Raw genomic sequence first — 72,089 nt, forward strand, 5'->3', positions numbered from 1 at the left:
TCAAAATCGAAAGAGAAATACATCCAAAAACCGGCCTAAGTCGCAAAAAACCACCTATACTCACCAGATAAGCACTAAAAACACATAATACAGACCCCCACAAACTACCCCAGTGATCACCGACCCCTCCCCCCACCCCCATAAAAATATTAATCACATCTTTAAAATTTAGCCTCGAGACCATCATCACCTGGCCGCCTGGCATAGGAAAGCCTAGTCGTCTTGGGGATGAGTTAAGAACCCATAGAGAGGAGGACCCATGCCCATAAGCCCCTGTAATCACTGCATTGATACTTAAACATGTGAACTCCCCTATACACCCCCAAAGCCCTTTTTTACTGGCATATAAGTGGCTCCTGAAGCCATAAGGGCTATTGGGGTGGTAGATAAGTGGGTCTAGGGGATACTGGAGGTGGTTTGGGGGGCTCACCGCTACCTATAAGGGAGCTGTAGGGAGGAGAAGACATGGCACCCTTTTTGTGAAGTTCACAGCAGTGCCCTGTAAGGTACCCCACTATTTAGGTGGCATGTCTGGGTGTGCAGTACATCACTTTGCAGACCCCTCCCACGTCCAACAGGGCTTGTTCTAGGTGTTTTGGACTTGGACGAAAAGTTGGACGAAAATGTGGCATAAAGATGGACGATCAGATCGGCTTGGACGATCAAATCGGCAGAACATATAATTAGATGATTTTTGAAATGAAAAAAAAGTTGGACATATTTTTCAAAAATGTGTCTTAAGCTGTTTTTTACTTTGGACGACTTGCGAGTTGGACGTAAACGGACTTAGACGTAAACGTTCCTTTCGATTATGCACCTCTAAAAGTCCTAACTCCAACCCACTTGAAAGGCACCCATGTCTGCTTGTCAATCCCTCCATAATTCCTTATCTGAGTAGCGTGTACAGAGTCACCCTTTTTGCTTTGTCTGTCACAATTACATTGTAAGCTCTTTTGAGCAGGGACTGTGTTTTCCATGTTAATGTACTGTATAGTGCTGCGTGCATCTGGTAGTGCTATGGAAATCATAAGTAGAAGCAGTAAATATAAGTGGTTGGTTCTAGACAGGGGAGTGTGTGGCGCAGTGGTTAAAGCTACAGCCTCAGCACCCTGAAGTTGTGGGTTCAAACCCATGCTACTCCTTGTGACCCTGGGCAAGTCACTTAATCCCCTCATTGCCTCAGGTACATTAGTTAGATTGTGAGCCCACCGGGACAGACAAGGAAAATGCTTGAGTACCTGAATAAATTAATGTAAACCGTTCTGAGCTCCCCTGAGAGAACGGTATAGAAAATTGAATTAAAAAAAAATAAATAGGTGATTTAACTAGCAAAGAGACATTTTCAACTAGTTAAATCACTTTAAATATTGAACCCCTACATGTGCATTCCCCATTTCAGAAAGGGAATACATGTTTTTGTAAAAAAAAAAAAATAAAAAACAACTTTCCCTATACAGTTTTTCACCAGATCAGAGGCATGCAGATTTTTTTTAAAATTTTGGCCAAAGCTTTACGAGGAATTAAGAGTCGTTCTTCTTAAAATCCTGGTGTTTGTTTTCCCCTCTACAATGAAGCAAATACAAATTGCATCCTCACTACTTGATTGGCAGCACATGCCCATCTAGGTTTGTAAAAATGGACAGGGACACGTAGAAGTGCCGAGTTTGTGCCGTTCATATTTTTTTAAGGGTGTATATTTGTAAAACTGCTGCTCCCACTGTGTGTGCATCCAGATCAATGCGCACTCCTGCAAGGTATCTTAGAAAAGACTCCACACTGGCAGAGCCTTTTCTAAAATACAACTGAAACCAGTGGTGTAGCAAGGGGTGGGAGGCACCCGGGGCGGTGGCGCTGCCCCTTCTGTCACGCACGCTCCCCTTCCTTTGTACCTGTTTTGCTTCCCCAGCATGAGTAGCATCTCTAGCTTGCTGCCCGCGCCAGCATCAGCTCTCTCTCTGATGTCACTTCCTGGTCACGGGACCCGGAAGTAATGTCAGAGGGGCGTGGTGAGGCCAGTGCAAGCAGCAGGTTGGAGCTGCTGCATGCGCCAGCAAAGAGCTATGGTGGCAGGGAGGTACAGTGGCGGGAAGGAGCAAGGGGCTGGAGAGGAGAGATGCCAGTGCTCCCATTAAGATGGCGCCCAGGGTGGTCTGCTCACCCCCCCCCCCCCCCGGCTTCCCTTACTATGACACTGACTGGAACTGAGTATAAAACCAAATAAATAAATAAATATTTGTATGTTCTGTTCTGGATATCGCAATTCTGATCTCTATATTCTATGTAAAATTGGCCTTCATAAATCAGAGTTCTATACAAGCCAAATCAGAATTTTTTGTAGTTCTGTTGTTAACATAGCTGTTGGCAGACATTCAGTAGGGGCAGCAACTTAATTTTAAAAACAATGATTCAACAATAAGGCTAATCATAGTAATTTATGAAGGATAAGTATTCCCACCTGCAGGATTCCATTAAATATTTCACAGTGCATATTGTTTGTAGATTTCATGTAAGGATAGAAATAATTCCTGCGCTTTTTTTGCTATATTGTACCTGTATAACTGTGAAACATCATCTGTCAAACAGATTTCCCAGCATCCTCTGACAGCTTCCTGACTATTGATGGGTTAATAACAAATAAGACATATTGCTTTGATTATGTCTTGCTGCACTGCAAGCCTCTTGGCTGGCTCTGTAGCTCATAAAGCGGAATTTGGTTCCAGCTGTCCTCTCTGGGCACAGCTTTACATTTGTGGATTAAGATATTATCTGGTTGAAAGGAGAGCCCAGTAGCCCTGCTATTTTTCTTCTAGTTATTGGGATTAATTCCTCTCTCATCAGGAGTCGTGTGATCTGCCTAAGCAGAATTAAACTCCTTGCAGGTTCTTTTTTCCCCTGCACCATCTCAGCTTGCTGCTCTGTCAGCTGCGAAGCAAGTGTGGATAGGAGGCTGGTGAAGCAGCAGTTCATAAAATCACATTACCTTATGAAGCCAAGGTGTTAATTTGTTCTCTTTGGACCAGCTGAAACCCTCCTAACCTTATGGATTTTTTCCTTGAAGGACCAAGCCAGCCTATGGAGAAAACCTAGGCAACAGTATTTGGGAGAAACTCAAGTCCAAAATATTTCATTGTTCTTCCTTTTTTTCTTCCTCATTTTCCTGGAACATTTCTTTATATTTGTCATTAAGCAGCAAAATCAAGAGAGCTTGGCCTCTCTGATTAAATAAATGGTTATGGACAATCTTCCTTAACTAGTGCCATCTTCATAAAGCAGAGAGAAGGAATCAAAAGAAATGTGTACTATGCAAATTCAAGTAGTTTTGACTGTGAGAGCACACATGAGTTTCATCTAAATATAAGCTTATCCGATGGCTCTAAGTCATCAGAGGTAAGCAGAACCAATTCTGGTTTTATACCGTGGTGTGTAATGAAGGACAAATCTTAGACCAGCTCAACCTGTCCTTGATGACTTGGAACCATCTGCTAATCCTAATTTTGATATTTATTATAGGAACCAACTTTTCAAAATTATAGGGAGTTCCAAACACGGTGGAAATGACCTCTCCCTGAACACAGTCAAGAGTTTGCTCAGTATTGGGGGGGGGGGGGGGAGCAAGTACCCACAGCACCCGCAGAGCTGAATCCTGTGCTTGACATTGTTACCTTGGTGATGCTAAGCCATTGCACCTTCAGATTGAGAATGCAGCAGAGTACTGTAACACCACGGACACAAAGGAGACCTCTGCTTCTTAGGCCTCTGATTTGAGCTAGAAGTTTCAATTTGTCCCCACAAATCAACTACTGCTCTTCTCCTACCCATCTACAGGGTCACTTAAGTAATGAGCAGTCCTGCCATGTCAATGGCTCTTCCAGAGGTAGGGATGAAAGTCTAGGATGTAAAAACAAAAAATGGCGAATCACTTTCAGATAAGCTAGATAGTTGTATAGAATTAATGCATCTGCTTCAAGAATCAGACGAATGGAGATGTGGAAACAAATGACTATTTCTTTTGTTCCAGAGATCATAGGATCATACTGTGGTTCAAAATCAAGTTTGAAAATAACAGGTAAGTTAAAAGCACTTTCTAGATTCAAGAGTAATGTTAGGAAGTCCCAAGGGAGGATCCCGAGGTGCTCCGGGGTAGGGCCTAAGGCTGCATTGCGCAGGAGGAGGTTAGAGGAGCAGGAGGGACTGAGCACCCCTCCTGCTACCAACTTAAAGGTGGGGGGGGAGGGCAACAGCGATGGTGGGTAAAGGGGGAACCCGACCCAACCAGACCATGGGGGGCCCGATGGCAGGAGGAAGTGGGCATCCCTCCTGCCATATCTAATTTCTGCAGGGTGGGGGTTGGTTTGGCGGAGGGGGGAAGAGTGGGCCGAGTGACTAAGATGGTTAAGGGGCTGGAAGAGTTGCTGTACAGCGAAAGATTAGAGAAACTGGGCCTTTTCTCCCTCGAACAGAGGAGATTGAGAGGGGACATGATCGAAACATTCAAGGTACTGAAAGGGATAGACTTAGTAGATAAGGAAAAGTTGTTTACCCTCTCCAAGGTAGGGAGAAAGAGAGGACACTCTCTAAAATTGAAAGGGGATAGATTCCATACGAAAATAAGGAAGTTCTTCTTCACCCAGAGAGTGATAGAAAACTGGAAAGTTCTTCCGGAGTCTGTCATAGGGGAAAATACCCTCCAGGGATTCAAGACAAAGTTAGACAAGTTCCTGCTGAACCAGAACGTACGCAGGTAGGGCTAGTCTCAGTTAGGGCACTGGTCTTTGACCTATCGGCCGCCACGTGTGCGGACTACTGGGCATGATGGACCCCAGGACTAACCCAGCAACGGCAATTCTTATGTTCATATGTTCTTAACAAAAAACCTGTACTGTAAGTATGGCAAATTGTAACAGGTTAACTGTATAAAGTGGTATTGTAAGGGGGGGGCAGGAAGACAGTCTGCCCTGGGCGCTGTCATGATATGGGTACCAGTACCCCTCCTCCTCTCCACTCTTTCCACTTCTTCCCCATCATGCGTGCAGCCACCTTCCCTTTTCCCGTACCTGTAGTTGTTCACCATCGCGAGCAATAATGTCAACGTGCTCCTTGTGACCGTGTCGGTTCCCGCTGATGTCACTTCTGGGTGCTGCATATAGTAAGTGATGTCAGAGGGAGAGCCAGCGTGGTCACGAGGAGCACATGGAAGTTGTTGCTCACGCAGTGAACAACTAGAGGTACGGGGGAAGGGAAGAGGGGTACGTGCATGGCAGGGGGGGGTTAGAGACAAGGGCAGGGGAGGAGTGTCACCGCTACGCCACTGACTGTATATTATGTATGTCAACCTGTAATCTGTTCTGAACTCTTTGGGGAAAGAACAAATTAAATAAATAAGTATACTGGGCAGGCTAGATAGGCCAAGCTGATCTTTCTCAGCTTTTATGTGCTACTATTTTATACACTTGTGGGGGTTTTTTTTGTTGCTTTTTTAAGCTGGGCTACTGCTGTTGCCATGCCCCTATATTCACACATTGGTGAATGAGCCGAGTCCTGCTTGCTTGGCATGTGGTTCTGGTATCATTTTGTGTTTATTTTGAAAGAAATGCATGCTAATGTTTCCATTTAAAAACCTGAGCAGGATTCTGCCATCATCGCCTATTTTAAGGCTGTTTGCGAAATGACTCATTTCCAAGACACAAATTCTGTAGCAAAGCTTCAGTATGAAGGATTTAGAGGCAGAGGTGCGACTGAATTCCTCCTGCCAGTATCTTGTGCATGGTGCAAAGCACTCATTGGCTAGATAACAGATGACAACGTTAGCTATTTTTGCTTAGGGATCTGTGAGCTACAAAATGTGGATAAACGCTAAGTACGGTACTCCTGCCAAACAGCTTGTATTTATTGTAACATGCAGTGTGACAGTGAACGATTTTAGAATCTCAAAAATACATATTCCCTTGTCAAATTGATACGTATCTGGTACGAGCTGTACTGAATACTTTCAGAAACTCCATTGGTTGCCTGTGGAATCTAGAGTTCTCTTAAAGTTTGCCTGCATTAGCTACAAAGCTGTTTTTGGGATGCTACCAGCTTGCCTTGCCTCTCAGTTCACTTTAAACTGTTCTAATAAGAGCATCCACAGAATAAATCTATTTAATTACCCCTCCCTGAAATCATGTCAATACAAAAAGTTTTTTGATCGAATGTTATCATTGCAGGCAGCTAAATTGAACACATGGCTTGGAAAACCCATACTTGAGGCCATTTCTTACGTTGACTTTAGAAAATTACTGAAGACACGTCTGTTTGACAATTTCTAAATCTCAAATCATGTTCTACCTATTTCATTATTAATTCCCAACAGCTGTCCACATCTTAATTACTCTAACTTGCTCTAACTCTAACTTGCTCTAACTTTTAGAATTTAGATTTAACTGATGTACTCTTTTAACTGTTATTGTATTTCAGATTGATTGTTTTTATCTTGTATCTCAAACTCTGTCTGTATGTACTTCTGTTGTAAACCGCTTTGAACTTCTGATATAGCGGTATATAAAAAATAAATAATAATAATAATTATTATTTTACTGTTTAGCCAAATACAAATAATGACAAATATTATTCGGCTGAAAATGAATACCGAATAATGGGCATTGCACTTTAACAAAGCAAATAATAAAAGAAGCAATGTGAAATCAATGATCAAGGGCCTGATTCTATAAACGGTTTTCTGGGCCTAAATGAGTATGCTTAAGGTAGGCGCCTGAACAAAACCCAAATTGTAGAACACCTGAATTGCTAGTAGACAAATAGTTCTAAAGTATAATTGTTTAACAGATTATGTAGCGCATACAGTAATAAAATAAATATATAACAAATTACAGTGCTCCCCAGGTCATTCGCGGTTGGCGATTCGCGGTCCCGGTCATTTGCGGTATTTTCCGACCGCGAATGACCGGGCAGGAGAGGGCAGCTGGAGAGGCAGGAGAGAGCAGCTGGAGCACCGGCGAGTAAAGGAAATCACTCGTGGTATGCTCCGACCGCCTCTTCCTGCACTAAAGTCGGACCTCACCAATTAGGAGCTGCTTTGACATGCAGCTTTTGATTGGTGATGACCGACTTTAGTGCAGGAAGAGGCGGTCGGAGCATACCGTGAGTGATTTCCTTTACTTGCCGGTGCTCTGGCTGCTCTCTCCTGTCTCCCCCGCTGAAAACCGTATTTGCGGTTTTTCAAGATTCGCGTGGGTTCCTGGAACAGAACCTCCACGAATATCGGGGGAGTACTATATATAAATTTAGTGGGAAGACCTCAGTGCAGATTGATAAGTCAGACAAACGTACAAGACGTTTAATACGCCAACCCGTGTACGAGACTAAGCTCAGTACACCGCACCATCGTGGAACCTTCCTATGTACATATACCGTGAATAGTGTAAACACACATCATCAATCCTGAAAAAAATGAATAAAGTGAGTAATGCGCAACACAATTTGAAAAACACAAGACTGCGCAGCCCTGATAAAAAGTAATTTAAAAAGGGACTTATCTCCCATCTGGGTCTCTTTTTAAATTATTTTATATCAGGGCTGCGCAGTCTTGTGTTTTTCAAATAGTGTTGCGCATTACTCATTTTATTCATTTTTTTTCATGATTGATGATGTGTGTTTGCACTATTCACGGTATATGCACATAGGAAGACTCCATGATGGTGCGGTGTACTGAGCTTAGTCTCGTACATGGGTTGAAGTATTAAACGTCTTGTACGTTTGTCTGACATCAATTCGCACTGAGGTCTTCCCACTAAATTTATTTAATTTGTTATACAGTATATTTATTTTATTACTGTCTGCGCTACACAATCTGTTAAACAGTTATACTTTAGAACTGTTTGTCTACTAAGGTAGGCACCTGGCAGTACCTAAGTCATTCCAAACCCAAACTCTGCTCCAAATCCACCCCAGCCATGCCTACTTTCCATGTAGGCATTGGTAAATAATGTAGATGCCTACCACTAGGTGGTAGACGCCTACCGAGTTAGGCACCTAGGGGGAAATTCTAGAAATGACGCCTGTTAATTGACAAACGCTGTTTAAAATGGCAAAAAAACCAGGAAAGTTAAAGCACCTGCCGGTGCCTAAATAATACACGTTGGAATCATGCCAACATAGGCAGTTTATGGCGCTTAACGCCATTAAGGGCGTGGCTATTGGCAGAAGTGGCATTAGGCGCTGTAAAGTGCCTACATAGACATGATTCATGACATTGGGGTCCTTTTATTAAGATTCGCTAACCGATTTAGCACGCTAAAGACTAGCGTTGCATTAAATGCTAAGGCATCCATTGTATTTTATGGGCGTCTTAGCACTTAACGTGTGCTAATCTTTAGCGTGCGCTAAATCGGTTAGCGCACCTTAATAAAAGGACCCCAAAAGATAGGTGCTAGAAATGTAGGCATGGAAAACCCTGATCTACATTGCAAGCGCCTACCTTTCCAGGAGACGCGATTCACTATATGGCACCATCGCGTGATTGACACACGATTGGTGGCCACTTTTTAGGTGACAGCCGATATCGGCGCATATAGAGAGTCCAGGCCCTGTTGGCAATTTTTTAAAAATCTGTTTTTTGTTTTTTTATGGTGCTTTCAATTAACACCGCCAATTAATTCAATTAAGAAAATTAAGTTACGCGCATTGATCGGCTAAGCGTGCCGATCTAGGCACCTAACTGAAGGTGACTTTTATAGAGTAAGGGCCCAATTGTTTATTTCAGTAGGATTTAACACAGTAGAGCCACAGATTATTTGTATTCAAATTTAAATCACTATTCAGCTGAATATGAATAATGTAGTTAGGGCTGAATCAAATTGAATATGGATATTTGATTCAGCCCTATCAGATACATGCAGAGCAGGTAATTATTATTTGTGCCATATTTCTTAATATACTCATGGTCTAATTGTTTCCATAGACTGTGAAATCAGAGTTTCATGCATATTATCTCTTATTGTAAACATTATGACTTTCTTTTTAATTATCTATACCTCACTTAGAACATTTGGATAATGCAGGTAATAAATATTTAAAGCAAATAAATTAAATTAAAAATAACTTACTAAAACCGTTAATACATTTATTTTTAAATATGTGAGATAGTGTTGGAAACAAATAAAAAGAGCTAAAAATAACACATATACCCTACAATCAGAAAAGCAGAATTTCTGAATGTAGATGTCATCAGAAATTTCGTACAACAATGAAAGACAGGGACAGCAGGAAAACAGTGCCAACATGACAAACAATCCCAGACCCCCAACCACTAATTTTAAGTAAGCCCCCAACCACTCAGACAACACACACACCCAACGCTCTCATGCACAAACACACCAGCCACCGCAACTCACAATCTCATGCTCAACCTGCACAAGTCCCCAACCCCCACCCCCTGAGGCACCCACAGAGCAAATGAAAGTGTGGGGTTGGTTTCTCTTTGCTGAGCTTCCTTGAAGGGGCTCTCTCCGGGGGACTGGGTGGTTTTCCTTTTTTTGTCTTTGCTGTACATCAGGGGTTTCAAAGTCCCTCCTCGAGGGCCACAATCCAGTCGGGTTTTCAGGATTACCCCATTCAATATGCATGAGATATATTTGCATACACTGCTTTCATTGTATGTTAATAGATCTCATGCATATTCATTGGGGAAATCTTGAAAACCAGACTGGACTGCGGCCCTCGAGGAGGGACTTTGACACCCCTGCAGTACATGATTGCTTCTGTGTTTTCAATCTTGCCTTGTATTGTGCCCTTTGTGGCCCTTTCCGCTTTCAATAAACATATGTTAAAAAAAAAGAAATTTCCTAAAACAGGGTGAGGAACTTCTGGCCCATTAGGACTTTTCCATGTAGCCTGCAGCAACTCTTCCTTCTGATGCAGCCCCCAGCCTGCAGCCAACAGGCAAAAGGTGAACTATTACTCATAATATTTTCAATAGCAACTATTGGGGAGTGTTTGATGCAGCTGCAGCCATCTTGGTCCCTCTCTTTCAGTACTGGGTTCTAAATAAATGCCCTTCTTAAACCTCCAACAAGAAGTTAAGGGCTGCCTTCTAAGTGATGAAGTGTCAGTTTGATAATCTCATGGTCAGAAACAACATTATTTAGCTCTGAGTTTTCCATCATCTGAAGAATGATATCGAACATGAGAAAGTAATCAATTCTTATACTGTATATGAATTATGTGGCAAAGAATAGAAGGTGAATGGTTTATCTGTGGGGCTTTTGAGATGCTATGAATCTGATAGTCCAATTTTTTAAACACCGACTAAAGGATTGTTTAGGCTTCATTCCCAGTCCTCGAAGGCTGCCAATGAATTTGCATGTCTACTTCTTCCATTTGATGGAACGGAGTATAATCCACATTTAGGGCATATACATTGTCTAACACCAATCTTGTATTTCAATTAATAACTACGAGGGTCATTTAATAAATAATAAACACTTTTTTTAATGTACATGTTTTTTCTTTTCTTCAAGTATTTCTTTACAATCCTTCAATATAGTCTCCCTGCTTTGCAATGACCAAGTCCCAACGTCCGGGAAGCTTCATTATTCCATCCAAGACACTGTTTTTGTTCAGTTGCCAAATGGCTCAGGTACCGGTGGAAAAAAGCTCTTCCAGAGATGTAAAATGATGTCCACGCATAGGTTGTTTCAACTTTGGAAAAAGGTCAAAGTCTGGTGATCTCATGTCTGGACTGTAGGGAGCATGAGGTAACACCTCCCAGCCGTATTCGCGTAGTTTTTCAATGATGAATGGAGAGCTCCATTTTCCCCACGACCCAAAAATTTTTGATGAGCTCAATCAAAAATCAAACAATACCTACTGTTCTTTATTTGTTTGGCACTGTTTTTAGTTTAAAAATCAATAAAGATTAAAAAAAAAAAAAAATCAAACAAATGATTTTTGCTTATGTTCATGAAGGCATTGTCATTACAGACAAAGTTCCATGTGTAGAAAATGTGCAGAAAAATGCACAAAACCCGACCTCAGGTACCGGTGGAAAAAAGCTCTTCCAGAGATGTAAAATGATGTCCACGCATAGGTTGTTTCAACTTTGGAAAAAGGTCAAAGTCTGATGATCTCATGTCTGGACTGTAGGTAGCATGAGGTAACACCTCCCAGCCGTATTCGCGTAGTTTTTCAATGATGAATGGAGAGCTCCATTTTCCCCACGACCCAAAAATTTTTGATGAGCTCAATCAAAAATCAAACAATACCTACTGTTCTTTATTTGTTTGGCACTGTTTTTAGTTTAAAAATCAATAAAGATTAAAAAAAAAAAAAAAATCAAACAAATGATTTTTGCTTATGTTCATGAAGGCATTGTCATTACAGACAAAGTTCCATGTGCAAAAAATGTGCAGAAAAATGCACAAAACCCGACCTCAGTTGCTCTTGGCTGGGCCACTCATTCTTCACAACAATGCTTGCACGCACATAGGGAATGTCGTCATTGAGAAACTACGCAAATACGGCTGGAAGGTGTTACCTCATGCTCCCTACAGTCTAGACATGAGATCACCAGACTTTGACTTTTTTCCAAAATTGAAACAACCTATGCATGGACATCGTTTTGCATCTCTGGAAGAGTTTTTTTTCCGCCAGTACCCGAGCCATTCGGCAACTGAACAAAAACGGTGGCTTGGATGGAGTAATGAAGCTTCCCGGACGTTGGGACTCGGTCATTTCAAAGCAGGGAGACTATATAGAAGGATTGTAAAGAAATACTTGAAAAAACAAAACAAAACATGTAAATTAAAAAAAATAGTGTGCATTAGTTATGAAATGACCCTCATATTTTAATTAATTGGCCCTCATTATTAGAGCATTGGCATGTGATTGCAAATGATAAGGAGTTTCTAATTTAACATGTCAACCCATTTTGATCTCTAGTAGCCTAATAAAAAGACAACAAAAAGCCCTTTATCTTTAAGATGAGAAAATTTGTTGTAAGTAAGATGGGCTTCCTATAAAAACAATGCATTTGGTTGTTCCTTTTTTAGGGCAAATGACAATTTTCTTTTCTATATTGTATCATTTGGATCTCATTCAAGGAGAGGAACCTATATTTGGAACAATATTTATAACATTAACTGGAATTTCTTAAGGGATGCAAACAATGCAACAAGAAAAATTGTAGAGTCTATATAAGCAGATGGAAATTTATGAGCATGCACAACAAAGTCAATAAGATAGATTAATACAAAAGATGCTACCTCTAAACTTTGTGCAACTAGATGCAAAGTTTAAAAAAAAAAGCCAAAACAATTCGGTAAACAATAATGCTGAAAATAAACATTTAAGTACCTGTATTTTTACAAATGTAACACTAAAAGCTCCTCAGAACCAAGGTAAACATAAGGACAATGTTTGCTATTTTATTGTGGCATTTTGTGAAGGGAGTTAATTCATGTTCCACCTCCCACCAGATATAGAAACTTCACTTCTACATTACAAGAAACTTTGTCCAGATCACCTCCCATTCCTCATGCAGTAGAACCCTTGCCCTGCTTCTATCCCTCCCTTCCATGCAGCTGCAGCAGAACCCTTGAGCTGCCCCCCCCCATCGCGCAGCCGAATCTCTACCGACCATCCCATCGTTCCATCTCTCCCTCCTATCCGAACCCCGCCAACCACAAGACCTACATACCTCCCTCTACAGAGCAGCATCGGCAGCACTCTAAACAGGCTGCTTCATGGCCTTCTCCCGCCAGGACCTTCTATGCACTGCATTGCTGATGACATTATCAGTGATGCGGCAGAGGGAATGCCCCGGCGGCAGAAGGCCGCAAAGCAGCCTATTTAGAGTGCTGCCGATACTGCTCTGTGGAGGGAGATAGTAGGTCTCGCAGTTGGAGGGTCAGAGGGCCGGCGGGGTTTGAATGGGAAGGAGAGATGGAACAGTCAGCGGGGGTTCAGCTGTGTGGTGGGGGCGGAGGGAAGCGCTGCTGCTAGTGAATCCAGGGACTAGGGCTTATTTTTAGGGTAGGGCTTATATTAAGACCTACCCCGAAAATCATGCTAGGCTTATTTTCGGGGTAGGTCTTATTTTCGGGGAAACACGGTAGTTATAATGGAAGCAGGAAGAGCATGCTTACTCACTTCTATGTGTGCACTGCATATTTATGTCTGTGGGAATATCTGGGGGAGTTGTTTGTTGGAGGTATTTTGGGGGGCTCAGAGGAGTTTGTGGGGGGGGCTAGAACAGTTGAGCTATTTGGGGGGGGACCAGTTTGTGGGCTAGTAGAGCAATTGGGTAGTGTCTGGGGTAGATACTTACAGGATGATGGTGCAGTTGTGTGTGGGTAATTTAGAGGGGTAGGGCAATTAACAGAGGAATATTTTTTTAGATGCGAGGCAATTTGCGGGGGGTTTGGGGCAGGGGGAGTTTGTTTTTGGAGTTCGGGCCCTTTGCAGGGTGTTGGTTTAGTTGAGTGAGAGTAATGTTTGGGACATGATAGTTAGAGAGGTGGTGGAACAGTTGCATGGGGCTTGTTTTTGTGGTTGGGTCAGTTGTAAGGGTAGTTTTTGTGGTGTACATTTTGTAGGGTAGAGTGGCAGTTTTAAGAGGTAGTTTATGGAGTGGGGCAACTTTCAGGGTCCAGGGGCTTTTAGGAGGGATCATTTTTGGTGTGGGCAGTTTGTAAGGGGTAGGGCAGCTTGCAGGATGGTGGGGCAGTTGTGGTGGTAATTTTTTGGTGGATGGGAGTAGTTTGAGGGATGATAGGTCAGTTTTGGAGGTTGGAGCAATTTTCTGAGTGGTGGAACAGTTATGCCTGCAGGTGACAGTAGGTTTGGGGTGGGTTTTGGAGGGTTCACTATACAATATAAGCAGGTTATATTATATATGCTCTACTCTTTTTTCTCCAAAAAGGACCAGAAATCTTTTTGTAAAACACCCTCTTTAACTCTTTTGTAATCCGCCTTGAACAGCAAGGTAATGGCGGAATAGAAATCTCTAATGTAATGTATTGTAATATGTACCTGAGACTTTTAAATGTGATATTCACTGCAGTGCCCCTCTGCTCTGCTCAGCTGTCTATGGTCATCTGAAGCTGTAAATACAGGCTGGAATGTACTGGGTTTTTTCCACATCTTTGGGAGATGGTGACCACTGGGGGACTAAGGGGGGGGTGTCATACCTTAATCTCTCCAGTGGTCAACTGGTCAATTTGGGTATCTTTTTGACGCTTATTCATTTTTAAAACAAGTCTAGCTCCAAGTGCCTAAATGATGCCTTATCTAATCTAATCTAATCTTCCATTTGTGAGTCGCACATACCTATACAGGCTCGAGGCGACAGATCAAAGAGGAAGGGGAAAGTAGTAGGGGAAGGGGGCATGGAGAAGCAAGAGGAGGGTCTTAGAAGAAGGGGGTGCTATACAGAAACAAAGACAGTTAATTGTCAAAGAGGTGAGTCTTCAAGTTTTTTCTAAATGTGGTGTAGTTTGTCTCTTTCCTGATAGCTTCTGGTAGGTCATTCCAGGTTTTTACACCCAGATAAACATAGAAACATAGAAGATGATGGCAGAAAAGGGCTACAGCCCATCAAGTCTGCCCACTCTGCTTACCCACCCCCTGTCTATGCCCTAATGACCCAATTTCCTTATCTTGACCCTCGTAGGGATCCCACATGGGTATCCCATTTATTCTTAAAGTCTGGCACGCTGTCTGCCTCGATCACCTGCACTGGAAGCTTGTTCAAATGATCAACCACTCTCTCTGTGAAGAAATACTTTCTGGTGTCGCCATGAAATTTTCTGCCCCTGAGTTTGAGCGGGTGCCCTCTTGTGGCCGAGAGTCCCTTGAGAAAGAAAATATCATCTTCCACTTCGACACATCCCGTGAGGTACTTAAATGTTTCGATCATGTCTCCCCTCTCCCTACGTTCCTCAGGAGTATAGAGCTGCAATTTGTTCAGTCTCTCTTCGTACGAGAGACCCTTGAGCCCTGAGATCATCCTGGTGGCCATCCGTTGAACCGATTCAATTCTGCGCACATCTTTACTGTAATGTGGCCTCCAGAATTGCACACAGTACTCCAGATGAGGTCTCACCATGGCCCTGTACAATGGCATTATGACTTCAGACTTTCGGCTGACGAAACTTCTATTGATACAACCCAATATCTGCCTTGCCTTAGATGAAGCCTTCTCCACTTGATTGTCAGTTTTCATGTCTGCACTGATGATTACTCCTAAATCTCGTTCTGCTGAAGTCCTAGTTAAAGTTTCTCCGTTCAAGAAGTACGTCCTGCATGGATTTCCGCTTCTGAGGTGCATGACCTTACATTTCTTAGCATTGAAGCCTAGCTGCCAGGTTGAGGACCAACTTTCCAATGTAAGCAGTTAGCATAGAGTGGAAAATTTGCTTGTAGTGGAGGACGTTTTGTTAAAAGTTTGATTACACTGGTCAACAAGCATTTTACTACTGGATTTCTGTCACCTGTACCTTAACAAGGGCCACATGCTGACTCTAAATCTGAAAACAGTTTTCATCTATCATATCCTGTTTTTAAGTTATGCATCAGTTTGTGTTTATATCATTTTCGTCATAAAGCTACCAGGAAGTGTTGGTATTTTACTGTTTCTGTAACATAATATTGCATTTTAGGATAGCTCATCGATCACATATACCAGTAATTTGAAAGTTTATACTAAAAATTTACTGCACAAGATCAGCGAAAGAATCTGTCCAGCAGACTTTAAAGTGCATACAAGCATTATTTTGGCTGTATAGTTGGCAACCAAGATAAAGCAATGTCTGCTATTCCGGATTAACACAGTGCCTGAATGGGAAACGGAAGAAGATGCCTTTCGCTGTACCCATGGTGTGGTGTTAACCAACAACTCATCACTTAGACTGTTATTTTTGCATGACAAAAATGACTGGATTCACAAAGAGGAATTATTCAAAAATTGTGTATCCTGATTGCCTGTCAGCAATTAAACCCATTCCTCATAACTCGGAGAATCCAGTTCCAATTCCTCCTTCCGTATTTGCAGTACAATGTGCTGAAAGTTCAAATGAAGCATGTGGCTTTGCTGCTGTGGAGGAGTTGTATGAACCTGAAGTGGATGAAAAACCTGTATGAACCTGAAGTGGATGAAAAACAACCTACTTGATAACTCAAGAAGATCTTAATGATCTCGTTAGAGACTTGTCACTGTCAAAGGAGAAAGCAGAATTATTGGGTTCAAGGCTGAAGCAATGGAATTTTTAAAGGCAGGACACCAAAATATCTTTTTTCCATGATCGTCACACCATTATGGCTTCCTTTTACCAAATGGATATTAATGGTCTCATGCGTGAACTGGGATATGAACATGTTTCTGACGAATGGATACTATTCATTGATTCAAGCAAAGCAAGCCTTAAAGCGGTACTTTTACACAATGGAAACCAAAAGCCATCTGTTCCTGTTGCTCATGCAGTTGGGTTGAAGGAAACGTAAGAGTTGATAGAGACACTTTTAAAACTCACACGCTATGCAGATCACCAGTGGAACCTCTGTGGTGATCTCAAAGTTGTGTCACTCCTTCTGGGTCTGCAACTGGGGTACACCAAATACATTTGCATCTTGTGTCTTTGGAATAGTCATGATGACGGCAACCACTGCAGGCAGAAACAATGGCCAAACTGAAATGAATCAATACCTGGCAGATAAAATGTGAAGCACCTGCCGCTAGTACATCGTGAGAAAATCTATCTTCCAGCACGTCACATAAGACTGGGTCTGCTGAAAAATTTTGTCAAGGCGATGGACAGAAATGGTGATGCGTTTCAGCACCTAAGAAATACGTTTGGTTTTGAGAAAAGTAAAGCCATAATCAAAGAAGGTGTTTTTGTTGGATCCAAAATCTCCTAAACTGATCCTTGATGATGTGTTCAAACAGAAACTGAACCCAGCTGAATCAGCAACATGTGAAGCATTCATGCAAGACTCACCAAATGTGGAGATAGATGATCACTGCAGCTTGTGCGTATGTCTGATGCTGGAGGAGGTGAGAGCTGAAGGTGGCTGTGGATTCGACCACCGGATACTTAAGGCAGAAGTTTTCCATAAAAAATCATTCTTTATAATACCGAGGAGATTTGTCTATGCAACTGGCAGTAACGAGAGGAAAAAGAAAATCCACTGAAGCCAAACTATGGAAAAGTGAAGGAAGGTAGAGAAAGCTAGGAAATAGGGAGAGGAGGGGAATAAAAAGACATGGAGAGGTGGGGGGGGGGGGAAGTAAGGAAGAGAGCAGGGGCATTAGGAAAAGGAAGGGAACAGAAGAGATGGTAGGAAAAGGAGGGAGAAACTGTATACAATAGAAAAGTACAAAAAGACATCAGGATAGATAAGGATAGGAAGGACCCAAGAAGGAAAAAAGTGATATTTATTTATTAACTATCTTTATGAAGAGATTCACCTAAGGTGGTGTACAGCAGGTACAGTTTAACATAAAACAATTTTATTACGAGCATAACAATAGCTAAAATGACCAAATATAAATATAAATACAATTCATGAGGTAAACTCAATATCAGCAAATTGAAATCTAATAATAGGTCTACCATGAAACAGTATCAACAAATATATACATTTAACAGCACTGAAATTAAAATCAAAGATTGTTTTGTTATATTATGTATTCCGCCTTTACCTATTCAGTTCAAGGTCAGATTACATTACAAGAGGTTGGGTCAGATATTGAGGAAGTTACAATGGACAGTTTGACATCGATATTCAATAGAGTTGTTAGCACAGGTAGATCGGTAAAATAACATAACATAAACATAAAATTGTATTTGAATACCACAATGTTTACCTTTTGAACACACACAGGATAGCAAATGTCCAAAAACAAGCCATCTGCTTGCTGTTATCAGTATGCAAAAGTCCCCATAACAACCAACAGATCTACCAGGTTTCAACAGGCACTACTGACAAGAACTCAGGTGGCACTGTTGAGCAATAACTCAGCTAGAGCAATGGTCAAAAGACAAAAACAAGTCATGAAACTATACAATGCTGTTTTTAGATTTACATGTCCTTGGCCCTTTCAGGCATGCAAGTATTCCTCTGCTCTATAGAACTGTTAGTATGTTATCCCAGTTTTTCCAGAACAGTTGGAGTCATGCCTCCCTGCATGACACAAAAAACACACTGGAATCCATGAATGAACATATCTCTATAATAATATAACATAAGATTAGCCTTACTTGGTCAGACCAATGGTCCATCAAGTCCAGTAGCCCGTCCTCACAGTGGTCAATCCAGGTCACCAGTACCTGGCAAAACCCCAAAGAGTAGCAATATTCCATGCTACCGATCCAGGGCAAAGAGTGACTTCCCCCATGTCTTTCTCACAGTGGCCAATCCAGGTCATTAGTACCTGGAAAAACCCAAAGATAGCAACATTCCATGTTACTGATCCAGGGCAAGCAGTAGCTTCCCTCATATTTTTCTCAATAACAGACTATGGACTTTTCCTCCAGGAAATTGTCCAAATCTTTCTTAAAACCAGCTATGCTATCCACAACCTCTGGCAATGTATTAAAGAGCTTAACTATTCTCCAGTGAAAAAAATTTCCTCCTATTGGTTTTAAAAGTATTTCCCTGTAACTTCATGGAGCATCCCCTAATCTGTAATTTTTGACAGACTGAAAATGATTTTGTAGACTTCAATCATATCTCAGCTGTCTCATGTCTCATGACTTCAATCATGTCCAGCTGAAGAACCCTAACCTTTTTAGTCTTTCCTCATATGAGAAGAGTTCCATCCCCTTTATCATCTTGGTCGCTCTTTTTTGAACCTTTTCTATTGCCACTATATCTTTCTTCAGATAAGGAGACCAGAATTGAACACAATACTACAGGTAAGGCCGCACTGTGGAGCGATACAGGGGCATTATAACAGGTTTAGTCTTGTTAACCATCCCTTTATAAATAATTCCTAGCATCCTTTTGCTTTTATGGCCGTCACCACACATTGGGTGGATGGTTTCATTGTATTGTCTGCAATGACACCCAAATCCTTTTCTAGCATGCTAACCCCAAAGGTGGACCCTAGCAGTCAGTAACTGTGATTTGGGTTATTTTTCCAAATGTGCATCACTTTGTTTTTGTCCACATTAGATTTCATCTTCCACTTGGATGCCCAGTTTTCCAATTTCCTAAAGTCTGCCTGCATTTGTTCACAATCTGCATGCATTTTGACAACTTTGAACAGTTTAGTGTCATCTGCAAATTTAATCACCTCATTCATCGTTCCAATTTCCAGATCTTTCATAAATAAGTTACATAGCATCAGTCTCAGTACAGATCCTTGCGGCACTCCACTCTCCTCCATTGAGAAAAATGACCATTTGACCCTACCCTCTGTTTTCTATCGGATAACCAATTCCTAATCCACAAATGAACTTTTCCATCTATCCCATGACTCTTTAATTTTCTCAGGAGCTTCTTATAAGGAACTCTGTCTAAAGCTCTCTGGAAATCAAGATGCACCTCATCAACTGGCTCACCTTTATCTACATGCTTTTTCACGCCTTCAAAGAAGTGAAGAAAACTGGTGAGGCAATAGCTCCCTTGGCTGAACCCATGCTGACTCTGTCTCATTAAATCATGTTTGTCTATGTGTTCCACAATTTTATTTTTTATAATTATTTCCACCATTTTGCCGACACTGAAGTCAAGTTTACCAGTCTGTAATTTCCCAGATCTCCCCTGGAACCCTTTTTAAAAATCGTCGTAACATTGGCCACTCTCCAATCTTCAAGTACTACAGACGATTTTAGAGACAGGTTACAGATCACTAACAGCAGGTTAACAATGTCATGCTTTTTTATTTTTTGTAGATACACTGTATTTGCTATATCATGTAAGCATTAGGGTCTAAGATATGACCACCCAGAGAGAAGGTTGAAAATTGTTGTGCTCAGTAAGCCCAAGGAAATGGTAAGCTAATGTAAAGAATACTGACAAAAAAGTGAATGCACCAGATTATTGGAAATACATAGAGCTGAAGAGAATACTGTAATGTTGGTTCTCAAACCTGACCTGGTGGGCAATCAGCCAGCTAGGTTTTCACGATATCAGTAATGAATATACAAGAAAGAGATTTGCATGCTTACTACAGGGAGCAGAATGCAGCAGAGGAAAGGCTTCAGGACAGGTACCAGCAATGTAATGTGAAACACTATACTAATGGTGACCTCTGGAGGAGAGAAAGACATATATACAGGTAACCTCAAGGGGAGGGTGCTAGGTTCCATACCACATTTTGTAGGTGGCAAGGTATTAATTACTTAACATGAGATAATGCAGCTTCACTAACTGATTAGGGCATGAATAGCAATTCTCCAACCTCAGACACACCCCCTCATAAAAAAATGAAATATTTTTTAATTTCCAATTAGCGAATGCACACTTGGCCCTTATGGAATTTTAAGCTCTGTTAGGCACGCATTAATGCTTAACACAGCTTAACAAAAGGAACCCTTTGATTGTGGTCCCACTAGAAACAAAGAAAGTAACTGAATATAACATGTAAATCACTTTGATTGTACCACAGAAAGGCATTATTATATCAAATGACCTTTACTCCTTAAGACAAGTTTGAAGATAGACTGGTGAGGGAGGGGAGGAGAGAAGAGAAAGGGAGAGATGTTGGACAATGGAGAGCATAGAGGGAACAATGAATTTGGTTTCATGAGCCAGTACCTCTCCTGGTACATTAGCCTTGATCAGTCCTCCATTTTTACTATTGGCTAATCACCAAACAATTATTTTTATTTGCTACAGCAGTTTGGATTGTGTCCTAAGTGTGATGTATAACATTTCTGTTCAGTTATTTCTCAGTGATTGAAAGATCCACTAGATTTCCCCTTGTGCCCTCAGTATGAGCCAGGAACTTTTGAATGGAAGACAACAGAGAATAGTAGTCAATGGAGATCTCTCTGAGGATAGGGATGTTACCAGTGGTGTGCCTCAAGGTTCGGTTCTTGGGCCTGTTCTTTTTAACATTTTTGTAAGCGATATTGCTGAAGGGTTGTCGGGTAATATTTGTCTCTTTGCAGATGAAACCAAATTTGCAATAGAAACATAGAAACATAGAAAATGACAGCAGAAAAGGGCCACGGCCCATCAAGTCTGCTCACTCAATTGACCCTCCCCCTTACTGTCCTCTTGGAGATCCCACTCTGATGACCCCTCCCCTTAACTCTACCCTCTTAGAGATCCAACATATGCATCCCATTTATTCTTAAAATCTGGCACGCTGCTGGCCTCGATCACCTGTGCTGGAAGCTCATTCCAATGATCAACCACTCTTTCATGAAGAAATATTTCCTGGTGTCACCATGAAATTTCCCACCCCTGATTTTCAGTGGATGCCCTCTTGTGGCCGAGGGTCCTTTAAGAAAGAAAAAGTCATCTTCCACCTCGATACGACCTGTGATATATTTAAATGTCTCAATCATGTCTCCCCTCTCCCTACGTTCTTCGAGGGAGTATAGCCGCAATTTATTCAGCCTCTCCTCGTACAAAAGATCCTTGAGCCCCGAGACCATCCTGGTGGCCATTCGCTGAACCGACTCAACTCTCAGCACATCTTTACGGTAATGTGGCCTCCAGAATTGTACACAGTATTCCAGATGAGGTCTCACCATGGTTCTGTACAAAGGCATAATGACCTCGGGCTTCCGACTAACGAAACTTCTAAGGATACAACCCAGCATTTGTCTAACCTTGGATGAAGCCTTCTCCACTTGATTGGCAGTTTTCATGTCTTCACTGATGATCACTCCTAAATCCCGTTCTGCCATAGTCCTAGCCAAGGTCTCTCCATTCAAGGTGTAAGTTCTGCATGATTTTTGTTGCCAAGGTGCATGACCTTACATTTTTTAGCATTGAATCTCAGTTGCCAGGTCGAGGACCAATGCTCTAACAGAAGCAGGTCATGCGTCATGCTGTTGGACAAATTGCTGTCACTTACTATGTTACATAGTTTGGCGGCATCGGCGAATGTTATTTTCCCTTGAAGCCCTTGAGTCAGGTCTCCTACGAATATGTTGAAAAGGATCGGGCCCAAGCCCTGATAGTGTGAATGAGGAAGGACCTAGTGAAGCTTGAAGAATGGTCTGAAATTTGGCAAGTAAGATTTAATGCTAAGAAATGCAAGATCATGAATTTGGGTTGCAAAAACCTGAGGGAACAATACAGTTTAGGGGGTAAAGAACTTTTGTGCACAAAACAGGAGCGAGATTTGGGAGTGATAGTGATGATTTTAAGGTAGCCAAATAGGTTGAAAAGGTGACAGCGAAAACTAGAAGAATGCTAGGGTGCATAAGGAGAGGTATGGCCAGTAGGAAAAAGGAGGTATTGATTCCCCTGTATAAGACTGGTAAGACCGCATTTAGAATATTGTGTACAATTCTGGAGACCAGAACTTCAAAAAGATATAAACAGGATGGAGTCTGTTCAGAGAAAGACTATTAAAATGGGTGGTTTTCATCTTAAGGCATATAGGAACAGACTTAAAGATCTCAATACGTATACTCTGGAGGGAAGATGGGAGAGGGTAGGTATGATAGAGCTATTAAAGTACCTAAGTGACATAAATGCACATTAGATGAGTCTCTTTTATTTGAAAAAAAGCTCCAGAATGAGAGGGCATAGGATGAAGTTAAGAAGTGAGAGGCTCAGGAGTAATCTAAAGAAATACATTTTTACAGAAAATGTGGTAGATGTGTAGAATAGTCTCCCGGTAGATGTGGTGGAGACAAAAACTCACATCTGAATTCAAGAAAGCCTGGGACAGGCACATGGGATCTCTTAGGGAGAGGAGGAGATTGTGGATGCTATTGATGGACAGACCGGATTGGCCATTTGGCCTTTAACTGGCATCATGTTTCTAAAATACCCTGAGCACTTAATCAAGGCATATGCCAAAAGCAAGAGGATTATGGATTTCGGTTTCCTTCTGTTCAATACACATTTTCCCCTCTCTATCATTGTACACCATTCAATGCTTATTTGCTCTGTGTTTCCTTTGGATGCATGTGGCATGGGCGAGAAAGCCAGAGTTAAAAGTAATGCATTATAGCTGGGATTCCTCATATCATCTTGAAGCAGACACCATTCCATATGGTGATTGCATTATAATTGGCAGGGAATGGATTATTTTTAACCTTTTGTCTGCAGTAGTTGAGATGCATATCTAAGTGTTGTACTTCCTCATATTCTCTTTGTTATTAAGTCAATGGAGCTTGAGTGTTTTGATAGATAAAGGGTGGACAACTTGACTGCAATATTGCTAACAACCTTGGCTTCCACAGTCACTGACCTGAACCAGGCCCAGGAGATTTTTCTGAGCCCTTAAAGAAGAGCTCGATTTATTATGAATTCTATTCACAGTTATCCACTGTAACAAGCTGCCTGATATTCAAACAAAAGCTGAGCTCCTAAATTCGTGCCCTACTTTGACCAAATTTAGGAGCATAAATTTTCAGCTACTGGCATCCCCTAACTGTCCAGCCCACTCACTTCTGGCTCCAGTGCCACAATTTTCAAAATGGCAGTGCCTTGCACCAAGCTGCATATCCTATGATGCACTAGGCAGGGACAGTCTACCACATGAGGGAAATTCTCCCTTATTTAGTAAGCTGACCCCCACCCAGTGCATCTCAGGATGCACTAAGAGGAACAGAGCACCACTGTTTTGAAGATGGCATGTCAGAAGCAGGAGCAGGTCTTGCCTTCAGGTCTGGGGTGTCTGGAAGGTTTGAGAAAGGTGGGGGTTTAGTAGGTACTACTAGATACAAGGTAGGTTTCTTTTGCAGGTGGGAGCAGGCTTCTAGGGCGGGAAAAGGAGGGGTCCCACTAGAATACCTGGGGGGTTTATGCTGACGGGAGCAAGAGCAGGTGAGGCAAATCAGGGCCCCAATAGACAACCAGGTATTTTATTTTTTACTGTTGGGAGACTTAGGGGAGGGGTTGAGTCAGAATTCCTATGAGCGTAGAGCAGTTGCCACTGCTGCCGGTGCTAAAACCCACGCTACGCGTTAGCAAAGGAGGGGGGTAAGTTAGAAAGACATAATGGTCGTAGGTCCAATAATGCTCTATGTGCCAAAATCAAAATCTTAAATGTATGTTGGTATGTACTCCACTTTCTTGTAGGTAAAATAGAAGTTTTTTTAAAAAATAATTAAATATGTGTAATCTTTTTAACAAACATACCTATGGGCACATATTTGTCTGCGCAGTTTTAGAGGGCTCTTTCCCAAATGCAAAACATACTTTTTATACAGAAACTGCTTTATAATATGGGCTCCTTTTACTAAGCTGTGTTAGGGCTGTAACGCGCAGAAGAGCGCTCGCTACTTTGCCGTGCGCGCTAGACCTTAACGCCAGCATTGAGCTGGCGTTAGTTTTTCCGTGTAGCGCGTGGTAATTTCCTGCGTGGGCTAAAAACGCTAGCGCACCTTAGTAAAAGGAGCCCTATGTGTGAAGTTGAAGATACCTTAGACCAGGGACTAAGGTTTACTCCTTTTCTCTCATCTTTATTGTCTCCAAGTGGGCTGACTCTTACTGGGGCTTTTTCCCTTTTCCTTCTCACTCATCTCAGGTCCATTCTCACTAACATTACTGTCAGGGATAAACTCCCAAATGAGGGACTCATTCCTACAGCAGGGGTCTGCCATCAAGCTGTCCACTGTCAGGGTGTGAATGAAGTCTTTTCAGATTCATCAAGCCTCCCCATCCCATTTTCCCACAGCTCCTGAGGATTTCTAACATGTTATTTGCACTCTGAAAATTATGGGGGCTGTGTGTATCTGGCAGTCTCTTTATCTTCAAATTGTTATGGGTATTTGTTCAAAAAAAATGAAAACAATACTTAGGATTTTATCAGTGGTCCATGCAAATACAATTATACCTATGTGTAATAGGGGCAGATAGAAAAATCTCCAAGAAGTTAATGCAGTTATGGTTTTGTGCTTCTGTTTTGTTAAGTTCTAATGCAATTTAAGTCATGGAGGAAATTCATTTTACGAGGTTTTCCCAAGAATGTGTTTAACAAATGTGAACTACAAAAGCTATAGGCCTTATTAATTTTTTTTCGTGCCATTTTTCTGTTCATTTCAATGTTATTTTGATTTTAATGCATGCGCTTGGTAAATTACACACATACAGGGCTAATTTTGTAAAAACAAACAAACACCAAATTGGCTATTTTATACACAGGAAAGGTCTTTTATAAAACTGCACACTGACAAAATGGTAAATACTTACATGTGTACGATATGTAGGCATTTGCAAGCCTGTATCAGGCCAGTAGTCACCTGGACAATTCCCACCCACCAATTCCCACCTGTACAATTCCCAACTAGGTCAATTCCTATCTGGACATCCCCCCCCTCCCCTTTTACTGGTACTGCTCTGAATATTTCTGTACTGTTCTGGGTGTGATTGTGCTGTGTGCATCCCCAAGTGTTATGGTTAGTGGGTAACCCTGAGTATGTGCAGTCCCCAAGTGTTAGGGTATGGGAGAGACCTCACGTGTCAGGGTAAGGGTTTTTTTGTGGAACGGGTGTGGTTTTGTTTTTATATTATTGGGTATATCTTGTCATGGAGGTGAATTGTCCATCATGAGTGGGTAGGAACTGTCCAGTGGTAATTTTCCAGGTGACAACTGGTGGCTGGGATCTTTCCAGTGGGAATTGTCTGGGCGGTTACTAACTTAGAGCCCCCAACCCATACTTTAGGTAAAACAGGGCAAAGGTGCAATGTACACATATAAAACCTGATTCTACAAATCTCAATCAAAGGTGGCCGGCAGAAAAAATTGACGCTAAGCACAATTCTATAAAAGGTATAGGCTATTTATGGAATCATACTTAGCACTGATCCCTACACCCATACTTTCAAGATCACAAGAAGCTCCAGTGGGATTAGAAGTGGTCTCCTCTCATATGTCCCATATGTCCATATGTCTCATATGTCATATGCCTGTTGCTCGAACCATTAGGAGTTTGGAAATATATGGTGCACACACATTCTACCTCCCTCTCTTCCCTCCTCTTTTCCCCTTCTTCCTTGTCCCTGCCTATTATCTCTTTCCATATTCTCCAACATTTTCTCTTTCTTTTCTCCCCCCCCACTCCTTGTCTACCATCTCCCAATTTCCTCCTTTCTTTGTCCCTTCCTTAATAGCTCCAGCAAAACAGTATAAGAGTGGTGAGAAGGTTGCTATCAGATGGAATCCACGAGCAGCTCTGGTAAGCACCATTTATTCTCATATCCTTGCTGGGAAAACTCATTGGTCGTCATCGCTGCTACCAATCATGAAGTGGTGGGGCCTGCAACTCCGTCACCATGCTACTCATTGGCTGCTGTCTCCTCTCTGTTTAAGTGATGATATGGTTGCCAGATTTTACATCAGTAAAATTTGGACCCCCTAGATCTGCCCCCCCAGGCCCACCTAGTTCTACCCATCCACGCCCCATTACGCCCCAGCTCCAGCCCCAGCCACGCCCCTACCCTGTCCCGTCCCCACTTCCTGTTTGTCAGGCAAGAAGGCATCCGTGCATCCGCGGATGCCCCATCCTGACACAATTTCTTTTCAAAAACTGGACAAAGTGCCTGGTTTTGAAAAGCCGGCCAGACCCCTGGACATGTCCTCAAAAGGAAATCCAGATGTCTGGTAAACCTTGTTTTCCCTGCCTCGCTGCTGCTCATTCTTCTACAAGCTGCTATCTCTTTCACTCTTTGGGTGGCAGGGCCTTCCCTTCCTGAAATCCTGCATCTCCTTCCATTGCACCACTGCCAGTTTGTCCTTTCTTCAGAGCTGTAGGCACTAGCCACTCTACAACCCTGTTGCTAGCTGTTCCCTTCTCTTCTGACAAGAGAAGACGTATACATATAATATGCAAATATGTGTGTGTGTCTTCGATTTGATTTATCTTGCCTTTGATCTTGTCTTTTTAATTACACTATCTCACATTGTCCGATAAACCTAACTGTACACATTAGGGAGAGAAGTCAGGGGCTTGAAATCTGATGTCCTCTTTAATTTTATTATAAACTGTTGATTCAGTATGGTCACCAAGGTAACGGCTTTGGCATCTAACAGAGAAATATTCAAAAACACAACATAAAATCCATTAGGAGACAGGAGGGCTCACCTAGGCAAAGAAAATGCTCAAAATTCATCCTCCCTTTCTTTCCCTCCAGCTCCTCTGAAAGGTGACCTTTAAACTTCTAGTATTTAAAGAAAATGTATGTAGCCTTTCCTGTGCTTCATTCTTACCCTGATTGAAAACCTGCAGGGGAGCTTTTGATTCTGAAAGTCTTTTCATGTTTTAGTGAGATTTCTCTTTCTTTATTATAACTGCAATATTAATTCTCTACCAATTTCTTTTGAGCTGCATTCTAAGGGCTAGTCAGGTGACTCGGTGGTAGTGCAGCTCACTCATCATAGAGAAAATCTAGACTCATTTCCCAGGCTGGGATAATGCTGGACCAACTAGATCTGACCAACTAGATCTGGACCAACTAGATCTGAAATTAAGGATATGAATTCATTAGTATGCATTAGAGCTGCCCAATTCTCGATTCAAATCAATTCACCGATTCACTCTGGCTGAATAGTTTCAAATTGATTCTTCTTTAAAAAAAAAAAAATCAGTCTAACAGCTCAGTGGTCAGATGTTAGCTCCTTGTTCGCAACAGGACTGTGATGGTGCAAAGGAGGCAGCTCTAAGAGCAGACCTTCCTCCTGCTACAGAGCCATGGGAGCAGGTTTATACAGCTATTCCCCCACCAATCTGAGGTGGGTGGCTATGAGCTGCACCACAAAGCATGGCTCTCTAGGCCTGTCAAAGCCGCACACACACAGCACCAGGGGTCTGGCAGCTGCAGGCATAGTCATCGGAACAGGGGAAAATGGAGGCTATGGCTCGCCCCAAATTATGTCCTTCGGTTTCTCTTCATTACCTCCTCCGTGGCCCCCCTTCTGCACTCCTACCTTCCAAGCTGGCAGTGCTTTGCTTTACATGCTAGCACTGGCTGGTTGGCTGGCCAGTTTGAGTCTCATTGATATGACACAGAAGGATTGCAAAGACCTGCAATGTGACATAAACACGCTCGAGAAATGGGCTGCACCATGGCAAATGAGGTTTAACATGGATAAGTGTAAGGTGATGCATGTTGGTAATAAAAATCTTATACACAAATACAGGATGTCCAGTGCAGTACTCGAAGAGACCCCCCAGGAAAAAGATGTGGGAGTACTGGTAGACAAGTCAATGAAGCCGTCCGCGCAATGTGTGGCGGCGGCAAAAAGGGCGAACAGAATGCTAGGAATAATTAAGAAGGGGATTACAAACAGATCAAAGAAGGTTATCATGCCGCTGTACCGGGCCATGGTACGCCCCCAGCTGGAATACTGCATCTAGCACTGGTCGTCGTACATGAAAGGGTCCAGAGAACAGCAACTAAAATGGTTAAGGGGCTGGAGGAGTTGCCGTACAGTGAGAGATTAGAGAAACTGGGCCTCTTCTACCTTGAAAAGAGGAGACTGAGAGGGCACATGATTGAAACGTTCAAGATAATGAAGGGAATAGACTTAGTAGATAAAGATAGGTTGTTCACCCTCTCCAAGGTAGAGAGAACAAGAGGGTACTCTCTAAAGTTAAAAGGGGATAGATTCCGTACAAACGTAAGAAAGTTCTTCTTTACCCAGAGAGTGGTAGACATCTGGAACGCTCTTCCGGAGGCTGTTATAGGGGAAAACACCCTCCAGGGATTCAAGACAAAGTTAGACAAGTTCCTGCTGAACCAGAACATATGCAGGTAAGGCTAGACTCAGTTAGGGCACTGGTCTTTGACCTAAGGGCTGCCGTGTGAACGGACTGCTGGGCATGATGGACCACTGGTCTGACCCAACAGCGACAATTCTTATGTTCTTATAAGTCTCATTAAATGTGTCCATACTTTAAGTAGACTTGAATACAAAAATTCCTTGTTTGTTGGGATACCCAAATATACTATTAACTGGAAATTTGGCAATGTTGGACCACTCTTGAAGGAAGCCTATTGGTTACTATGTTTTTATCTAGACTAGTTCTGACACATAGAATATTTTATTCAGGTCTCCCACAGTACATAGGTGATGTGTTGCTTCTATATTATCCCCTACACACTTTAAGATCCCAGAATAGAGCCATCATGTTAGCCTGCCTCTATCTTGTACGAGATTGGATTCTACTAGAAAATCTGCTTTCCTCTACCAGGCACCAGTCATGTGAATTGTCTGACCCAGCTTTTACATTTAATGTGCTATCTAGACTGTTTTAAAAAGAATCTTAAAACTTTTTTTTATTAGCATTTTTGGGGCTGTAATATAGTGGTAGAGTTTTATATAAATATCAATGGAACTGACATCACAGTTTGATGTATGGTTATTATTTTGTCCTTTGTTGAGAAAGGTAGATAATATGGGGTTCATAATTGAAACTTAAATACATCTAAAAACCTGCCCAAGTTAGCACTTGGATGATCTAAAAGACAGATTGTCCAAGTGCCAATAATTGAAAGCTTTTTGGACGTATCCAGGGACGTTTTAGACCTCTGAATCCCACTGTGTGCCCAGAGTTGAAAAGGGTGTTTTTGGAGGGTAGGATATGGGCGGGATGTGGGACAACCTAGACTTAGTTGTCCTGCAGGGATAATCAAATATTTGACGAGACTGCCTAGGTGAAACATATGTTGTGAGTTAGACAATGTAAAGACAGGTATAAGTACCCAAAAGGTATCAAAAGTGACCAGATAACCACTGCAGAGACAAAGTAAAGACCCACACACACTCCCCCCATTTTCAATGACCCGTTGCACCCCATAAAATTCAGAATAAAAACGTATATACCTGCCTCCAGAACACCAGTACCTGGCATAAGAAAGCCTAGTAGAGCTGCACAGAGGTGGTTTAAGTAGTTTGGGGGGGTGGGCTAGTGAACCATAGAAAGGAGGACCCAGGTCCATAAGCCACTCTAACTACTACATTCATGGTTGAATATGTGGACCCACCAAAAATATAAACAAACCCTACTATACTACCATATAGGTGCCACCTGCAGCCATAAGGGCTATTGGGGGTTATAGATAGTTGGTATAGTGGGTTTTGGGGGTGTTTTGGGCGGCTCACCATAAGCAATAAGAGGTGAACTGGATTAGAAACTGGTTGACGGACAGATGCCAGAGGCTGTTAGTTAATGGCATTCACCTCAAGGATTGGTGCTGGGGCCGATTCTGTTCAATATGTTTGTAAGTGACATTGCTGAAGAGTTAGAAGGAAAGGTTTGCCTTTTTGCAGATGATACCAAGATTTGTAACTGAGGAGGGAGTCTGCAAAAGTTAAAGGAATGGTCTAATATCTGGCAACTAAAATTCAATGCAAAGAAGTGCAGAGTAATGCATTTGGGGATTAGAAATCACAAGGAACCGTATGTGCTGAGAGGTTGATATTCACGGATGGGGAGAGAACCTTGGGGTTATAGTGTCCGAAGATCTAAAGGCAAAGAAACAGTGTGACAAGGTGGTGGCAGTTGTCAGAAGGATGCTAGGCTGTATAGAGAGAGGCGTAGAAGATAGAAGGTGTTGATGCCCCTGTACAGGTCATTGGTGAAGCCCCACTTAGAGTAATGTGCTCAATTTTGGAAACCGTATCTGGCATAGGACATAAGAAGATTTAAAGCGGTCCAGAGAAAGGCGATGAAAATGGTAGGAGGTTTGCACCAAAAGACGTATGAGGAGAGACTGGAAGCCCTGAATATGTATACCCTAGATGAAAGGAGGGACAGGGGAGATATGATTCAGACGCTCAAATAGTTGAAAGGTATTAATGTAGAACAAAATATTTTCCAGAGAAAGAAAAATAGTAAAACCAGAGGGCATAATTTGAGACTGAAGGCTGGTAGACAAAAATGATAAAAGTGATGGGATGACTTCCCTCTGTGGAAAGGTTAAAGTGGCTAGGGATTTTCATCTTGGAGAAGAGATGGCTCAGGGGTGATGTGATAGAGTTCTATAAAATACTGAGTGGAGTGGAAATGGTAGATGTGAATCGCTTGTTTACTCTTTCCAAAAGTATTAGGAAAATGGGGACATGCGATGAAGCTACTAAGTAGTAGATTTAAAACAAACCAGAGAAAATATTTTTTCACACAAGGTGTAATTAAACTCTGGAATTTGTTGTCAGAGAATGTGGTGAAATAAGTTAGCTTAGCAGGGTTTTAAAAAGGGGAAATCCTCTGCTTATTCCTAGAATAAGCAGCATAAAATCTGTTTTACTACTTGGGATCTAGCTAGGTACTTAGGACCTGGGTTGGCCACTGTTGGAAACAGGCTTGATGGACCTTTGATCTGTCCAAGTATGGAAATTCGTATGTTCTTAGAGCAGAGAGACCTCTCGTAACACCACCCTTTCGGAGCTTGCTTCTACCAGGAAGTCTGTTCGCTGAACAATTCATCTTCAGTTACCATATTAAGGAGGATCTCAGACTTGGGGTGGTTTGCATTAGAAAGGAGAAGCCTTACTATCTATCCTAGAGCGCCCGGAGATGAGCACTCTGACACTCTGGCAGAAACAGAGAGTTTCCCAGGGAATGTTCAAGGATAAACAGGTTATCAATTGAACATTTTACTGTATAATATAGATGCAACCCAAAAGAGACATGCATGACCCACACTCATACCATGTTAGAAGTCAAAACAAAACATGTTGCTCAATGGCTACAGCCCTGAAGAAGTTGCTCTCGAATCAGAGGATCCTTTAGGGTGTGGTTAGTTGTGTGATGCAGCAGTTGCAGCATACTCCTTGTGGTCCTCTTACCATGAAGCAGTTACAAACTCAGAAGCTTTCAGTACATGCATGCAGATATGAGCACTTTCTTGTCATTTTAATTTCAATTCTTTGCTAGCCATGGACATACATGCATTATGGTAATAAATGCATGTTATTTGCCACTTAATGTATGATCATTGGTAATAATGGGTGCTATTTGCCAATAACACTACTGAACACAATTCTTTTTCCAGAGTCAAATGAAATTAAGCTGTGAAGCATGCAAATGAATATAAAGAAGATCATTATTATGCAAAATAAATAACTCAGCTTGCATTAAATGTTCTCTCGGGAGCATCAGTTCACTAACACAGGAGCTTGTGCTTTCAGGGAGAAAGTTAAAGTGGCTGGTGATGTTACAAAAAAAATAACCCTACCCATGATGCCTTTTTTAAAATTCCGGAGCTCCCCAGACTACTCTCGATTCCAATGTCTTTTACAAATGTCTTTTTGCCATGGACAATCCCCTGCCCTAAACTCCTTTTTCAAATGTCAGTTAGGAGACACCACCCAAGAAAAAGATCTTGAAACCATTGTGGACAATATATTGAAATTTGAACCCAATTTGTCACAGTTGCCAAACCCCCCCCCTTCCCCAACAAATATAATGTAAGAGATTATTCATGAAGGAATGGAGAAAAAATAAATAAATAGAGAATTTTATTATGCCTCTGTATAAGTCCATGGTGTAGTATTGTCAAGTTTGGCAAGTATTGTGTGCAATTCCCATAGCCTCATCTCAAAAAGGTTATATACGAATTAGTAAAGGTTTAGAGGTAAAAATGATAAAGGGGATAGAATGCTCCCTTCCCCCTCACGAAGAAAGGATGAAAAAGGGCTTTTCAGCTTGGGGAAAAGATACCAGAGAGAGGCTATCATACATGTTGATAAAACCATGCCTGAGATAGAATGGTTAAGTAGGGATCAATTGTGTAACCTTACAAACAACACTAACAGAAGAAGGGGAAACCATGAAACTGAGGCAGACTGAAAACAAATCGTAGAAAGTATTAAGCTCGTGGAATTTGTTGCTAGAGGATACAGCTAATACTTCAGGATTCAAAAGAGGTAAAGTCATGGATTTGTTAAATTGCCTTTCTGTGGTTACAGCTAAAGTGGTTTACATATATTATATGCAAGTACTTTCTCTGTCCCTGGTGGGCTCACAATCTAAGGCAGTGGTCTCAAACTCAAACCTTTGCAGGGCCACATTTTGGATTTGTAGGTACTTGGAGGGTTGCAGAAAAAAATAGTTAATGTCTTATTAAAGAAATGACAACTTTTTTAACCTATTCTGATTCATCAATCCACTTGCCAGTCCTTGTGGTTGAACTCCAAGATTCAAATTGGCGAGTCTAAGATCCTCTGGAAGCACTGGCTGCAGGCGGGCATATGCACACTGGATGAAGTGTTACCAGATGGAAAGCTGCTTGACTTTTTACGACTGCAACAAACATTTGGTATTGCAAAGTCTCAAATATATAAGTGGTTGCAGTTGAAGCAGGCCATTCAGAAAGTGTTCCTTGATTGGCGAAACTTGAAAACTCGGTATAGCTTGCCGGGCCTGTGTTTCCAGACAGATTTTCTAGGGCATCAGGCAGCCAAGTGGTATAAATTAATATCTGAATTTTTAAATAAAAAAACAAAAACTAGTCTAAAAGATATTTGGAGCATTGAGACAAAGCAGTAAATTTCTGCTACTCAATGGTCACGGATTTGGACTTGGAGGATGAGATGTACGGTATCAGCATCTATGAGACAAACATTGTTCTTTTTTGTTGCATAGAAGTTTTTGGACCCCTGTTAGACTACAAAAATTAGATAGTTCTAAGTCAAATAGATGCTGGCACTGTCATCTCGATATAGGGACACTGGATCATCTGCTCTTCTTTTGTCCCTTGATACTTAAATTTTGGTGATCCATTTGGTGGTCAAATAAATAGAATACTGGAAGTTCCATTGGCATTGACGTACGACGTAGTGCTGTTTGATACGTTATTGAGGGCCAAGAGTCCAATAACTCCATATAATAATAGACTACTTCTCATTATGACGGGAGTTGCCATACAGCTTATTTTTAAAAATTGGAAAAATTGGGATAGGTTAAACTATAGTTTTTGGTGGGAATCCTTGTGCCAAACATAAATTTGAACATATGAGTGCAATACAATTGGGACATTATAAGAAAATCAAGGAGGTTTGGGACTTATTGACAAAATTTTGTAAAGATTGATTATTAATTTTGCCCATTGATTGTATGCATCCAGGAGGGGTGGGGGGAATATGTTCTTCATTATTAAATTGTAATTTGTTTATCTTGGTCATTTGTACTCTTGATTCTTTTTATGCTGTTTGAAATGGTGGGTGGGGGGAAAGGATATGTACTTACTATATTAATTGAAGGAATTAAGTGCTGTTTATTTTGTAAACTGTTTGATAAATTGTTGCACTTGATGTTGGTTATTAAAATGAATAAAGATTTTTTGTAAAAAAAGAAATAACAACTTTACATGAGGTAAGTACCTACAAATCCAAAATGTGAATTATCTGAAATCTGAAATTATCAGAAGCAATTAAGGAAATATTTATAAGCTATAATTTATAAATCTTTCCTTAATTGCATCTGATAATTTCAGCTATACATAGCTGAAAGCAGTGCAACATGCAAAAAGTGAAAAACTATCAAAGTATCAACTGCAAGAGAATTGACGTCGGGAAGAAGGCTTCTGGGCACGATTAGGCAGGAAGGTAAGCAGAGGAGCAGCGGCGGTGGACCGGAGGGAAGTTTAAGTCGGGCCTGGAGGGAGGCTTTTTTTTCCCGTGGTAGGGGGGAAGGAGGTAGGCAGGCAAGCTGGCTTTTGCGTGGCAGAGAGGTAGGTAGATAGGTAGGCAGGCAGGCAGGCTGGCTGGCTTTGGGGGAGGTAGGTAGGTAGGCAGGCTTTGGGGGAGGCAGGCAGGCAGGCTAGCTTTGGGGGAGGTAGGCAGGCAGGCTGGCTCTGGGGGAGGAAGGCAGACAGACTAGCTGACATTGGGGGAGGTAGGCAGGCTGGCTCTGGGGGAGGTAGGCAGGCAGGCAGGCTGGCTCTGGGGGAGGTAGGCAGGCAGACTGGCTGGCTTTGAGGGAGGCAGGCAGGCTGGCTTTGGGGGAGGTAGGCCGGCAGGCTTTTTGGGAGGGATGGGACAAAGGCTGGAAGGCAGTGAGGGGGACATAGAAAGGAGGGATGAAGGAAGGAGAGAAAGAGGCAGAGAAGGTAGAAGGATTGTAAGTAGAAGAAAGACTAGAGAGATTAAGGCCTGGACCAAAGGAGAAAGACAGGAGGCAGAAGCAGGACTTTGGGAGGTGCAGACAGAGGGGGAGAGCCCCTGAGGAAGAGCAGAGAGAGGCAAGATCATAACAGAGGAGGGAGAGAGAGGGAGACCTGGAACAAAGGTACAAAGGAGAACTGACACTGGATCTGGGGACATTAAAGACAGGAAGGAGGAACTGGGGACACTAAGGACATAGGAAGGAGGCGCTGGGGCACTAATGACATAAGAAGGAGGCACTGGGGCACTAAGGACATAGGAAAGAAGGAGGGAGGGAATAGAAAGGGACAATTGTTGGGCCTGAGTGCAGAAAGAAATCAAAGAAAAGGATGCACAGTCAGAAGGAAATGCAACCAGAGACTCATGAAATCACCAGACAGCAAAGGTAGGAAAAATGATATAATTTTCAATTTAGTGATCAAAATGTGTCAGTTTTGAGAATTTATATCTGCTGTCTATATTTTGCACTATATTTGTCTATTTTTCTATAGTTACTGAGGTGACATCTTTGAAAACCCCCCAAATATAAATGATAATTAACATTTTCTCTGCGTATAGGGTGCTTTGTGTTTTTTAAAATTTTATGGTTACCATTATGAAATAAGATATTGTGTGTACATGAAAAATGAATGGAAGAAATTGGGGGCGGGGCTAGGGCGGGATTGGAGGTGGGGCTAGGGCGGGATTGGGGTTGGGACTGAATATTAATAGATGTCCCATTTTGATGAAAAAATATAAATGGCCACGTTAGTCATGCAACAGCACCCTATACAGAGTCGTGCCTCTGCAAAATATACATAGGTGCTGGTATTGTAGACCAGGGTTTTCCGGGCCTACCTTTCCGGTGCCTTTGTCTTGAATCACACCTGTGTAGGCCGCCTAACGCCACTTCCATAGTGGCATTTGGTGCGACCCCCCCACCTTGGCCGAGAACGATCCGGGCAGGATGGAGCCCAACCCCTCCTGCCCAGGTGACCCCCCCTACCCCCACCCCTACTAAGATACGGGCAGGAGGGATCCCAGGATCTCCTGCCCTTGACATACCCCCTCCCACGATCGCCCCCTTTGAGCCCCCGATCAATCCCAAAACCCTTGAATGGCGGGCCTTAAGGCCTGATTAGCCCAGGCAGCTCAAACCCCACCCACAGGTGGGGCCTGAGGCACCTGGGCTAACTGGAATCGGTCAGTCCCAATAGAAGATGAAAATGGAATCGGCCCAGTAGTCTTACGCCCCTCCTGTGGGCAGAGCCATTATTTTTAAAAAAACACCTCCTTTTGGACGTTTTTTTTTGTAATGGACATTTTCCCTGCTTCTACTTTCAATGTTTAGGGCCTTAGGCCAAAAGGGGACTTAGACCTTTTTTTTAAATTATTATGCCCCTCATTGGGTATGAGGAAACAGTTTAGGCAGAGGAATCCACCTACTGAAATCTCAAGCCTCCTTGGCTGAAATAACAACCTCCAAATAAAAAGAGCACGGAAGAAAAAACTCCATATAATGCTCCTCTGAATCCAGAACTCTCAAGCCTCTACACAAATGAGAGTTATTCACCTATGGCAGCAGCCTGAAATGAATAAATGAAGAAGTTAATCTTCTCATGACTTAGGTTGTCTGGTACACTACCACTGCAGAGAGGAAGTCAAGAAAGTTGTACCTATGATGATGGAACTGTCCAATTCTGTTATTTCTTTGAGCTGTTTACATGATCATTCCAAATATAGCAGTCTTCTAGGTCATGACTGGAACTTGAGTAGCTGAAGCGGTTCTCAAGGTGTAGGTTTTCTTCACAAAGGGAGCACAATCATAGAGATGACATTTGAAATAAAAAAAAAATCCCCAAAGAACTTGGCTATACTACTTGAAGGATTAATAGTGTCAAACCTAACAAAAGATTTTATTATTTTTTTTTGGGGGGGGGAGGGGAGAGCTTTGTTAAAGCAGAAGAAAGGAGTTGAGAAGACTGCTATATACTGGAAAGGCTGCAGACACTCAGAATTTTAGGCAAGGTAAAAGCTCTGAAATAGATTTAAGGTTCATGCTTATTTGATATACAGTAAACCCCTGCAAATTTGCGGTTCGCAAATCACACTCAGTAATTCGTGTTTTTTTCCGACCCTCTCTTCCTGGTACTAAAGTCATGGTTACACCAATCAGGAGCTATCTGGTGTGTCAAAGCAGCTCCTGATTGGTGTAGCCTGACTTTAGTACCAGGAAGAGGCGGTCAGAAAATATTGAGAATGATTTTCAGCACCCTCCGGTGTCCGAGCTATCCTCTCCTGCCTTCAATCAGCTCCTAAACTGCATTTACTCCATAAGACGCATCCTAGATTTAGAGGAGTAAAACAAGTAAAAAAGCATTCTGAACCAAATTGTGTACTAATATACACCAGGCTCTGCACCCAGCTCCCCTCACTCCCTGCCAGGCTCTGTACCCTGCCCCCCTGCCCTGTCCCCTGTACCCCTCTGGTAGTCTACTGGTAGGCCAGGACAGGGTACAGGGCAGGTCTAAGTGGTAGGCAGTTCCAGCCCCCGGCATCTTTAAATTGTTGTGGTCCAGCGGTGTATCGGCAGGAGCAAACTTTCCATGCTCCTGCCTCTCATTCACTGGACGGCTGCCTCCTGAGTCCTCATTATGTCGGGTCCAACAGTGCATAAAGCAGGAGCGAGCTTTTCGTGCTCCAGTCTTGCCCCGCACCGCTTCCTGAATGGCTGCCATCAGTTCTCATGAGTCCGATGGCAGCAATTCAGGAAGCAGCGTGGGACCAGGCTGGCGTGCAAAAAGCTTACTCCTATCTTGTGCGCTGTTGGCCCCGAGATAATAAGGCCCCAGGAGGCAAATGTCCAGCGAGGGAAGAGCAGGAGCGCAGAAAGCTTGCTCCTGCCGATACACCGCTGGACTACTACAATTTAAAGACAGGGGGGGAGGGCAGTATATTTACTCTATAAGACACACTTTCATTTCCACCTACTTTTTTGGGGAAAGAAAGTGTCTTATGGAGTAAAAAATACAGCAACGGGGGTGGGGGTGGGGGGAGGGGGTATATTTACTCTATAAGACACACTTTCATTTCCATCCACTTTTTTGGGAAAAGAGAGTGCATCTTATGGAGTAAAATATACTAGTTGGAGAATATTCACTTTATTGGACATTTAAGGACATTTAACTCTAGAGTGTTTTTCAACAAGCACTCTCTATTATCTTTTTACTCAAAATGGTGCAATGATTGATTCTATAAAAAACGCCTTTTAGGGGTTTGTACCCCATATTGAAGTTTTTTTCTCCATCTTGGATTCTGAGCACCTTTACTCGTTTAAAAAGGTATCTAAAGTAGCTTGTTCCTTTACTAGTTGTTTGCGTAAAATATACTGTGACATCTATTAACAAACCTTCTAGATTGTTGAAACTGAGTATACTGCAAATCCTATCATAAGGACCCAGACATCCCAAAAGGAAGTCCCTTCAAAAAAAATGCACATGAGAAGGCCATATGACTCTGAGGCTACATCTTGGGAATCTTTCTTTCATATCAGGGTGAGTCAATAGAGTCCTGCCACTGGGTGATGATAGCTACAGATGGCTATATGGGAAGTGACAAGAGGGTGAGAGGAAATCAGTCCAATATCGACCTACACCAGTTCATGGAGACTGAGAAGCTCCCTTTTGCTTCATCTATTATTCTGAGCTGATTTGAATTCTAATTTGCATATGTTTTCCTGAGAGAACTGCTATTGAGAAGGCCTTTTTTTGTGCCATTTTGGGGTCTTCTGGGGTTTGGAGGATGGACAGCTTCTGAAATAGACCTTGGGAACTGATAATGAAGCCAAGAAACTACATTTTTATCTAAGGGAAATTTCCTTACCCTGATAAGAAAAAGGTCCTGGAGGAAGGATCTTTGACTGTTTTCTGAGGTTTTTTTTTTTTTAGAGTTTTTCTTTTAGAAGTGACTGTTAAGGGGATGAATATAAGTTTTTGGTCTAAAGCTTGTTAAGTTTTGAGCTAGATAGCACTACAGGAACAGATCAGAGTTGATCCTTATGATTTATCTGGACAACAGATATCAATAACAGTTGTTTAGAATATGTGACCTACTAAATAAAAAGGTACCAAAAAGAAGGAACTACAAATAATAGAGATAAAGATTGTAAAAGTTTGGAGAAGTAAATGTGGGGAATTTTTATTTTTAGGTACTAGAGGGTCAGTAAAAAGGAGTCTGCAAAATTTTAATTTTCTATGGACTACAGAGATATAGATGTTTAACTCCCTCTTTTATCAAGCTGAGCTAGTAGTTTTTAGCTCCGATGATCGTATGAATTCTATGGGCAAAGGATAATTTACCGTTCCAGCTCAAGCTAAAAATCTCTAGTGCAGCTTGATAAAAGCCGGCCTAAATTTGTTATTTTTCAAATGCATTAAAAAAAGTACTTTATTAATATACATCTCAGTCTATATCTGAGGCTTAAAATTTGCAGGATTACGCCCTTGATATCCTTGTATCTTTTTTTTTTTTATTTATGAAGTTTAGTACATTTACAATATCAAAAGATATCAAGGAAAAAAAGGTTTCCATACAAAATTTTTAACACAACAAACATGCAAAAACAATCATTTACAAGCCCACTAAATGGGGAAACATATTTGCTTATTTATTAACTTAGTTTTAAAGGAAAACAAAGAAATGGGTTGAATTCCAATGAACCCAAATCATTCCCTACTAAATTAGGACACGGACATTCCAACCTAATTTCTCATCAAAGAATGAAAGAAAGAAAAGAAAAGAAATCTCACTTCTGTTCACGAGCTAATAAAAATTGTTGCAGTTGAATGGGATCCCAGAAAACAAATTCAGTATCTTGTAACTTAACCAGACATTTACAAGGAAATTTTAAATAAAAAGATGCCTCAAGTGCCAATACTCTATGATATCCTTGTATCTTGTGATAAGTCATATACCCCACTTTTGGCATCTTTTCACTTAGCAGGTCACATATCGTAACTTTGGGCTGCTTTTACTAAACCAGAGATCTTCTTACCGCAGGCTGACAAGGTAAATACTCCAATGCTCATTCAATTCCTATGTGCGTTGGAGCATTTATCTCGCCAGCCTGTGGTAAGAAGCTCTTCCGCAGTTTAGTAAAACCCAGTGATAAATACTTTTAGAAAATTTAAGAGAATTAAAAGGGAAAGAAGGCAGTACATCTTTCATAAAGTACTTTGCAGTTATGGATCCTAGATTCAGGGCACTCCTGTACTTCTTTTGCGAAACAGTCATCCAACAGAGGAGTGAAAGGCCTTCATGAAAAGATTTATAGCTGTTCCAAATTGGTGCTTACTTGTGTGCTTGACTAAATCCTACTTGGCAACAGAAAATATTCTTAAAAAATTATCTCGGAGTGTACCACTTTTATTATCAGAATAATACTAAGTTCTAAGTAAAAATACCGATTTACCTGCTCATTCACTCAATAACTTGTTGTGGTTATATTCCAGCTTGTGTAATGAGAATAATAAGCTATTCTTATTCAAAATATGTTTTTTCCATAGATACTTTCCCATCTTCTAATCGTTTAATGTCTTTGCTGAGCTACATTTTTGTTTTTTTAATGCTGAATCTATTAATTTCTCCATGCACAGTAGCTTTCAAGGCTTCTCAGATAGTCTGGGTCAATAGCTCTTTAGTTGCATTCAGCTGAAAATAATTGTCAATTACTTTATCAGTGTGGTCCAGAAGATTCTGATCTAAGAGATTTAAATGAAATCTCCACAGATATTTGTTTTGGCTGAGAAACAGTATATTTTATAAAAACCCAAACTGCTGCATGATCAGAAACCAAAATAGGGTTTATTGTGGCATTCACAATACAGAACACTAAATCATTTGATACCAAGAAAATAATCAACTCTAGCATACAGTTAGTAGGGGAATAAAACAATGGAAAAAGGCTGATTTTCAAAAGGACTATTCTGACTTTGGGACCTATTCACCCCCTTTTACAAAACCACTCAAGAGGTGTTTAGCACCGGCTGGCGTGCTGAATACTCTGTGCTTCTCCGACGGTCATAGAGTTCCTATGAGGGTTTGGAACAGCGCAGAGCAATCAGCCCGGTTTTGTAAAAGGGGGAGGGGGATTATTATTGAAATGTTGGCAGGTTAGTGTACATTTCTGTATAATGCAAATCAGGTTTTGGATAATATACATCCTTAGCTCAAATTCCTCCTGTGGAATGTTTCATGCATTGCAACACCAAGGAACTTCAGTCTAGAGACTGACACGGGGACCGTTTACCGCGGTAAACTGTGGTCACCGCAGTAAATCTACAGGAATGGAGACATTTGCAACTGGTTTACTGCAGGAATGGGGACAAGACCTTTCACTGCCCTGTGAGAATGGGGACAAGACTTTACACCGCCCCTGTGGTAAAAAAATTGCGCCCATGTCAGACTCGGCATCTCCTCCCCAGCTCTTCTTGGGCCTATTTTACCTTCAGGAGCCAGCTATGCTACGATGAAGACAAAAGGAACCCAACACCAAAGCCTGAAATCAATGTGATTTGAAGACTAAAATTGCCAGACAACACAAGGTAGAAAAAAATTAATTTATTTTATATTTTGTGATTAGAATATTTCAGATTTAAAATATATATTCTGCTAGAGCTGGTATTAGACATAACTGGGAACTGCAAAGCCCAGGCTGTTCTTCTGTAGCTTCCTGCTGGCTTAGGGCTCTCTCTCTGCCCTAGTTGCACTCCCCTAACACTACTCCTGCCATGCGTGACTGAAGTATTCTGTTAGCTTGATTTTTCTATGTAGCATCCTGTAGTAATTTGGTTTGTTCAATTTTCACAATAGTGGAGGAGATATTTGTGAAAGGGAGGGGAGACAGGGGTTTTGTTGATCCCTGCTCTGTATTATTTGTGTTTATAAAATGACAATTGCACAGAATATTGTCTCTTTTTATACTTTAATAAAATAAGTTCAGTATAAAATCAAAACTATTTGAGGCTTGGGCGGATGGGATCAGATGGTTTTCAGGCCGGGGCCGGGGATCGAGGTTGTAGGAACAGGGCAGGGCCAGGGACTGAACTCGCAGGAATGAGGCAGGGACGGGGACTGAGCTTGCAGGAACGGGGCAAGGATGGGGACTGAACTCATGGGGACAGGGCAGGGACGGTGATAAATTTTTTCCCCGTGTCATTCTCTACTTCAGTCATTCCAGGCTGTGGCAATGTGTGAAAATTATCCCCCCCCCCCCAAAGTGCTCTTTGTGAGGTAGTGACATTAAATTAAAGGGCCTGCTGGCCCAAATTGGAGACCCTCATTGATCCCTGTTCCTCAGAAATGACCTCCTCTCCTTGGTGGTTCAGTGGGCCCCATACCTCCTCGGCCTAGATGTGGAGTGTAAAATCATAGAAATATCCACCCAAAGTTCTTCCTGAAGATCCTCCCCCTGGACCACCATGATGAAAGCTAGTCCTGTGAGGGGGAAAGGGCTGCCTTAGAATTAGGGGTAGGGGCTTCAACCGTATGGGTGAGGGGAAATGGAGGAATTGAAACTTGTGTGGGGGATAGATGGGGCTTGAGCCAGGAGGAAGGGGCTTGAGTTGAGGGGGCAGAAAATGATGGAGGATCCTGTTCTTCCAGCCTGGGAACAATTGGCTGTGGCTTTGTGCCTTGGGCTGATCTACTCCTAATTCATGATTTGTGGCAAGTATCCTCTATCCTCTCTGCTTGCTTCAGTTACATACACCTGCTTAAAAGCTATTCCTCTCATAAGTGGGATAATGTTTTTGTGCAGAAGGCTTGTTCAACCTGATGTATGAAGATGACCCGTGTGTCTATGCCTCTTGTGGAAATGTCCCTACTGGAAAGCATAAGTCTAGTCTGAAGGCCCTAGTCTACCCTTTTCCATGATGAAGAAGCCATGATGAGTTGGTGAGAAATAATATACCATTCAGAGTCTTGAGTTAGAGCTCCTCCAATTGCAGTTCCATCAATGCTATGTCAAAATAAATGCATGGGGAGTGCTTGCAGTTACCGTTGAATTCCTACCACATACATCTTGGCAAAGCAGATTTCAGATTCTGGTAGCTTCCCTTGAGGCTTGGTCTAGCACAGTGGCTTTTGGACAAATGATGAGGCTCACAGGATACCCCGGAGGGAGTGGAAAGCATGAAAAAGGATTTTCAAAGTTAGAATGGTCTAATGTTTGGCAATTAAAATTCAATGCAAAGAAGTGCAGAGTGATGCAGTTGGGAGTAGAAATTCAAGGGAATCATATGTGCTAGGAGGTGAGAGGCTGAAATGCATGCATAGGGAGAGAGACCTTGGGGTGATAGTGTCTGAGGATCTGAAGGTGATGAAATAGTGTGACAAGGCAGTGGCTGTAGCCGAAAGAAGGCTAGGCTGCATAGAAATAGGTGTAACCAGAAGAAGAAAGGTAGTGCAGATGCCCTTGTACATATCATTGGTGAGGCATCATTTGGAGTATTGAGTTCAGTTTTGAAAGCCATATCTTATTAATGACATAAAAATACTTGACTTAGTCCAGAGGAGTAATGTCAGGAAATTCTTTATCATGGAAAGGGTGGTTGATACTTGGAATACCCTCCCGAGGATTGTGGTGGAGGAAAAAATGATGACAGAATTAAAAAAGGCATTGGATGAGCATAGAGGATCTCTAATTAGAAAATGGTATAAAAAACAAAACTGAAATAGTTCCATGTGTGTTTGATGTGTCGAATGATACCGTACCAACGTAATGAAGTTCTACTTCACCCAGAGAGTGGTGGAAAACTGGAACATTCTTCTGGAGGTTGTTATAGGGGAAAACACCCTCCAGGGATTCAAGACAAGGTTGGACAAGTTCCTGCTGAACCAGAACGTTAGGGCTCTGGTCTTAGACCTGGGGGCTGCCACGGGAACGGACTGCTGGGCATGATGGACCACTGGTCTGACCCAGCAGTGGTAATTCTTATGTTCTTACATGCTTTTCAAAATGAGTGTACATATATGGATATGTTATGTATGATAGAAATAAACATACACCAAACAGATCATTACGTTCTGAAAATCTAGTTTTACTGAAGACGAATGTGAACCTAAGGCTTGTTGAGACTGGTAAAATTACCTTTTGTTGTGCAGGTGTTAAAATATGGAACTCCCTTGTGAGCCAAATATGAAGTTGTTAAAGGGGCACATTTAGGAAACTACTCAAGATGCAACTATTTGTAGATGCCTTTTTTCTAGTCAATAATTGCCCTCCCTGGCAAATCTGATGAACTGTTTTGAAAGATGGTTTTAATTTGTTGATATGATTTTTAAAGATTATTTGTATGTCTATGTTATGATGATTTTGTTTTAAATTATGTATGTAATTTTGTAAACCGTTTAGTTTTAAACGGTATAGAAATTTTTTAAATAAATGAATATATGCAGTTAAATGTATGCAAAGTAAAATAACTAAAAAAACAAATATGTTTATGTAAAGAATGGATAGACCTGAGAGCGAAAAGTCTAAGGCAGCCAAAAAGAAAAAGAAATCTTTTTTTTTTTTAAAAAAGGGGAAATTGAGCGTTTGATGTTAATGTCAATGAAAAATTATTTATTAAAGAAATATACTATAGTCTAATTCAATATTAAGACCGGCGGGGTGAAGAGTTTGTAAATCATGTATAAGGCGTTGTTCACCACATGAAAGTGCGGAGTCAATACCGCCTCTTCTGGGACTTGCTTTAATCATTTTAAAAACTAAAAACTTTAAGTCATTTACTGCATGATTGGTGTCCATCCAGTGTGTGACAAGAGGAGCTGAAGTAATTTGGCTTCTGATTTTGCTGCGATGTGTGTCTTTATTAACCTTCTTGGTTTTCCAACATAGAGTATCTTGCAAGGGCACTGTGTTATATAAATCACGCAAGTGGAACTGCATTCTGAAGAATGATGCAAGATATAGCGAACTTCTGTCTTTGAATGTATAAATTCTCTAATTTCCATCAATGAGGATTTACAGTGCATCTGCCACATCCCTTGTGTCTGAAGTTTTCTATTTGAGGAGTGATTGAAGCCAAAGATGGTAATCTTGATGGAGCCAATTTTTCTTTCAAGATATTGTCTTTTGAATAAGCTATGACTGGATTCTTGTCCCTAAAGCAATCATGTCCTTCAAGAATTTTCCAGTTGGATCTGATAATCCTCTGAATAGATAAGTATCTTAAGGTGCATACTATATATGGTATGGATTTAATCGTAGTAGCTAGAGTGATTATGGGCCTGACTCCTCCTCTCAATGATTCACAAGCCCACCCACTTAACTACTTAAGACCCTTGTGTGATACTCTACTAGGCTTTATCATACCAAGTGCTGCTGTTCTAGAGCCAGGTATGTACTGTTTCATTCAAATTTGGGGGGCTAGGAGGGGGGGTCAGTGACCACTAGGGTACTTTGTAGGGCTCATTACTTAATCCCTCCAATGGTCATCTGGTCAGTTTGGGTACCCTTTTGCCACTTAGACACTTCTCAAACAGGTCTAGTTGAAAACGTCTAAGTTCTGTTTAGGATGTCCTAGGAAAGGTTCAATTATAGCTGCAGGAGATCCAAGTCTAAGCCCACCCAAAGGCTGCCCATGGCATGCCTACCAACACACCTATTTCTACTCTGGATGCACAGTGGGTAAGAAGCACCACTAGATGGCCAGAAAATCAGTTTTGAAAATGCCCACTTGGACATTTTGACTAGTAAGATGTATAAGTGCCACTTTATGCTGTCTTTTGAAAACTGTCTTTTTTGAAAATGAGCCCCATAGCATTCAACTGATTCCACTCCTATTTTTCCATGTATTCATTCCAAATAGCATTTAATTCAGTTTGTCCAATTCAGTTTCTCCTACCTTGTTTAATACTTTTATTGCCTCACTGGCAACTCTCATGCAATCTCTGAACCTCTGTGTTTACCTTTATGCAGATGGCATAGAATTTTTAATAGTATATGATAACTGAAATAGCACTTTTCAATCTGAATTAGAACATGTTTTCTGCTGTTGCTGCCTGGTTGTGTGATCATAAATTCTCCCTTAATGTGGGTAAAACTGAAGGCGTCTGATTTTCTTGTTCCCACTTCACTCCATCACACATTTTGTTGGATCAGACACTAATATCAATTATGGAAGAACTCCTGTCCTTAGTAATATTGATAGATAACTCCTTAGCATTTAAATACTATATTTCTCAGGTGGTACAGAAATCCTTCATGGTCTTGCAGAAAATCAGATCTGCGAAACCATTCCTAGAGCCCTATGCATTACCATGATTTACACACTGATCCTTAACTAAGTCGATTACTGCAATGCTCTGCTTATTGATGTTCTATATTTTCCGAGACACTTTCACCTGGTATAAAATAGCTTTGAAGCTCATTTATAATGTAAAAAAAATTGACTATGAGTTTCCCTCCTCTATGAACATGTAATCAGGAGTAAGAAAAAAAAAAAAAATTTAATCCCACCTGTTAGGGATTGCAGGGCTGCCATGGGTCCTGGGTCAATTTTTTTTTATGTGTCGAGTTGCTGGGGGCCTGTTGGCAGGTCTCTAGTGAGTAATTTTTGGTGTGTCTTGGTGCGGTGCCTGGCTGTAGGTTCAGGGTTGGGGCTTACTCCAGAGGGGACCCAGAGCTGAATCATGGGTCCTTCTGCAGAAGAAGGTGGGCCCGGGGTTATTGGGAGCATGAGTCAAGTGGTCAAGATGTTTGTTTTGTTGTTGAGCTGGCCGCCAGAGAGAAGGAGAGAGGCGCATGCACAATGGGCCAGGTGTGAGGCTTAACACTCTAGTAACTCACGCTAGCAATGGATGTGCAGGAGCACACCGAAGAATAGCACTGGGCCAGGAAGAACAGAAGTCAAGTCCTGGGTGCTTCTGGAGGAGGAAAAAAGGCCCCAAAGACAGCAGGAAGGAGATGAGTCACAACTGCTGCACAGGCATGGCGGGTGTAAGCGGGTGCATACATGAGGCGCGTCAGAATGGGAGGGCATTCTGGCTGGAGTGGGGGGTGTCACCGGAAGCTGAAAGGATGGCAGTGAACTAGCTGTGGAAGACCAGGATCCAGGAGGGTGTTGTGGCCTAGTGAGGCCCTTGGAACGTGGGGGACTAAGTGCACAGTTAGTGTGCACATGCAGTGGTGAGAGCAGGTAGGGCTGGGGGCTCAGGCTTGCAGGACCCAGATGGTTGGAGGCGTGAAAATTGTGCTCTCCCATTGGTGAGATCTGCCCAGCAACAGGGGGGGGGGGGGCGGTGGAGCCAACCCAGAAAGCTTAAGCTGCTCTCATGCCAGAGCATAGGAGAGGGAGGAAAAGGGTGCAAATTTGTTTTTAAAGCTGTGGCTGAATTTTTTCAGTTCTTGAGCTGTAAAAGCTGAATGGCAACTTGTTGGTGGTGAGGTTGCTGTCCGCGTCGGCAGCGTTCTCTCTGATGTCACTTCTGGGACCCATGCCTAGAAAGTGATGTTAAAGGGTGAGCAGACACCAACCCATGGGCATGCTGCTTGCGCCAAAGAAATTAAAAAGGGGAGTATGTGGCGAAGTGGTTAAAGCTACAGCCTCAGCACCCTTAGGTTATGGGTTCAAACCTGCACTACTCCTTGTGACCCTAGGTAAGTAACTTAATCCCCCCATTGCTCCTGGTAAATAAGATAGACTTTGAGCCCACCAGGACAGACAGGGAAAAATGCTTGAGTACCTGAATAAATTAATGTAAACTATTCTGAGCTCCCTTGGGAGAACGGTTTAGAAAATTAAATAAATAAATAAAAAAGGGATGAGGGGCATGCACACAGGGGTGGGGAAGAGGGCAGGGGAGGGTTGCCACCGTCTTGGACACCTCTCACCCTTACTACACCACTGTAGACATATACAAGATATTTTCCTACAAATTATAAAAACTAGAAGACATATCTGAAGAAGTCCAAAAGGAGGACATGTCCTCTTAATAGAGGATTAGGGAAACCCTTCATGTTGGGAGTTGGAAGGCTTTAGGGGATGGGGAGAGAAGGGGGTGATCAGATCAGGTATAGACCTTTCAGGGGTAGGTCTTTGCATTAGGAGGGGAGAGAGGCTCAGTATGGGCCTTTGACTTTTGGGATAGGATCAGGGGTTGGATCTCTACTTTTAGAAAGAGGAGGGAGAGAGATGGAAAAAGATCAGGTCAAACATGGTTCTTTTGACCTTAGAGGGGGAGAGGAAGTGGAGAAAAGGAGGGAGATCAAATCAGGGAACTTTTAAACTAGGGGAGGGAGGGAATTGAGAAAGAGGAGAGAGCTTTGCAGGCTACCCAGAAGTTATGCAGATGCTAGCCAGTATTTAGTACCAGAACTCACATAGCTAACTGAACAAACTTAGGACCAGTGGCGTACTAAGGGTGGGGTGAGGATGGGGCGGACCACCCCGGGTGCAAGCCTTGAGGAGGTGTTTCTGGATTGGCGTCATGGTCCAAGAACTTCCCCTTCTCACAGCCTGGCTCCAAGACTCTGGGTAGTCCCCGTGACCCAGCATGTTCTCACCCTTCTCTCCTGTCCAGTCCAATGTCGCCTTTACCTTCCAGCCTTGGCAGTGATTCAACGATGTTGCCCGCGGCTCCCCTTCCTGCTTTCCGCGTCTGCCTGGTCTTTCTCCAATGATGCAACTTCCTGTTTCCACCCTGGTGGACCACGACAGACAGAAAGCAGGAAGGAGAGTCGTGGGCAATGTCACTGAATTGCTGCCGAGGCCGGCAGGTTTTTCAGCTTGACAGAAGCTAAAGGCGACATCAGACTAGCCAGGAGAGAAGGGTGAGAACATGCTGGGCCTGAACTAACTGGATTTTTTTTTTAAAGTACAAAGCGGGGGGAAGAAGTGCTAGATTGGGCATGGGAAGGGGGTGGTGTGGGAGAGAGCTTATGGGAACAAGCAAACCAACAGGTTTTGAATCTCTTACCTTCTCCCTCTCCCTTTTTTCCCCCCTCCCCACGGTCTTCTGCCCTTAGCTTCCATTACCAGCAGCAGCAACAATTAGAACAGGCTGCTTCCTGCTCTATCACAACTTTCTCTCTGTAAGATCCCACCTATGTGAACAAAGAAAGTTGCGTCAAGGTAGATGGGACCCTGTAGAAAGAAAGCATTGGACATAGCTTGATCTAATTGCTGCCATTACTGACAATGAAAGAGAGGTGCTATGGGAAGAGGGAAAGAAGGAAGAGAGAGGGGGAGTAAGTGAGGGAGAGATGCAGGGCTCTTAGTGGGAGTGGAAGGGGGGAAGATATCAGAATGGAGGAGTAGGAGGAGACAAGCCAGACCTTTTTGCATTATTTTTTCTTCAGTGGAAAGCAGTTTCGCTTGCAGGGAGCTAAGGAAGCTGTGCTGCTGGAAAGGGGATGGAGTAGGGGAAAGGGTGCCATTGGACCAAGGACTGGGGTGGGGGGGGCCCATCCTCAAAAAATTACCCAGGGCCCAACAAGTGGTTAAAGCTGCCTTGTTCCTGCCAATTAAAAAAAAAGAAAAGGACTCCAAATTCAAAGTAAAATCCTTACACCCCTCCACCTTCTATGAAACCGTGTTAGGCTTTTTTTTTTTTTTTATTACCGGCCGCGGCAGTATTACCTCTGATATATAGAATTCCTATGAGCATCAGAGCTAATCTTGCCGAGGTCGGTGATAAAAAAAAAAAAAAAATCTAACACTAGTGGAATAATGGTTACCTATATGAGGTTCAATAAAAGAACATTTTCACTGCCTGTTTCTTTTCTGACCATTCATTTCATTTCATGGTTATTACTAAAAATATTTTTTTACATGGGGGAGGTGTGTTAAAAAAATGATCGGCCCTGGGTGTCACATACTTTAGGTACGCTACTGCTTAGGACTGCTTTTTATAGAGTCCTACATACCTGATTAGCTGTGTGGGCACCGTCAAAGAATATTGAAGGCATCTGCATAACTCTGAGCTTCTCTCTGTTCTGCCTCTGGAATGCCTTTCTTCTGCCCAGATTTGATATGGCCAGTTAGAGCTGATAGACAGCAGCATGTGTCAGTATGTCCCACCGAGAGGGCTGGTTGCTCCCATCCACACTATGGTTGTTGTAAATTAGAGCATATTTGGAGGAGATCTCACACTGATGATGCAAAAATGCGATGGGAAATTGCATTTAAGAACTATAAATTGGCAATTCAATCAGCCAAATGAAATTTGTACTCCTCACAAATTGAAGCTATCAGTTGGATCAAAGGAAATTGTTTAAGCTCTTTTACTCTTTAACATCTGTTCATTCTGAACAAAATGATATACAGAATTCACTTCCCTCAGCTGAGGAATTAGCTGAGTATTTTGCAGATAAAATAGAAAAAAGACACTCTTTTCTTCCCGATTCGTATACCGTATAGTTATTAATTTTTCTAATTGTTCTATTTCTGAATCAAATGCAGTGGATAGATGTTGGTCTTCAGTTTTACCTATTACAGTTTTTATTTATTACAATATTACAGTTAGCAAAACCAGTTCTCTATTTTAAAAAAGTTATCTAAATCACAATGTATACTAGACAACTGTCCTGCATACTTGATGTCAAATCCACTTTCTCAATAATCGTATGGCTTACGATGATGTTGAATCAACTGTTTCAAATTGGTTGATACCCATCTTTATTTGGAGAAATTGTCTTGACTCCTCTGATAAAAACTGTGTTTTTGGATAAAAGTCTTCCTTCAAGCTACAGGTCAGTTCCAAGTATACCTTTGTTAGCTAAATTAGCAGAATCCTATGCAGCTGAATTACTATCTGACTTTTGAAAGAAAAAATATTTTGATATTATATCCTTTACAATTTGGCTTTGGACCTTATCATTCTACTGAATCTGCTTTATTGGCATCGCTGTCTGAGAGAAAATTATTGTTTGCTTATGGTAAGGCTGCCATTTTATTATTAAGGTATCATTTGATACAGTGGATCATAACATCTTACTGTATACATTAAGGGGCTCATAATAAAAAAAAAAAACATCTAAAAAGTGGCCTAAATGGGTACTTGGACGATCAGAAAGCCTGATCATCCAAGTACCCATAATCAAAGCTGGGTTTAGACTTATCTAAAACCAGCTTAGGCCTTTCCCCTGGCTCTAAGGCCCTGATTTTGTATAGGACGCCCGGGATTCTGATTCTGTAACCCTGATTCTGTAACCGGTGTCCATGTTACAGACACTGGTTAGAGAATCGGGTTAGATTAGACACGGCCCGCTACACTTATCGCGGCAAGGGATCTCTCTGCCGCTATAAGTATAGCAGGCCACGGCCGCCTGTCCGATTGATGGCAGGAGGGTGCCCAAACCCTCCTGCCGAAAGATGCCCCCACCCCCGATACTATCGACCGCCCCCCCCACGACACTACCGATCGCTGGCAGGAGGGTGCCCAAACCCTCCTGCGGCCCCCCCCGACACTACCGATCACCGGCAGGAGGGTGCCCAATCCCTCCTGCCAGAAGACGCACCCCCTCCGCATCCCCCCGGCGCTAACAGCCCCCAAACCTCCCCCCACCAAACTAACCTTTTCTTGTTGGCCAGACGGGTGTTGCCCGCCCAGCCGGCAGGCCCGCCTCATCGAAATGAGGCGGGCCCGCCCCTTCCCAGCCCATCCCGCCGAAGCCTAAGGCCTGATTGGCCCAGGCTCTAGAAGCCTGGACCAATCAGGCCTTAGGCATAGCGGGTCCGCCCATCCCCACTTAATCTAATCAGACCATGTCCATCAAGGTGATCAATGATGCAGTCCTTTATCAGCGCCTCTATCATCTTTCCTGGTACCGAGGTCAGACTCACCGGTCTGTAGTATCCTGGGTCTCCCCTCGAATCCTTTTTGAAGATCGGCGAAACATTCACCACCTCAGCAGATTGGCTATTAGTTGAAGCAGTTCAGTTATAGTCCCTTTCAGTTCCTTGATGACTCTCGGATGGATGCCATCTGGTCCCGGGGATTTATTGCTCTTAAGCCTATCAATCTGCCTGCACATTCATCATTAATATTTTTGATATTATGTTTTTTGTGTAGGATTATGTATTTTTGTGTAGGATTATGTATTTCTCTATTTTTTGTGATTTTTGAGGCACTATTTTCGTTTTGGACATTTTTCTTGCCATACCTTTCAAATTCACTATTTTTGAAACCTATTTTCTAGCTGGATTTCTATGCTGGTCATCCAAGTCTCAAGGCATGTTGTGAGTGGGACTAGGGCAGGCTTAAGACTTGGTCATTTTTCTGCCATAGTCAAACATTTTAGAATACATCTTGGGCACAGTTTGGATGTTTGGGGCTAGACCTGTTTTAACAACGAATACATGCTAAAAAGTTGTCTAAATTGACCAAATGACCACAGAAGGTACGTAAGCATGACCCCCCCCACACACATATTCCCCAGTGTCACTGACCCCTCCCACCCCAATATATGTAAATAAAACAACTTAAGATGTTATGCCGGTCTTAGAAGAGCAGCAAGCAGGTCTCTAGAGCAGCCTGGTGGTTGGTGCAGTGGAAAGGAACCAAGACCCATATCCCACTTTAACTACTAAACTTGTGGGTATGAGCCCATCAAATCTCAAGAAAAACCTACTGAACCATCATATAGTTGACACCTGCAAGCATAAGAGCTATTGAGGTGGTATACAGTTGGGTACGGTAGTTTTTTTATGAGTTTTGGAGAGCTCAACATAAAATATATAGGGATTATAGTGAGATGAGTACCTGGGTGTTTTATGTAAAGTCCACTGCTATGCCCCCTGAGGTGCCCCACTGCTCTGCTGGGATGTTTTTGTCACACTGAACTCCTTACTCAAGGTCCCTCCACTTCCAACCCCTCCATCACTCTCCACCAAGACTATGGCTGAGTACTTCTTCAACAAGGTTCACAAAATTAACCTTGAGTTCTCAACCGAAACACCTCCCCCAGGCTGCTCTACCAACCCCATCTTATCCCTTACCACCTTATCTTCCTTTCCTGAAATTACTGAGGATGAAACTGCGCATTTTATTTCCTCCTCCAAACTCACCTCTTATTCCTCTGATCCCATCCCCACCCATCTACTTACCAGTATCCCTCCTATTGTCATCTCCTCTATCTGCTATATACTCAACCTATCACTCTCCACTGCAACTGTACCCAACGTCTTCGTTGTTAAACCACTCCTCAAAAAACCTTTACTGGACCCTACCTATCCTTCCAACTATCATCCTGTCTCCCTCCTCCCCTTCTTATCCAAATTACTTGAACATGCTGTTCACTGCCACTGTCTTGACTTTCTTTTATCTCAAGCTATCCTTGATCCAATTCATTGGGCTTTCCAATGACTTGCTTCTGGCCATATCCAAAGACCTCTACTCCATCCTCATTCTTCTTGATCTATAAGCAGTTTTTTATATGGTAAATCACCACTGTGACGGGGCCAGAGGTAAGCCTAGCGCTGGCAACCCTGCTCCCACCCCAGGTACAAGTATTAGCGCTCTTTGGAGGACCACTCTTGAATAAGAACAGCAGAGAAAAAGAAAAGGAAAAAAAACCTTCCACCTATAATTGCCAGTTCTAAGTTTTATTATCCAGTTCAGTTTGCACTGGTTCTGATACAGCCACATCAGCTAATGAGGCTTGGAAAAGGTTTATCACAAACAAAGTTCTCCTTTTACAGCAAGTCCTTGCTTCAATCAGGAAAGAAAAACAAAACAAACATTTTTCCTTTAAACCCGGGTTTCTTTCTCACAATTCAGCTGCCATGCTGGGCAGTTCTGGGCAGCATTCTGGTTTCAAGAACTTATATACAAGAGCCCTTGTGAACCAGCCGGGCTTTAGCTCCACTCTTTTTAGGCTTGGCCCAATTATTGAATTGAGCCCACTGTTTCTTCAGGAAGTTCTCACCACCTGACTACCTGAATTATAAATACCCCCACTACCCTTCTTATTCTGGCCAGTGGGCTGACAACCATCCACCCTTGTTTTAATGGTCTAAGATTCCCCTCCCAAAAGTTCCCACTATCAGGGATGTGAAATGCCAGGTCACTGAATCCACTCCGGGCTTTATTTCTCCTTTTAAGGTTAGTTAGCATTACCCATCCCCACTCACTATGCTTTGCTTGCATACAGGGATTCTGGTTTAATTTCTGTTGCTAACCAATCCTCACATTCACACATCAAACTCTCATTCGTTATACAGTTCCTCATGAGGACAGAAATGTTTCTTTAAGCACTTTAGACCATTGTTATAGAACAAACTTTCATTCCCTTCCCCCACACAGTACCTTACTGACTCATGCTGCATTCAGACATATAGTCTAGGGCTTCTGGGCTGCAGTCCATTTCATCCCCCTCAGAGACATATCCCTCTACTTCCATGAGGGACTCCTCACTCTCTGAAGCTGGGTACAAGCTATCCTCTGAAGCAGCATTGGGCCAGCCTTGCTCATGGAGCTTTTCCCTTCCAATTAGCCTCTGCTTGGAAAGCAAAATTTTTCCAGCATGACAGTTCTGTAGGACAGGGAGTTTCTTAGCAGAAGGCAGTAAGATAGAGCTCCTAGCCAGTTTCCTGTTCTGTGAGGAACGTCCTTCCCTCCAGGTTCCTAATTGCCTCCCTGTATTCTCAGCTGGCTTTGATTTATTCTGCTGTGTAACTTTCACTGGTGCTCTAGCCACTTCTGTCAACTCCACCCATTTCCTTAATCCCTGCTGTGTCAGATTGCCTGACCAGAGGTTTAACTAGAGAATTAACAGATGATTTATAAAAGGGATTATAGTGACTTGGAACAGGTATTCTGTTCTTCTCTGCCATCCCTTCTCTGTTCTGCCCTGCCTGTCGGATCTTAGCACTGGCAACAGGATTAATGGGCAGCTTCCTTGGCTTTGGAATAGTGGCAGGGTTTAAAGCAGGTTTTGAACCCGTGACAGGGACTTCCCTGTCACACCACCTACTCATCGATACTCTGTCTTTGCTTGGATTTCAGGACTCTGTTATCACATGGTTTTCTTCCTAGCTTTCCCATCGCATCTTTAGTATATGCTGTGGTGGATCCTCCTCCACCGCCATTCTGCTGTTGTTCAGTGTACCTCAGGGCTCTGTCCTAGGACCACTTTTTTTTCATCTTCCCCTGGTGCTCTAATCTCTTCCTATGGCTTTGAGTATCACCTCTATGCCGATAACTCACAGATCTATTTCTCTACACCTGAAATCTCGACAGACATTCAGTCCTGGGTTTCAACCTGCTTGTCTGACATCGCTACCTGGATATTTCACCATCATTTAAAATTAAACAAGGCCAAGACTGAGCTCCTTATCGTTTTACCTAAACCTGTCTCTCCTCTACCCTCATTCTCTATTTTTGTGAACAACACCCTTGCCCTCCCGTCGGCTCATAACCTTCAGGTCATCTTTGACTCATCTCTCTCCTTCTTTTCACATATTCAACAGACTGCAAAAACCTGTTGTTTCTTTCTCTACCATATCACTAAAATCAGACCCTTCCTTTCCGAGCGCATTGCCAACACCCTCATCCATACCCTCATCACTTCTCACCTAGACTACTGCAAGCTGCTTCTCACTAGTGCTATAGAAATGATTAGTAGTAGTAGTATGTCTGTGTCTACTACAATTCTGGCCCTCCTACATCCCAATGGCTTGTTTTGTGCGTTTTTCTTTTAGACATGTTTTTTTTTTCAAAAATTATTCAAAAAGATAGATGCATTGAGGACAACCATATCTGAAAAATGGCCATTTTCAATTAAAAATAGATAGATGTTGGGCCGCTGGCCCTTATCTGCCGTCATACTCTATGTTTCTATATACCCCAGGGAGGGAGGGTTAGTCTTGAGTGGGCAGACTTGTTGGGCCGCCGGCCCTTATCTGCCGTCATACTCTATGTTTCTCTATATCTATGTTTCTATTTTGCAGTATTGAAAATGATCATCTTTGCTACTGGATTTTTGTGCATCTACCGAAATTTGGATGTTATATTATAAATGTCCCTCCACAGTTCAACATATATGAGTTGACTTGAACTATTAATTACTACTCATGGTTTAAAACTGAATAGAGATAAAACTAAATTGCTCTTGCTTTGATAGATCAGGATTTAACATCTCTGATGAAGTATGTCTTTCTGATGGTCTCATACTGAAGGTGGATAAGGTTGCTAAGGTTCTTAGGGCTCCTTTTACTAAGCTGTGATAGCGTTTTTAGCGCGCGCAGAATTGCCACATGCGCTAGACGCTAATGCCAGCATTGAGCTGGAGTTAGTTCTAGCCGCGTAGCACAGGTTTACCGCGTGTGGCAATTCTGCGCGTGCTAAAAACGCTATCCCAGCTTAGTAAAAGGAGCCCTTAGTGTTTAATTGGACACCTCGGTGTCTACAAAGGCTCATTTGGATATATTGATCAAGGCTACTTTCTTTAAATTGCATAGTTTCAGGAGACTACATTCATTGAAGAAAAACATTTTTTAAAAATATTGCTTCATGCATCAGTCCTCTAAGTTAGACTATTGTAATGGTCTTTATTGTTCTCTTTCTGTTAATTTGATCTCCAGATTTCAAGTTATCCAAAATGCTGCTGCCAAGATAATTTTTAGGTTAAAGAGATTGGTTTATATTATAGCTATTTTGGTGAGGTTTCATTGGTGGCAATTAGGGATTGACTTATCTTTAAACTGTCATGCTGGATTTAAAAGATATTTGCAGAATTTCTTTGTTTTCTTTCCATCTATCTTCACAGGCTTTGCAAACCGGTAATTCTCGTTTAGTTTATTTCCCATCTTTTGTTAAAGTTAAATACCTATGACTACCTCATTTCCCTATCAAACAGTTACTGCTTTGTGTTCATTGCCATTAAGTTGAGAACCATTCCATCTTATTTGTTATCTGAAAGGCTTTAAAAACTTATCTTTTTATAAAATATTTTTTTTCTAAATTATTATTATTTATATACCACATATCCTAAGTGGTTTACATTCAGGTATTTTATCATATTCCCTATCTGTCCCGGTGGGCTCAATCTCTGTCTAGTGTACCTGGGGCAATGAGTTTATTTATTTAAATTTCAAGTTTTTATTTAAAATTTCTTATACCGCCTAATCAGGGGATTAAGTGACTTGCCCAGGGTCACAAGGAGCAGCGAGGGATTTGAACCCACAGCCTCAGGGTGCTGAGGCTGTAGCTCTAACACCTGTGCCACACACTCCCCACTTTACTAATTTTTTCTTGTTATCCGCTTTAAACTAAACTTTAGGGAGCTGGCAGAATACAAATATCATTACCATTATCATTTCCATGGTTGCTACTGCCTCCCGGTGATTTTGTATTTAAGCTTAGTTTTTGTTTGACCTCTTTGCCAGAGCTTGGTCTATACTTTTACAGTATTTGCCTGGATTTTGGATTATATATTGCATTATTTTATGTTCCAATCCTACTTTTGTTCTATAGAGCTTTGTTTCATTGCAGTGGAGATTTTTGACGTCGCTTGATACTTTGCTGCTACTCTACAAGTTTTTGTGACTTTTTTTATTATCCCCCTCTTTTTACCATGGACCCCTGACGAAGGTTTGTCCGAAACACGGACCGTGTCGGGTCCCTTTATTGGTAAAAGGGTTTGCATATAATTATTTTGTCACAATAAATTTTGCCTGCGTCTTGTACAGATCTGCAGTTTTGTTTTGTTTGCTCTTGGTTGTTTTTTTACTGCAGTTGAGGTTGGAACCTTTTTTTCTCTTTTTTTTTCTCTTTGTTTTGTGTCATTCAGAATCAATCCTCTGTTAGGATCTGACCTGGTTCCTGTGGTGAGTCATCTCAGTTTGTACCAGTGTATTCTTGTTCCCAGTATTCTTGACAAGTTCGCCCAGTAGCTAGTACTCTTGCCTGGGCTGAAAGTTTAATATAGCCAAGACCTGGCTGCTTCCAGGCCTGATGGGAAAGAAGCTGCTACAAGGGGAAAGACCATGCCTAACCATCCCTGGGCATGGTAATGCCATGTGCATTGAAGAGCCTGTCTGTGGACCTCAGTCTGCTCGCTATTCCTGGGGCCTCCTTACTGACAAGGCTGATCATAATTTCCATCAATTAAATCACATTACAATTTTTTTCATTCAAATAACTGAAAGAGCAGTTCTGAGTACTACTTAATTCCTTTCAGTTTATGTTTGAGAGTGAATGGAGAAGGATAGAATTAGAAAAACAGTGATGCCAGAAAGATCTTCCCCTCTGTGTGGCATAAGTGACTTTGGATGTTGTGTTTGCTAAAACATCCAAAGTGCCATTTTTTAATTACATTTTTAAACAGTTTAGGCTGTCTGTCTGCAGTGCATCTAAATCTTAAGGGGGCATATTGGGAGCATGTTTTGGGCAGGATTAGGGAAGATTTATGATTTTGATTTTTTAAAATGCAATATTGGAACATTGCAGAAAATGTCTAGGGCAAAACTTGAACGTTTAAGGCTAGACTTGGTTCAATAACAAATAAGTGCCAAAAAAGTGACCAAACTGACCATATGACCACTTAAGGCATGAATGCATGGCCCCCTTGCTCCCCCAGTGGTCATTGACCCTCTCCCACCCTCCAAAGATGTGATTGATATAGTACATATCAGACTGTATGACAGCTTCAGTTGTTATGTCCAGCCATATTAGAGCAGTAAGCAGGACTCCGGAGTAACCTAGTGGTTGGTGCAATGGACTACAAAAGGTCTCAGGTACACATGTCACCATAACTCCCTCCAACTGTACCAAACTATATAGTACCCCCAATAGCCCTTATACCTACAGGCATCATCTAAATGTTGGTACAGTAGATTTTGGATGGACTTTGGAGGGCTCACCCTTTGCACCACAAGTATACTAGTTAGAGTGGGATAACAACCTCCTTGTTTATGTGAAGTTCACTGTAGTGCCCCCTAAGGGGTGCTCTGCTGGGGTGTCTGTGTGGCCAGCCTACTAAGAATGCTGGCCCCTCCTATATTCCAATGGCTGTTTTTTATTTATACATTTTCCATTTGGACTTTTTTTTTTCTCAAAAATGGTTCAAAAAGATAGACGCACTGAGCACAAACATCTAGGAAATGGCCATATTTGAAACAAAAGGACATTTTCCTGTTTTGAAAATGGTCATGTTCATTGCTGGATTTTTGTACGGTTTCTGTAAAACACCTAAATTCAGATTTAGATGTCACATGTGATATCGGTCTGCTGCTTTGCACACTGTGAATCATCTTCAGGTTAAAGAAGTTAGTATGGAGAAGTTAACATTTGAGAATATCGGGTTGTGCCCCTCAGTTTGCCCCTGAGGAAGGACACGAAACGGGGTACTCTGTAGGGCAATCAGCCGAGGCACTTCCCTCGTCAAGAAAAGAGATGCTTGGAACACTTGCGGATATCACTAATATAAGTCTCTGTTGTTATTTTTATACTATGGTAGAAACTTCTTTTTATAAGGACTCAGGGTTTGATTTATTTAATTTTGCACACAGCACTTCTGAATTTAAACAATCACTTATATACAGGGTTATGATATATGATGTTTATGGGTAAACCCAGCAGTGCGCTCTCGGATGTACAATAACTGTGGCCATACCCAGGTGAACTCCTTAATTATTGATAGGAGGTTCCCGTGAACTGATTAATCACCCTGGGTTAATTATAGATAATTTGCAATAGACCTTAGATTTGACGTTAGGTTAGGTGCGCAATTAAAGAACTAGGAGTTGGTCTTTCAGATTGAAATCCTTTATTGCTTACAGCGTATGATTACAGCAGAGGACAGTTTCACTTGACATTTTATCATCTTGAAGTTTGAACACAGGATTACCCTTTAAGGACCAGAAGTTCTACTTAGTATATTAGTAGAGCACATAAGTGCTCAGCTAGGGGAGTGAAAATTAATAATTCAAAGTGTGTGTTATAATTATTCCAAATTAAAGAAGAAAAATAATTCACAGGAAAAGTGGCTGACAGTTAAAAAAAAACATTAATTATCGCCATAACCCAGAAAATAATACATTATGACATGATGCAGATTTTCATGCCTTGAAATAAACAGCATGAAGTATAGGGAAAAAGCACAATCCTGTTCTTACTCTTTCTCCGCCCTGAATATCTCAATATCTTGAAAAGTGCTAATGCTCTAATTTCTTGCTCTGATGGAAATACAGGCCTAGCAGTCTAATATCTTCAGGAAGAGGCAAGCTGTTTAATTTGTACTAAATGGGGACAAACCATCTTTTGAAGAATTATATTATGCTGAATCAAATTATCAGTGCTTTCACCATAGATTCCATGTTTCCCTAAACTTTGCTAGAAGTTGGGAAGGCTTTATAATAGAGACAGGATGCTGAACCTACTGTAGATGGACCTTTGGTCTAGCATGCCCATTCTTATATTATTGTAAGCCTGAGGGTGGAGTAAAGTATTACGCTTAATAGTATGTGTTTGTCAGCAGAACCTCAACACCAACCAGGAAATCTACCATTTAAAAAGGGGTTATTATAATCTCAAAGCTTTCAGCTATCATATCTATATAATAAAACCGTAGGCGGCGCATGCGCAGTCTTATCGGCGTGCTTCCATGATCCGTATGTCCGTGGCCGCCAAGACTGCAGCATGCCCCGCGCTTACTACGGCCCCACGCGCAGCTCAGTTCGGCACGGCGGTTTCCCCAGATAGGGGAAGCCGAAAAACTCAATCCCGCCTCATGGTCCTGCCGCCGCTCACGAATTCCCCCCCCCCCAATCCTCCTGCAACAGCCGCTACCGCTCCTGTTCAAAGCGGCCTGCTGAGGTTTGCGGCCGCTGTAACGAACCTCGCAGGCCGCTCTCCACATGGTAGCACGTTCCTTCTGACGCAATCGCGTCAGAGGAAACATGCTACCGAGTTGGAGAGCGGCCTGCGAGGTTCGTTACAGCGGCCGCGAACCTCAGCAGGCCGCTTTGAACAGGAGCGGTTGCGGGAGGGGGGGGGGAGTTTTAACAGGAGGAGTCGCCGAAAAAAACCTTCAGCCGCAGCAGGCCAGCACACGGGAAGGGAAGGGGGAGGGGCCGAACGGAGCAGGGCAGCTCAAGGTAAGAAGGGAATGGGGGGTGGGGGAAAATGTTTCTACTACTCAGCAGGGACCTGGAGGGGAAGGGAAAACCGCTGCTGCTTCTGCAAAGGAAAGTGGTGGTAGGGGAGAGAAGGGAATGGGGGGTGGGTGGGGGAAAATGCTGCTACTACTTCTCAGAGATCTGGAGGGGAAGGGAAATATCACAGCTGCTTCTGCAAAATAAAGTGGGGGGGGAGAGAAGGGAATGGGGGGTGGGGGAAAATGCTGCTACTGCTTCAGCAAGGACCTGGAGGGAAAGAGAAATACCGCTGCTGCTTCTGCAAAGGAAAGTGGGGGGGGGGAGAGAAGGGAATGGGGGGGTGGGTGGGGGGAAATGCTGCTACTACTTCACAGGGATCTGGAGGGGAAGGGAAATAGCACTGCTGCTTCTGCAAAGGAAAGTGGGGGGGGAGAGAAGGGAATGGGGGGTGGGTGGGGGGAAATGCTGCTACTACTTCACAGGGATCTGGAGGGGAAGGGAAATAGCACTGCTGCTTCTGCAAAGGAAAGTGGGGGGGGGGGGGAGACACAGAAAGAAATACAGACAGACAAAGGAGGCTAGGGAGAGAGACAGACAGAAATAAAGACAGACAGGGGACCAGAGAGACACAGAAATAAAGACAGACAGGCAAAGGGTGCCAGGGAGAGAGAGAAAAAAATTGCAGGAGGGAGAAAGACAGAAAGAAAGGAAGAAAGAAACAGGAGCAGGGAGAGAGACATAAAGAAAGAAAGACAGACAGCCATATATTCTAGCACCCGTTAATGTAACGGGCTTAAACACTAGTTAACACATAAATAAATGAATTCATTGCTTCAGTCTTCACTGAGGAAGATGTGGGGGAAATGGTATTCAGTGCTGATAAGTCAGAGGAATTGAAACAAATCTCTGTAAACCTAGATGATGTAATGGGGCAATTTGACAAACTTAAGAGTAGCAAGTCAACTGGACTGGACAGTACGTATATATCCCAGAGTACTGATAGAATTGAAAAATGAACTTACATAACTATTGCTAGTAATTTGTAATATATTCTTAAAATCCAGCATAGTGATGAAAGATTGGAGGGTGGTCAATGCAACACTAATTTTTTAAAAGGGTTCCAGAGAGGATCTGAGAAATTATAGACCAGTTAGCCTGCCATCGGTACTGGGCACAATGGTAGAGACTATTATAAAGTACAAAATTACAGAGCAAATACATAAGCATGAATTAATGAGACCACGGGGCTCATAATCAAAACATCCAGATGTCCAAAATCCCACATAAGTCAACACTTGGACATCCTAATCGACAGGACATACAAATGCCAATAATGAAAACCATTTTTCTGGATGCCTAGCGAGACGTTTCTTCCGATGTGAATCCAGAGCTCAAAGGGGCGTTTTGGGAGGAGTGTTATGGGCAGTGTTTGTGCAGGCTCTGAGTAGGCTTAGACTTAGACATCCTGTAGCGATAATCAAATGTGGGTGGGGTTTGAGCCGCCTGGGCCAACGATTTTAAAGTATGGGGCGAGAGGATTAGGGGTGGGGGGATCAAGGGGTCGGCGGGGGGGGGTCTCGCAGGTTGGCGGGGGCAATCAGGGGTTGGGGGTGTTCATGGGAGGGGAGTGCGTTGAGGGCAGGAGGGCCTGGGATCCCTCCTGCCCATATTTAAGTGGAGGTGGGGGGTAGGGAATTCACCTGGGCAGGAGGGGTTGGGCTCCCTCCTGCCTGATCTTGTAGGGGGAGTGGTCGCGTGGCCAGGAGGGCTTGGCCTCCCAACTGGCCCCATCGTAATAGGTGGGGGGAGGGGGTTTCAGGATCGCCGGCGCAAAAGGGCTCCCTCTTGCCCTGATCATTGTCGGGCGGGGGGAGGGAGGGATCGCTGCAGGAGAGATGGCTCATCTCTCCTGCCGTGATAGCGATAGCCAAGTGCCGCGTTTGGCAGCACTTGGTGGTATCGCTATCGCAGCAGGGGAGATGAGCCATCTCTCCTGCCGCGATAGTTGCGGTGGGGAGTGGTTAGGTTGGCGGGCCACAGAGTTGATAGCGGCAGCCACCATCAGCTCAGCAGCCCCTTTTTGGCACTTATACCTGTTTTGACTTGGTCGAAGTCAAAACGTATAAGAGCTGGTTAAGCAACCTGCCTAAAGTTTTGTTTATACCTGTTGCACACCTATGTCTAGGTCGGCCCACCTCCCGCCCTTTCCCCTCCTCTAAAAACACCTCTTTTCACTCTATCCATTTAGAGGCAGGGGAAAGGCCTAAGCTGGTTTTAGATATGTCTGAAACCAGCTTTGATTATGGGTACTTGGATGATCAGGCTTTTTGATCGTCCAAGCACCCATTTAGGCCACTTTTTAGACTTTTTTTTTTTTTTTTTGATTATGAGCCCCATAGCGTTTTGCCTTTCAAAAAATAGGTATTTTTTCATTGCTGACTTTGGACGTTTAGCACCATACATCCCAAGTCGGATTTAGATGTACTATCAAAAATGCCCCTCAAAGTCTACATGGATTTATTTATTTCACTTTCTAGCCTGTTGTCCCCAAAGATCTCAGGGTTACAGATTTAATATACATAATTTCTGTACAAGTTTTTATCCTAACTTGATACATGGTTATAATTTGCTATGGTTGTTCTTATAATGCAAGGTTTCCAGTACAAGTTATACCTAATTCGACATACAGAAAGTTACAGTGTAAGATACAAGTTATCCTTATGTGACACATACTGGTTCTGGTACCAATATACTTCTCTTTGTAGTCTATTTAGTCTATAGTCTATTTAGGCAAGGGAAATCTTGCTTCATCAATATATTTCATTGTGCTCTCTACATTTAAGTATCTGTTTTCACTTGCAGTTTTCTGGCTCAGATATCCCACTTTTTAAAACTAATGTGATATTAATCTGGGTTTTCAATTCAAATGCTTGCCTGATCTTCTGTCCTCACAGTGTTGTATCACAAAGTCCTACAAAGATTCTAGACCAATATTAACATCACCAGAGAAAAGCTCAAAACTCTCGATCTAATTGTCCAAAGAAAAAGACAAACACATACTATTAAGATGTATTGGAAATAAGAGTCACTGCCATTGCAGATGAGGCTCTGTTCTGCAACCAGCTCTTTTAGGCAGGAGAGGCTGGTGAATTCAGCTAAACACGCTGGCTTGTGAGATTGTAAATACTAAAATATGTGGTAAAGAAAAAACAAAACCACCCCACAATGAAATCACAAGGACTTGAAAAGGTAGAAGCATTAAGATTGCAGAAGTGTGTGACAAGTGAACATTCTGGTTCTTCACAGACAAGACTGGGGGGGAGGCAGGCTCCTTCCACAGCATGTTTGGAGATAATTTGAGCCAATAAGGATAGCCTATAAGACAATGGGTGCAGAGAACATGCTCTCAATCGCACATAGAATTACATATAAAATAGCACTGTTAACGTTTAAAGTTCAAATGACGAATGCTCCCAGTTTCATTGGCAAAATTCTCATACTACACACACCAGCTCATTCACTTAGATTCACTTCTCAAAATCTATAGACGGTCCCCTCATTGAAAGTTGTCAACACACGTCATAACACCATGTTCTCAGTAACAGCCCCATTCATATGGAATTCATTGCCCGCATTCTTAAGGGAGGAAAAATAATAATAATAATAATAATTTATTTCTTATATACCGCTATACTGTGAAGTTCGAAGCAGTAGTCTCAATAAATTTAAAGGAGCCCTTGAAAACTTTCTTTTTAAAGACGCGTTCGAGTTTAATTTCAACTTATCTCTGAACTTTTAGTTTTGCCTTATTTTCAGCAATGACCATTAAATCTTTTTTTTTTCTTTCTTTCTTAGGTTCTCCTCCCTCCTTCTCCCCTTTTTTGTTTCTTTCCTATACAAATTGTAGTTCACCCTTTTTCCTAATGTTCCAGTTTGTAGATTTAAGTCTTTGTCCTTGTTCATGTTTTAGATGATTACTTGTATTCCCCTCATTTTAACTGTACATCGCTTAGAATTTTATGTAAAGCGATTAATCAAAGGGTGGTTAGTGACTCCTTTCTTACGAACACAGAAATATCCATCTAAAAAACCAGACATGATATATTAGGAAGCGTGCTGTCAATTGAGTGCTAAGATCTGAGACATTGTAGAGCAATTGTCACTTGTGTTATTAAGCTTGCTAATTATTAACCAATTCTCTTCATCCATATTGGCACGAATGATACTGCTAGGTAAACCCTGCATGTAAAAAAAGGGAAGGGTGAAGCAGATAAGTGTGCTGTTCTTAATTCTCACAATCAAAGATAAAAGGCTGAGGCAGAGAAGCTCTCATTTTGAAGATGACTGCATAGAAAGCTATCAGGAAAGAGACAAACTACACTAGATTCAGGAAAAAACGGAAGACTCGCCTTTTTGACAACTATCTCAGTTTATGTATAGCATCCCCTACGTCTAAGTCCCTCCTCTTATCTCTCCACGTCCTCTTCCCCTCCTTCTTTTCCCCTTCCTCTTCGATCTGTTGCCTTGAGCCTGCCCCGCGACCCACAAATGGAAGATTAGATAGATTAGAAATGTTGACGAGAGCATTATGGCTTCCCTGATATTCCAAGGATTGCTGAATAGAGATAGTTTCCACCTGTAGAAGGGGTTGAAGTATCTTCTAGAACAGACTAGCTAACCTACTGAGGAGGAATTAGAATTGTCAGGGATAAGTGGGTAAAGCTCTTGGGTACAATCATTTGTAGAGATATGGGATAAAAAGGCATCATGTGGAAAGCTACAAGGGACGTTCAATAATTTACTTGTTACTTTTGTATGAAAGAAAGCAGCACGTGTTTTGAAACAAGTCTGTGAATGTTGTGACATGTCTGAAGGTTACTCATGCACAGTTGTGGATCAATGTGAGTCTAACATTCCAAGAGACAGGATGTCAGGAGAGTCCTCATGCGAATCAAATAAGAAACTGCTAGATTTGGAGCACTGTTCAGTGATAAAATTTCTCACAAAAGAAGGGAAAAAGCCAAAGGAGATCCATGAACACATAACTGCAGTTTATGATGAGTCTGCCCCATTATCCTACAAAGTAAAATTTTGGAGCAAGCAGTTTAAGTGGTGTGGAGAGTGCACTGAAGATAACCCTCGCACTGGACAGCCTGTGGAAGCAACTTCCACAGAAATGTGCAAGAAAGTCAAGGATTTAATTTTGTCAGACAGGCGAATTAAGGTTTCCAAAATAGCTGAAGAAATGGGCATTTCGGCAGGTACAGTTAGGAAAATAATTCATGAAAACTTGGGCATGTCCATCCATCTTACAGTCCTGATCTGGCTCCCTCAGATCCGAGTTTTGAAGAAATCTCTCTGTGGGCATCAGTTTTCAAGTGATGAAGACATCAAGGAAGCTGTGACGTCCTAGTTTGAAGGTCAAATAGAAGAATTCTTTTCAAAGGGGTTAAAATCATTGCAGGAAAAGTAGATGTATGGAGTTATCAGGGGACTATATTGAAAAATAAAACAAAACATTTTTGAAAACTCTTTTTTTTCCTACTGAGGTAGATAAATTATTGAAAACCCCTCATATATTTACTAATATCCATAGTATGGGAAATAAAGTCCTGGATCCGTGTTATATGTATGTAATCTGTATGTTTGTGACTCCTTCGTCCTGTGTTGTTTCCTGATTATTCTGTGCCCAATTATTGCTTGATGCTTATAGCAAATACAGCTAAGCCCTTCCCACTTTGTGACCTGGAAGGTGACATCAGTTGTGGATTCCTTAAAATTTTATTCAGCTTTCTTTTGGCGCATACTGTTTTATTTAATCTGTATATCTGTATCTCCTCTCATAGACCTGTGTTGTTGCATGTCCATTCCTTGTCCATTTGCTGCTTGAGGTTCACTACAAATTTGGCTACGCTCTACCCATTTTGTGGCCAAGAAAATGATGTCAGATGCAATGCATGTTAGTCATGTACAGAAAAAGAATTCAGAAGAAAATCTTGCCATTAATTACCTGTTATATTAAGACCCTTCCCCTGCATCCACTACCAAGCATTCACTAACTGATCATCAAATATTTCTTTCCATTATAAATTGTTATAATTGTAAAGAGTCAAAAAAGTCTATATTGGTCATCTCAATATTTAAATATGTACCGGTATGGAAATGCCCCACCCCTCCATAAAAAAGCTCCCAAAGCAAGCACTGTACTCTTTAGTTTTTCAGCACATCTGAGTGGTACAAGCTACATCAGGAAAACAACTGAATCTTCTGACTACAAAATGCTGTAACTTATCTTTCTTTTTAAATTATATTCTCATCACAATTATGTTACCTTGCTCAGATGTAACAGGGACCAAGAGGGTAGCTCTAGTAATGATATATTGAGAAGCTTCAAAATACTTGATAAGGTTATACTCAACAGATTCATCCACTACATCAAAAGCTCCCTCTCTCTCATTTTCTCTGTACTATTTGAAAGGTAATAACAATGAAAAAGTACAGGTTTATCAGCATTAGGAAGGAGTAAGGCTTCTTTAAATTATTGGCTTCCCCAAATCTCCATAGACAAAAGATGAAAGCATGGATATTTCAAAAGTGCAAGTTTTTGACCTAGCCTAGATCTCTAGTAACTCAATTTCTGGTGTATGAGGAAGTCCTGAAAAGTTCTCAGCCAGACAACCAACTTCCTAAATTCTGAGCGTTATTTTGCCACTGTAGGTGAAAAGTGTTATTTTGTTAAGTGCCAATTTGCAGAAATGAAATTCTATGTTTTGACATTGTTTCAGATCATTGATTGAACCATATTCACGTCATTCTGTTCTTGGTTGGGCAGAAAACTTTTCAGCACCCCCCTTGTACTATCAGGTTGATGGTAATTCCTTAGGCTCCTGTATCCTACAAAGCAGAAAGATGTAGCATCAGAGACCCCCCGTCGAGATTCTAACCCAGCCACTCTATTATCCACCTCAACCATCTTCTCTTTGGTTTGCTTAGAAAAATTAGAGCTGAGTCATGAAATGTTTCAACAAATCCTCAGTTCTTGATACTACCTTACAAATGTCAAGTAATGGAATATTAGGCTGAGCTTCAACCCCGATAACATAATCTTCACTGAAAGTCCTCAGAGTGGGAAAATTATCAGGACAACCCCAATCTATCTGAGAAAGATAAGAAGTCAGGCTGGGAGAGGGTGAGGGTCCTGGTGACAAAATTAAATCATCCTGATCCTAAGAGGGAATGATTGCATTTTTATAGTCATATATTTGTCCATGGATAAAACAGTCCCTTTGTTCTTAATTTTATGCTTACCCTTAGCAACAAATGAATAAGTAACAAGTACCCGATCACTAAAAAGTAAAAGCAGGTAATCAGAGTGTAAATTTCACAACCTCTACACTCCTCTGTGCTTTGCCATGGCTCTGAAGGAGTTCTTTCAGGTGTAGGTCACAAACCACAGTGCAGTGGAGTCTCATCTGGGTAGACAATGACCCAAATGATGATGTCACCGCAGGTTGCTGAGCAAGATGAGTTCTATAGGTTTAGGTGACACATTGACGAAATGGGTTGGGAACTGGCTTGGAGGTAGGCTTCAAAGGGTAGTGGTAAATGGCACTCCCTTCGAAATGACAGAGGTGATCAGTGGAGTGCCACAGGGCTCAGTCTTGGGCCTAATCCTATTCAACATCTTTATAAGGGACCTGGCAGAAGGGCTTCGAGGTAAGATAACATTATTCGCCAATGACGCCAAACTAAGTAATGTAGTGGGCAAATGCACAACGGACGAAGATTCAATGCCCGACAACATGATGCATGACCTACTCCTACTGGAGAGCTGGTCTAGGACCTGGCAACTCAACTTCAATGCCAAAAAATGCAAAGTTATGCACCTGGGCAGCCAAAATCCATGCAAGTCCTATACCCTTAATGGCGAGATCCTAGCAAAAACGGTAGCAGAACGAGACTTGGGGGTAATCGTCAGTGGGGACATGAAGTCTGCCAATCAAGTGGAGCAAGCTTCATCCAAGGCAAGACAAATCATGGGTTGCATACGAAGGGGTTTTGTCAGCCGTAAGGCGGAAGTCATTATGCCATTGTATAGATCCATGGTGAGGCCCCCTGGAATACTGTGTGCAATTCTGGAGGCCGCACTATCGAAAGGATGTACTGAGGCTGGAGTCAGTGCAGAGAATGGCCACCCGGATGGTCTCGGGACTCAAGGATCTCCCATACGAGGAAAGGCTTGACAAATTGCAGCATTACTCACTCGAGGAGCGCAGGGAGAGGGGGACATGATCGAGACGTTCAAGTATCTTACGGGCCGCATCGAGACGGAGGAAGATATCTTCTTTTTCAGGGGCCCTACGACAACAAGAGGGCATCCATGGAAAATCAGGGGTGGGAAACTACGAGGTGACACCAGGAAATTCTTTTTCACTGAAAGGGTGGTTGATCGTTGGAATAGTCTTCCACTACAGGTGATTGAGGCCAGCAGCGTGCCTGATTTTAAGGCCAAATGGGATCGGCACATGGGATCTATTCACAGGGCAAAGGTAGGGGAGGGACATTAGGGTGGGCAGACTGGATGGGCCGTGGCCCTTATCTGCCGTCTATTTCTATGTTTCTATGTCATCAGGCTGCCCAACACAATCCCCTTTCCATTAGCATACCCTGATCTATCTTCAACCCCACCTACATAGTGCAGTGTGATCTTAGCTACAGTGCATAGGTAGGGACCCAAATGATGATGTCAGCAGGCTGCTCTTGCTTCTTCCCGCCACATACATATTTCTGTAGTAAAGAAAAAGCTTTACTAGAGCAAAAAACTGAGAATGGTGTTTAGATCTGATTAGGTATACTGCTAAATGTATCACTTTTACACAGAATAAAGATATATGTCCGTCAATTCAGCTTACTGCCAAACATCCTCCAAACCCCATTTTTCTTTCTCCTGTTCTTATATCCCTGCACCCATCAATATTATTTAGCGACTGAGAATGTGCTCATGGTATTTATAAAGAAGCATTACTTATACTTGTCAGTAACCTCTGCAAGCTTCTTCTCAAGTAGATTGTAAAAATAGTACTTTTCTTGATAGTAAAGTAATGTTATCCTTTTTAAGCTTTTATCCGTTTGCCAGTTTTCACCTAATCTCTCTTGTCTGCTTGTTGTAGCTGTCTGTTTTAAATAAACTTACATATCTTTGCAAGGGACTCAACTTAAACACTTGCACAATGTTATCAGATCTATCCTTCAACGTCTATAGTCTCTCCAAATAAAATAAATGTTTCATTCCTCTAAGCTTCCTTGCCTTTCTTTGAACTTTTTTGACCTCATCAATCACGTCTCCACCAAAACCTTTCCAGGATCTGAGGCTTAATAGAGAAAATAGCACTGTCTTTTCTCCTGTTGGCTAATTACCTTTCTTTAAGGACCAAACCCATCAACACCCTGCTAGTTTCAACATGTCTCTGAAATCAGTTTAGCAGTGGAGTATCATCTCTAATTACCAATGTGAAAAGAACAAGATTCTGAGTGCCACACAGTTCAGTAATATTAACAGTAGTAATAATCACCACCATTGCCACGATGGTACATATTTTCCAGGTATACCGTCTCATTTTAAATAGAACATAAAAATCAGAATTGATATGTTCAGATCAGGCCACATATAATTCTGCTAGTATAAATCCTGAATTGGCAATTCTGAAATAAGTATTTTTACTTTTTTTATTTTTGATGTATTACTGGTGTTTTGTACACAAAGGTTTTAAGAGTTCTTTTAAACATATGGCCTGATGATTATAAAGTTGAAGCTATTGATGGTTGTCTGCAATAATCATAAACAATTGTGATAATAATTCTTTGAAATATGGAGGATTTTCAATGTGATATCCAAATCAAAGTTTGGACATTTTGTAGAAGACACACAAAAATCCAGTAGTGAACATGACCATTTTTGAAACAGCAAAACGTCTATCTTTAAACTAGAAATGATGGGGCAGGGTGATCAAAGCTCCCGGGTGAGTATAAGCCCTCAGGTAAGTAAATCACTGAATTCCTCTACACGGATGGGAAAAGGGGGCAATGTCTGGAAAGCAGTATATACTAATGCTCAAAGTATGGGAAACAAGATTCTGGATCTAGAAGTTGTGATGGAAGAAGAGGGGTTGGATATAGTGGCAACCACGGAGACATGGTTCAAGGAGAACCATGACTGGGATGTAGTCATACCGGGCTATAATCTGTTCAGGAAAGACAGGGTAGCAAGAAAAGGAGGGGGAGTAGCGTTATATGTTAAAGATCATATTAAATCCATACTATTGCAGGATCTGCAGGACAAGGAAGAGGCACTGTGGATCAATTTGGAAAGAGGGAATGGTGAATATAATTACATTGGTGTGATATACAGGCCTCCTTCACAGACGGAAGAAGTAGATAGAGATTTATTATGGCTATACAACAGGAACATTACAAAAAGTTTCTGAAGATTTGGGAGCCATTGACAAAATTTTGCTAAGAGTGATTATTGATTTTGCTCTTTGGTCATGCACATCCAGGGTGGGTGGGAGGGTGGGTTGGAACATTTTTTAATTTCTTAATTTGAGTGTACTTTTTGAATATAATTAGGGGTGGGGTGATATATCTATTTGTCATAGATTACAATTTTAATTGTATTTAAGTGTTTTTATAGTGTAATATGATTGTATTATATGTTGCACTTATGGTTTAAAAAGGAATAAAGATATTTAAAAAAAAAGAACAGCCCC

Source organism: Geotrypetes seraphini, chromosome 4 (assembly GCF_902459505.1).
Source record: "Geotrypetes seraphini chromosome 4, aGeoSer1.1, whole genome shotgun sequence".
NCBI lineage: Eukaryota > Metazoa > Chordata > Amphibia > Gymnophiona > Dermophiidae > Geotrypetes > Geotrypetes seraphini.